Consider the following 72,089-nt stretch of genomic DNA (forward strand, 5'->3'; position numbering starts at 1 on the left):
CCCTGAAGAGGCTTCATTTGAGTTTCCTAGGAGGGAGTCCCCTGTCTGTTGATCTCCATGGGGCCTTGGATTTTCCTTTTGGGAGGCTCTTCCCTTTCCATAATTCTTCTCCTTGGCCTTGTCTGAAGTAGGTATTGAAAAATACAGTCAGCCCTCCATACCTGGGGGTTCCGCATCCGAGGGCTACAGGTACCACACCATTTTATACAAGGGATTTGATCACCGTGGAGTTTGGTATCCACAGGAGTTGTGGAACCAGTCGCCCAGTGGGTACCCAGGGTCAACGATTTTATCTATTGTAGAGGTTGAGCTGTCTTGTCAGCATACTTCTTACCCATTCTGATAGGAATCAAGGATCATTTTAAGTTTCAAGAAGCTCCAACTGCCTTTAATCCAAGTTGGTGTCTCTTTTAACAGTAAAACTGATTTTCAGATTAAACCTTGTTTGACTTCTTAGCCCCATGTTTTCTTTCTAGACATATTTCTTTGCCATATTTCCCTCCTCTCTCTCCCTCTTTCTCCGCCTCCCTCCCTAATTGTGGGTTCCTTGAGCTCAGCAGTGAGAGCAATATCTCTTCCCCTGAACCGTGTTTAAGTCATGGCCATTTGGTCCAACGGAAGGGGATATCAGCCACCACGCCCTAATCCATGTTCACTGTTCTGATCCTCACTGCAAAGCTGGGTTTTAATAGACTTCATGGCTCAAAGTATCAGTTTTATCTTTTATTGTTTGGGTTGAGAAGCCCTTGCCTTTCCAACCTTGTAAGTCCTTGAATTTGCAAACTCTCTTATCTCTTTTATGCATCTTTACCAAAACTGACCGATCTTCTCCTCATATCTCTTTCTTGCAATATCTTGTCACATGCAGACAATAGCAAGCAAATAAACAGTAATAATAATAATTTGCTTTCAGTCTCTTCCCTAAAGTTAGGTATGCCTTCTACTTTCCAGTTGACTGCTGGCAACACTTTACCGACTTTTTGCCCACTAGAGAACATGGATTTCCAGGGATTTCTGTGGTTGCCCAGTGGTTAGTACTCCATGCATTCACTGCAGGGGGCATGGGAAAAACTTATTAAAAAAAAAAAACCATGGATAGATTTTCAGTCCTTCAAGAATAGTTACCTTGATTCCTTTGACCAGTGGTTAAGCCAAATGCCACATAATTTAGGGTTTATTATTGAAGCAGCAGCTCACTCTTCCAAATTCTGTCATTTCAGGATAAGATAATCCCATGGTGACAAACTTACCCCCCAGTATCAACAGCTTAAATATGAGGTTTCTTTTCTATTGTGTCCCATGTCCATTGGAGGGACCTTGAGAAGATTCTGTTCAAGGTGGTCACTCAGGAACACACATGGCCAGTCTTCGTCTCAACAACTGCTCCCTTAAGCAGAGCTCTGGGGGAAGAGAGGGCGCCTCTTAGAGCTGGCAATATTTGGTAAGCAGCAATCTGCCTGCCAATGCAGGAGGTGCAAGTGACATGGGTTCAATCCCTGGGTCAGGAAGATCCCTTGGAGTGGGAAACGGCAACCCACTCCAGTATTCTTGCCTGGGAAATCCCATGGACAGAGGAGCCTGGAGGGCTACAGTTCATGGAGTCACAAAAAAATCGGACACGACTGAGCACACATACAGAAGAATAGAGCTCTATAGCTCAGAGTTCAGATGCGGGGAACAGAACCCGCTGTATCTAATTCAAGGAGGAAGAGAGAGATTTGAAGATTCAATGGTTCGTGGACAAGTGGAGGAGTAAAGAAATAGATTGTAGGTTGAGCTTTCAGGAAAGTCTCCCAAAGTCACACCCCAGAACCAGGTCATCAACGGAGCTGTGTCTCCCCTGCAATCAGGAGTCCACTAGCATCAGGACTCCTTGAGGATGAAAACTCTCTCTCTCCGTCAGGAAAACAGCATTGCCACTAGTTCCAGACCACACCACACCTGGCACCATCTAGGTCCACAGGCTGCGCGCCAGGAAGCCCGCCTCTCAGAACCCACAGAGCTGGTGCCTGGTATCTATCTCTGCCGATACTGTCACAGGACAAGAGAAAGTAGCAGACAGGACAGACAGACGCAAGCGTGGCCTTCTAGTCTCGACTTTCTAAATCCAAGCTAGTGCATCTGATTGGCCGGATTCAAAGCACGCCCAGAACCCGAGCTGCAGTGGGCTCTGGGATCTGGTTTTTAGACTCGAGCGTCTACACGCATGGAGGCCCACCACAGCGAAGATGAGGTTGTTAGGCAACACATCCATCCTTTACGACTCGGCAGCAGACCACAGGTAGGGCAGCAGGTGCTATAGCAACAATAAAGCTTGTTTATAATTTTCACATACCCCCAGGCCCCACCTACTTTAAGAGGTTTACACTGAACATCCAAAGTCAGGCCCTTAGGGATTCTGGAAAAATTAAAAATTTTTTTGTGTTATCTTTTACAATCTATGGGGGAAGATAATATACTTTTTAAAAAACCAGATTTTTGCTTTGATGTAATGTCTTTATTGAATTTGTTACAATATTGCTTCTATTTTTGTTCTGGCTTTTTGGGCATGTGGGAGCTTATCTCCCCAACCAAAGATCAAACTGCTGTCCTCCCCCCATAATTGGAAGGTGAAGTCCTAACGACTGGGCCAGGGAAGACCTGATAATACAGTTTCATCAAGCACAATATGTTAAGGACTGTGCTTCAGGCTTTTATGCATTCTCATAGTTTAGTCTCCAATTCTGACACCAATTCTATGAGGTCGTGTATCAGTGAGGGACTGTGTTTAGCTGTATGTCGCAGGCACCCACTACAGCGGCTTGAACGAGCAAAGTGTTCATTTTCCACGTGTCATAAGCAGTCTCTATGTGTGCATGCTCAGTCACGTCTGACTCTTTGGCACCCTGTGGACTATACAGCCCACCAGGCTCCTCTGTCCATGGGATTATCCCAGGCAAGAATACCGGAGTGGGTTGCCATTTCCTACTCCAGGGGATCTTCCTGACGCAGAGATTGAACCCTCATCTCCCATGTCTCCTGCATTGGTGGATTCTTTACCACTGAGCCACTTGGGAAGTCCCAGTAAGCAGTCTGCAGGGGAGCAAGCCAGGACTAATACAGAGTGCTAGCTGCCTCTCTTTTCTTTAGTCCTAAACTTCTGGATCTGATCCTCACGGACATAAGACCACCTCCAGACATTACTAGCAACTTCCAGAATGGAAAGGGGAGGTTCAAAGGCAGAAGGCAGCAGTGGGGCTAGGTCCATCCAGTTACAGGTGGTGTTTACACTACAACCTCTTGACTTCCGCACACATCTCATTTCCAAAACAGTGTTACATAGCAACCTCTCTCTTCTGGGGAACTGGGGGACTAAAGGTTTTGTTTTGGTGACAGCTATTACCAAAATCAGAATTCTGTTAGTAGGAAAGAAAACCACTTTGAATATTGGGCAGGTAACTGGTAGTGTCCGGCTCAGATAAACATTATTTTCATTCTACCACAAGGAAACCAGGGTTCAAAGAGGTGGCGTAACATGATCATAGCTCAATGACTTGGGAATTCAAGCTCTGTAAGTACAAATTCAGGGCTTTCTGATAAGAATTTATTTATTTGGCAGGAGGAATTTTTTTTATCGAAGTATAGTAAATCCGATGGACAGAGAAGCCTGGTGGGCTATAGTCCATGGGATCAAAAAAGAGTCAGACATGACTTAATGACTGAACAATTTACATAGTTAATTTACAATGTTGTGTTAGTTTCAAGTGTACAGCAAAGTGATTCAGTTGTACATATACATACATATTTTCTTTTTCAGATTATTTTCCATTTCTTTATTATAAGATACTGAGAATAGTTCCCTGTGCTGTACAGTAGGACCTTGTTTTTTATTTATTTTATATTTAGTAGGGTATACCTGTTAATCTCAAACTCCTGATTTATCTATCCCCTCCCCCACAATTTCTTTGGTAACTATGTTTGTTTTCCATGTCTGTGAAAGAATTTACTTTTAAAATAGTTAAATCAAAAATATTTTGACCTATAAAGGGATAAACTGAATTATTCAGAAAACAAACAAACAAGAAACCATTTGCTAAAAATTCTGGAGAAGTGAAAGTAGGAATGAGAAAGGATGAGATTTTTGGTGGGAACAGCACAATCTCATGCTTAAACAATAAAACAACACTGATAAAAACCCCCCATGCTTAAAAGCAACCTTAAAGACTATGGCACATTTTCAGGCTAGTTTCCCACTGTGGGTAAAAAAATTCATTGCCTTGTGGCTAGAACTCATTCTGCCCTGGCAAAGTCATTTTATTGCCTCTATTAACTCTAACCTAATGCCTGAGAATTAGAGTAGCTCTTAACCAAGCTAGAAGGCGATTGCACCCCACTCCAGTACTCTTGCCTGGAAAATCCCATGGATGAAGGAGCCTGGAAGGCTGCAGTCCATGGGGTCGCTGAGGGTCAGACACGACTGAGCGACTTCACTTTCACTTTTCACTTTCATGCTTTGGAGAAGGAAATGGCAACCCACTCCAGTGTTCTTGCCTGGAGAATCCCAGGGACAGGGGAACCTGGTGGGCTGCCGTCTATGGGGTCGCACAGAGTCAGACACGACTGAAGCGACTTAGTAGTAGTAGTAGTAGTATAACCAAGCTAACCTGAAGACCATCTCCAGTTGCTATATGGTGTTTTCCAGAATGATTCATTTGATTCTCATTTCCCTAAACTTAGATATTTTTATTTCTTGGTTGGTGTTTTTGTTTTGTTTTTGCTACCATTGAGGAAAGAAAATGATTTGATCTGCCCTGAAAGACGGGAGCCCTGTGAGTAGTGACGGGGGTGGAGCTATTGGATGTTTTGTACAAGCTCACAAGGATACTGAGGTTTAAAGAAAATGCAGAAGACATCAGAAGTGGGTACCAAGATCCCAGCTGGGAGGGCAGAGGTGGGTCTGCTTGAGAGTGCATTGCCCTGGCCATAGTTTGCAAGAATGTGCAACACAAGGGACTTCCCTGGCAGCCCAGGGGGTAAGATTCTGCAATTGCAATGCAGGGGGACAGGGGCTGGATCCTTGGTTGGGAACCAAGATCCTGCACGCTTCACAGTGAGGCCAAAACAATAAATAAATAAAAATGAAAAGACACCAATTTAAAAAAAAAGTACAACTCTGCCTGGGAGCCTGACAACAACCCCTAGCTGGCCTTGGGCACCTGGCAGGCTGTGGCTTCTGCCTTAAAGGGATAGGATGTGTCCTGACTTGGCTGTGTCCTTGCCTTGAACCTTGGGATTCCCCACTTTCACCACCTTGAACTTGGCTGGCTTCTGGCACAGGACACGTGGACCATCCAAGCCAAAAGGGACGGCTGAACAAATGCAGCCCAATCCCTGGTTCTAGTTACAGAGCATGGCTAATTTCTGCCCAAATAGTCTTTGGAGAACTACAAAGAGCAAATTAATTACACTCCTGTGAGTTTAAGCAGCAGCAAGAAGAAGAAGGAGAGGTAAATAACACAGAGATTGAACCTGAAAAGGACCGGGGGGTGGGGGGAGGTTGGGAAAACTGTGTAAACCACATTTGTTGAAGGCTGGGAAAACAAAAAGGGGGTTACTGTTGGAAGATCACAGAACACCCTGGGCCTCCTCGTTAATAAAGTTACAAGGTGTGCTTGTCCAGTTGCTGAAATAATAGAGCCTTGGAGGCATGGCTTGTGGGATTTTGCTCAGGTTGGGTACCCTTTGAGGGTGCGAGGCCACGGAATTTAACCTTGCCAGAGGCTGAGGAGCTGCCTGGGAAGCTGGGATGAGATGCTTTTCTAAGATCTCAAGGTGGGGCATTTTTACTCTCCTTGCAACTAGAGAAGAAAGTAGGTGGTGCCTGGCAAAAACTGGAACTGAGCAGGGATGAAGCCTGAGCACAAGATGAGGTCTGGCAGGGAAAGTTTCACCCACAGAATGAAGGCCCTACTTTGGAAGTGTGTTAATTTTAGAGGCTTTCACAGATATACAGTCTAAGTACCAGCATTCAGGCCCAGACTAGAATTCTCAAATTCTAGTATAAAAAACAACACAAGAAGCTTGTTTGAAACGTACGTTCCCAAATCCAGCCATAAAAGATTCTGATTCAGTAAACTGGGGTTAGAGTGGCAGAACCCCACAAATGTCACAAAGAACTCCGACTCTTTGTAACCCAGGAACTGTTGCCTACCAGGCTCCTCTGTCCATGGAATTTTCCAGGCAAGAATATTGGAGCAGGTTGCCCTTTCCTACTCCAGGGGATCCTCTGGATCCAGAGATCGAGCTTGAGTCTCTTGTACCTCCTGCATTGGCGGGCGGGTCCTTTACCACTGCGCCACCTGGGAAGCTATGGACTGTTCTAGTTACTTTGTAAAAACTATGGTCTCTTCAAAAAAAAGCACTCAGTCCAATTAGAGACCTGACTGATAACAATACCATCGCCAACAACAAAGGAGTACTCTTTTGCCATCTCTTGTTCATTTACTTCTGGAATTCTTTGGCTTATTCACTGAAGAACAGTAACTTATCCAGGAATTAGAGATCTATCAGGAGCAACAAAATATGATTCTACTTTTGATTTCTCCACAGCTGCCATTACTTCGAGCAAAACCTGCCTGTGCCTGCCTGAAAGAGGGAAGGAGGGACAGAAAAAGGAGGTGACCCCTCCCTTTCAAATTTTCTTTCCAAGACTTGAAGATGAAGCATCTTTCCTCCAGAGGAAGAAATTGCTGGAGCCCCCAAAACCACAAGATTGATTAGGGCTATTAATGTTCAGTCACTCAGCTGTGCCCAGCTCTTTGCGACCCTATGGACTGCAGCAGGCTAGGCTTCCCTGTCCTTCACCATCTCCCGGAGTTTGCTCAAACTCATGTCCATTGAGTCAGTGATGCCATTAAACCATCTGACCCTCTGTCATCCCCTTCTCCTTCTCCCTTTAATCCTTACCAGCATCAGGGTCTTTTCCAATGAGTTGGCTCTTCACATGAGGTGGCCAAAGTATTGGAGCTTCAGCTTCAGCATCAGTCCTTCCAATGAGTATTTATTAGGGCTGTGCAGTAGCTTCAATGTTTTTCACCAAGACCCCTCCTAAAAATAAATTTCAAGTCACAACCTAGAACACACACACACACAGACACACTCCACATATGTGTATCTAAGTGTGGCATGTGTTTATGTGGAAACATGGAAAATGGAAACACTTTCTAAAACATGTGACGTACACTTTATCATGTGACGTACACTCTAGTATTTTCTACTTTTCATTTTCATGCATTGGAGAAGGAAATGGCAACCCACTCCAGTGTTTTTGCCTGGAGAATCCCAGGGACAGGGGAGCCTGGTGGGCTGCCGTCTCTACAGTCGCACAGAGTCGGACACGACTGAAGTGACCTAGCAGCAGCAGCAGCAGCCCTCTTTTCTTTTCCCTTCTTCCTCCCCTATCTTCTCTACTGACAGTCATGGTACCACATATGGTTTCACCTTGGTGTTTGAAAAGTGCTGGGGTCCATGTAAGATTCCAACCATTATGGGAAGGAAAGAAGGGGAAAGGAGCTGGAATTGGAAAAGAGGTCTGTTCAGTCATTTTTCCTTCTTCCTCAGGCAGTAACCCTCTTCATTTATCCTTTGTCTATCTTGGCTAAAACAGCATCTACAACCTACAGAGAAGACTTTAGTCTTAGAGGTTGATTGGTCAAAGTAAGTGAAACACTCAGAGGAATTTACTGATAAACCAAGGAGTCTCTTCTTACCAGGTTGGCCTTCTCACACTCTTGCAGAGGGCATGCTCCCTTCTGCTTGGCTGTCTTTACCTCCTAATCTGGAATCACAGCTACCTGCAAAATCATCCTCCTTGCCTGCCTCCTCACCCCTAGGTCTGCCAGTGAAGGCTACTGAAGGCACAGGGCAAGCCCTTCCTCCCCTAACATCCTGCTCAGGCAGGTACAAGTGCCTTCAAAGTAAAAAGAACCAATGCTGTTATTTATTTTTACAACTAAAGCCATTATTCTCATCACTTGGAAATGAATTCTGGGGCTCAAATGACCCAAGGTCCCCACAATCAACCCTCTTTATCCAATTAGCAATGCTCATTTTCATTGAATGGCTATCCACTCCAGTATTCGGGCTTGGAGAATTCCATAAACCAGTTCCACTATTTAATTATATGCAGTAAAAACAGTCACAATTGTGTTTGCTGTTGTTGGTTGAGTGGTTAGTCTTGACAAACATCAGCTAAAGCAGCCAACTTCATGAATCACTTTTCCTCACAGAGGGGGAAAAGAAATCACTCCCATCCCACCTTTGTTGTGACATCATTTTATCTCCATAAAGAAAAACAATTCTAGCCAGATTTCAAGTGTTACTCAGCATCCTTCCCACATGTACCTTATTTTAAAATGTTTTCATTGGTTTAAAATGCACTTTGCAAGGACTTCCCTGACAGTACAGTGGATAAGACTCTGTGCTTCCAATGCAGAGTTTGATCCCTGGTCAGGGAACTGAGACCCTACATGCTGTGTGGTTCGGCCAAAACAAACATTTTTAACTGAAAAAATAAAAATAAAAAGCACTTTGCAAGTTAACTGTCTTTCAAAACAATTTCATTATAAATTAATTACCATGGTTAAAATTATAAACAAATTCCATCCAGTGCTGAAGCAAAGAACTGGTTTTATCTCAGTTCTTTTCAGTACATTGTGATCCACTGAACACCTGAAAATAAGGAGTCTATCAAAAACAATTGGGATCATGTCAAAAGTATACAAGTACTAATTTGAAAAAAGTCTCTCACATTGGAGCAATATGAGTATCAAAAAAAGTAATAATGGCAACAGGTTGAAGCATGCCAAAAAAATATCCATGCCAAAAAATCCATGTGTTCCTAAAGATATTACAAAAAAGAAAGTCATTGATCACTTCTGTAGTTTTCTAGGATACTAATTCATTATTGTGAAAATTAACAAAGAAAAATGTCAAGCATTAAAATTAATTACTTGATGATGCTATTTAATACATATTTGTAGCCTTTGTGTAACTAAAGTGGATTTGGCCATATTTGTAGTGTAAGGTCTCATTAGTGTTTTCCTATAATGTGAACTTTTGCCTTCCAACATGATTATAAAACTAACTGTGTAATTTTGCTTTAAAAATTTTCATGTAAGTGGAATTATTCAGTATGGTCTTTTATACTTGCCTTCTTTCACAAAGCATTTTGTTTTTGACATTCATCCAGGTAGGAATATTTTATTCCTCTTCATCAAGCTGAGTAGTATTCTATTGTATATAGTTACTAAAGTTTGTTTAACCATTCACTAGTGCTTTTCCTGTATCTGTTGAAAAACTGTTTTTTCTTTCCTTTATTCTATTAATAAAGAATACTACTTTATTATTATAATACTACTATGTATTATTTAAAGAATAACTACATTGATTGACTTTCAAATGTTAAACCAATTTTGCATTCCCAGGATAAACTTCACTGGTCATGAAGGCTTATCCTCTTAAATGTTGCTGGATTTGACTTCCTAAAAAGAACTTTTTTTAATTGAGGTAGAGCTGATGTAGAAAATTATATAGATTCCAAGTATTCAACATAAAGGTGATTCACAATTTTTAAAATTTACATTTCATTTACAGTTATTTAATTTACTAAAATATTATTCAAGATTTCATGTCTGTGTTTATGAAGGAAATTGATCTCTAGTTCTCTCTACTTTTGAGGTTTTATCACTGGTTATGGTATCTGGGTAAGAATAATTTCATAAAATAAATCCAGAGTGTTTATTTTATATTAAAATACTTTATATTTTATTTTATATATTTTATATTTATATTTAATCCAGGCATCCAATACCTATTGGATGCCTTGCAGAACTTTGAGAAACATTAAATTGTGCATATTTGAATTGTCATTTAAATATGTTCCAAAAAATAAAATAATCTTATCTGACCTTGTTTAGTCTTCTCTAATTTCCATAGTAAACACACCCTATTCACCTTCAAGCTTAGTTTGCTGGTGACTGAATTTGTAAGCAATATGAAATTAGGTTTTAGGAAATTATTCCTAAGCAGTTTTAGGGTTTACTGTCACTAGAAATCTAGAAGGGGAAACTGAGACCCTTAGAGACTGCCAGACTGTCTCCAAGCAGAGTACCTTCCCACTGTCAAAGCTCTGCACCACACAAGACTCATTACAAGCTTTTACAGGAAACACAAAATGCTTGCCGCGTATACATTTACCTTATAAAGTTAATGTGTCCATCCTTACTCTTTTTCCTTCTTATGAAGGCCCACACTTCCTACTGATAACAATCCAAATAGGGAGCAACAAAACAATGAAACTCCAGGATCCCATGGCTTGCGGGGGTTACTAGTTGAACTGGGCATGCTCAGTCGCCAGGCAGATTTTTCGGTGAAGTGGAAACTACAACAGCGCGTACCGTGCGCGCGGAGGTGGGCGTGCCCTCGTGGAATTTAGAACGTTGCCGCAGCCAATGGGGCCTCGCGGCCGGCTGCCGGGGCTCCTCATTGGAGGAGCGGGGAGACCAGCGAGTAGAGGGCCCCTGGAGGGAGCCGCCGAGGTTGAGGTCCCGGAGGCCGGGCTACGCCAAGACCTGCGCGTGAGCAGCTTCGGAGGCGGCAGCATCCAGCGGCGGTGCCAATAGTTCCAGCCCGTTGCTTTACTTTTAAGCTGCACGAATACAGTCATTATGCCGAAGAGAAAGGTAAGTCTTACCCAAAAAGATTTCAAAGGCCTTCAGACTGTGAGAAGAGCAAATCTTGCCATTGCTATGGATGGCGCGGAATGCACTCGGTAGTAACTCGAGGGCGGCGATTCTCTTTGCTCCTTCAGGCTTGTTTTCAGGTGCCTGTTGCAGATCTTGCTCCCTCCCTCTGTCCTCATCGATCTCTGGATGTTACTTTCTTTCCGGCGACGCGACTTCCCTTCTTTTCGAACTCATTCTAGCCGGAATGGTTTCTACCTCGAACAAGAAGCAAAAGCGCTTTGCACCCCCCCCCCCCCCCCCCCCCCCCCGCTTCCAGAAGGGGAGTTTTCTGTTTCCAAAACTGCCAGATTGAGGTTAGTGTGCAGGAAAAAGCAGCGAGACCGGGGGCGGGGGGAGCGGGCGGAGGGGAGGAGTAACAAGTAACACGCACAGGGAGATCGAAAATGAATCCAGTAAGTCGGGCAGATGTCGGGGTTATTCCCTTGTGGGCCGTGCCCACACCGGTGCGCCGCGAAGGCGCTCAGGCCACGGGAGAGGGAAAGCCATGTTTTAACATAGTGCTCACCCGGCTGCCGCCCCCGCTGCAGACCCGTATGTACCCAGTCCAGTGTCGGGCAGGGCCGGGCGGCTGGACCTGCGTGCAGTTGGCGGCGGGGACTCGCGGAGTTGGCCCTGCGCAGGAACGGGACGCCGCCGGGGGCGCGCGCAACTGTGTTTGCAAAGGGCAGGGGTCACCGGGTCCGATTCGGCGACCCGAACCCACATTCGGTCCGGGAAGGCGGGCTCCGCGTGCTCTCGCGCCCCTGGGTGCGGAGGGGGTACTTAGGGTCCCTCCTGCAGGACCATTATGTGTCCCCTTCCGCGCAGGCCCGGGACACCCAAGTGACTCGCACCGGGGACGCACGTTTCCCTTTGAGTCCGGCTGCGACTTGTCATTGTCCCAGGGAGGGAAGGGAAGGCTTTCTTCCACCCCGAGGAGAAACTGCAATGTGGCAGCTGTTGCTGAGAAAATACTTTGCACCTTCCCACCGCCTGGCCTCGCGTGTCCAACAGTGTTAAGCAGTGAGGATATTAAATTGGAAGCAAAAGGGCAAATAGTATGTTGGTATATCAGTTAAAGATGGTGGAATGATTTATGTTTGTAAGTGATCTCATTATTTTCAAAATCTTGCAGCTTTAAAAATACAGAGGCTTTTGACTTTTTATCTGTCTATATTTAGAAGTTGATGGAAAACTTGTCTCCTCCATTTGGAAAAAGAAATAGTATAATTAAAAGTTAAAAAAAATCTAAGAGTTTATTGTGCACATACTATATGTCTCATACTGTGGGCGGAGTTTGATTTAACGTCGCATTTAAACCTCAGAACTCCTTGAGAGATGGTGGTACTGCCATTGACCTGGGGCTTTAAGACAGGAATTACCTAAGGGTCTCAGCTACCAATAACTAGTACCAAAGGTTTAATTAGATGCTGTAGGTAAAGGCCTTACTTCCAGACATTGTTTACTCATTCTCTTTATTTACTCTCTCATGGGTGGTGAAGAGGAATTTGAAATGCAAAGAAACGCCCAGCCTGAGAAGATGGATGGCATATTAAGAGTACTAATACTTCGGATTCATTAGTTAAACTTAATTATTATGAAAGTACGGTTTTTCCAGTACTACAATGAGGACATTAGAATGATGCCACTATTTTTGGCATTTTATCTTTGGTTTAATGATGAGGTTGGAAATTCTAGTAGAGTCACCAAGAACTGGGTTCCAGAGTGAGTTGATATCATCTCCATTCTGGGAATTATTAACAAATGTAGACAAATAGATTGTACAAATTCTTTATTATAAGAGATCCTGATGTGCTGGAATCCTGTTGTCCAGGAGTCAGAGTTGGTGAAACCATTACTCTTCTCTTTTTCTCACTGCCCTCCTCTCTCAACGGAACAGAAGGGAAGAACAGAAGAACAGTAGAGAAACTGGTTTTTGATTATTGTTTTATTTCCCTAGAAAGCAGAGAAGAAGCTAGCCAGGCATCCTGGGACCAAGGGTGGACCTGTGTGTTGGCACCTGTGTGTCAGTCTACTTCGGAGATAGGAAACCTCTCCTTGATTAATAGAAATTCTTTTCATTTATACATAGGGCTCAAAGACCTGGGTTGTTACTTGGATAGGAGCAACCACAAATTAAACATGGCTCCCATGGCCATCCTGTTCACCAGGCAAACCTTGATGCCGCCCCATAGAACCCTGGAACTGCCTCATGGGGCCCTAGGATTCCCTGAAACTTACATAGGAAACTATAGTCATTAGATAATGCCTGCCTAGGTGCAAAGAAGAGAACTGGAGACAATCTGTGCTTTGCTCTTCGAGATCTGTAAAGCTGGGGTATCTGCCAAAGCATTTACATACTACTCCGTGGTATTTTTCTAAGCTAAAGCACTGCTTGTTTTACATTGTAAGTTTTCAAAGTGCACTCACAGTACTTTTTTTTTTTTTTTAACCTTCTTGGCCCCTGTTTTTCAACTTTTTCCAGAAATCAAGAAATGTTATTTAATGAGCACTGTTGAGGCTACAGAGGAAGAAATGGCACTAACAAAGTCAGTAGAAGCATCTGGAATCCTAGTACTGCTTGAATGCCATAGGAATACAAAGTTTGCCCTCATGGAGCTTATGTTTAATTTGATGAGTAATGGGCACAAAACAATTAAATAATATTAAACCTGTATACAGGTCCCAGAATATATAGTATAGATTCCAAAAACTGTAGGCTAGATAAGGAAAGAGGTTGAATTGGGGCCAGTCTTGAAAGTGTATGTGTGGGGGGGAGACTCATATATACAAAGAAAAACAATCATTTTCTGTTTTCAGGCATTTGAATGCCTCTTCTGATTGTATCTAACATGACCGGGCCTCAGGTATATGCCTTAAAGGCCATAGTGTCCACATTAATATAAAATGTTTTTACGGCATTTCTTTTTTTAAAATACAGTTATTTAAAAAATTTTTTTATCCAGTTATAAAGGTTATGTTCCATTTACAGTTAATGCAAAATATTATTTGTAGTCCCTGTGTTGTGCAGTACATCCTGAGCCTCTCTTACCTTTATGAGTTTTCTCTGTATCTTTGTGTGGTAGTCATAGCTACATGAAAGCAAGTGGTTTTTGGAACTGCAGTAGTATTTTTCGATGAGTATAGCACTCAGTAGTGACGGGTTCTTCAGTTAGTGTTACATGTCTTCCTGAGTCGGTGAGATTTAAATAAAGTTGTGTTTCCTGTATTCATTACCTAATGGGTAGTGAGTCACCACCCACTAATAGTGAATGGAGCAGCAGGGAAAATGGTAGTATTCCTGGACTCAGGTGGTGGTGGGACAGTGAGTGACTGAGTTCTAGACTGTTCCGGTCAGACATCCACGAATGCCTGATCACGTTGAATGCAGTGATCATGTTGTTATGGAATGACCTGATGGTCTACAAAGAGGCCTCAGCCAGTGAGCCCTCTAGCCATGGTCCTGGCATGACTAGCAGCAGCGGCCACATTTTCACGTCCTTCTTTTTATTTTTCCAGTTCCTCATCACTGGAACTATTGGAAATGTCAAGTGTATCACATCAGAAGTTTGCTCTAATGAGACAATTTTCCAGGAATTTGGGATGTCAACACTAGTTCGTCTTTACCCGTAAAGGTTTAAGGCAGAAAAGTCCGTCTGCCTCCAGCTTTGGGATTTGAAATTATGTTTTATCTCTTTTCATAAAATGGAAAGGCCTAGTAACACTGGGCTTGGGACAGGGGATGCTTACCTAACAATACTCAAGGTTTCTGATTAATCTTTCAAAAGGAGATTGCATATTATAACATCAGAGACAGACTCTGTAAATGAAAATACAGATAAATTTGACTCCATGAAAATGAATATGTCTATATGGCAAAGAAAAAGAAAACCCTGATAACAAAATTTTAAAACTAATGAAAAACTGGGAAAAAAGATGTCTACCACATACCACTGAAAAAAGCATGCTACTTTAAAAAAGATGAAAAGATGTCCTTATGAAATAGATGTATATCCTTTTAAGAAAATAACAAACCCAATACATGGAAATGTTTAGTTTAGCTAGAAGTCAAATACATGTATATTATTAAGAATAATGAGATGTGAATTTTTTAAGTCTGTTTTTTTAAAAAAAAGATTGATTGTGTCACTGTGCAGGGCTGAGGGACACAGACACTTGAGCAACTCTCAAGCAATATGGATGGGGCTGTAATTTCCTTAAAAAAGAAAAAAAATTTATTGAGGTATGATGTACTTACCATAAAGTCCATTTATCTATACAAAGTATACAAATCAGTGACTTTTAATACATTTATAGAGTTGTATAACATTTCTGTAGTCCAGTTTTAAACCACTTCCATCTCTCCAGAAAGGTCTTCTCCATTGTTTGCAGATAGTCCCTACTCCCCCCTAGTCCTAGGCAACCACTGATTACTATCTCTATAGATTTGCTTTTTCTGGAAATTTTATATAAAAGGTATCAAACAATATGTAGCCTAATTGTGTCTGGTTTCTCTCACTCAGCACAGTGATTTTGAGGTCCATCCACAGAGTAGCTTGTATCCATACTCCATTCTTTTTTATTGCCTAATAGTAGTCCGTTGTATGAATTTTCGACTTTCTGTTTGTCCTTTCACAGGTCGATAGACATCTGAATTGATTTCATTTTGAATTGTTATAAATAATGCTGTCATGAATATTTATATGTAAGTCTTTGCATGGACATATTTTCATTTTCTCTTGGGAAGTTTCCAAAGGGTGGAACTGACATGTGGTACGAAAGTCTATCCTTAATGTTTTAAGAAACTTCCAAACTGATTTTGATGGTAATTATATCATCAGTGCATGAGGGTTCCAGTTTTCTCTGCATCTGTGCTCATAGCTAATTGTTGGGGTTTTTTGGTTATAGCCTTTTAATTAGCCTAATTTACATTTCTATAATAAGTAATGATGATGAGCATCTTTTTGTGTGTTTACTAGCATAATAGATACCTTAGGTGAAATGTCTATTCAAATGTTTTGCCCATTTTTAAATGGGATTTTCGTCTTATTATTGATTTGTAAGAGTTCTTTATATATTCTGGATACAAGTCCTTTATCATAAATGACTTATAGATCTTTCCTTCCAATCTGTGGCTTTTTAAAAAGTGTTGTCTTGATGTCTTTGGAAGAACAGAAGTTTTTTTAATTTTGATGAAATCCGTTTAACATCCTATCTAATAAATCTTTGCCTAATCTAAGGTCACATATATTTACTTCGAGAAGTTTTATAATTTTAGCTCTGATATTTAGGTCTATGATCCATTTTGAGTTAAATTTGTAAATAGTGTGAGATAAGGGTTTCAGTTTTATATTATTTTTGTTTTGGTATATGTGGATATCTATTTGTCACAGCACCAATTGTTTAAAAGACCATCCTTTTTCACTGAATTACCTAGGCACCTTGGTCGAAAATCAGTTCATCATAAATGGAAAGGTTTGGTGTCTGTGCTCTTGAATTGTGTTCATAATCTATATATTTATTCATATATTAATACCACATTATCTTGATTCCTATGGTATAGTAAGATTTGATACTGGTAATGTCAGTCTCTCACTATGTTCTTTTTCAAAATTGTTTTGGCTTTCATACAAATTTTTGAATCAGCTTGTAAATTCCTACAGAATGCCTGCCATGATTTTGATAGGGCTTGAATTGAATCTATAAATTGGTTTGGGCTTCCCTGGTGGCTCAGCGGTAAAGAATCTGCCTGCAGTGCAGGAGATGCAGGAGACATGGGTTCTATCCCTGGGTTGGGAAGATATCCTGGAGGAGGAAATGGCAACCCACTCCAGTATTCTTGCCTGGAAAATCCCATGGACAGAGACTGGCAGGTTACAGTCCATATGGTCAGAAAGAGTCAGACACGACTGAAGCGACTGAGCATGCACGCATGCCATTTTGAGCTATCCAGTCTGAATGTGAAAGGGCCCAACATGTAGTATGCCATCCATAAATACTTGCTGAGTTTAATTGAGTTGATACTTACATGAAACCTATATTTGAGTAAAGGCTCCAAAACGTCAGGGTTATACATTTTATTCAGCCCTTCACTCACTTCATGTGAAATAAACATTTATCAAGCATCATGTTAATGCAGAGTACCATCACCTTAGGGAAGTAAGTGAATTATTGACATTACAAACTCTTTCTGAAATGAATGAGTAAAGGCCCTTGTTTTTAAGGATCTTTCAGTCTGAGAGGGTAAGTAATATAAATATGACAGTATTTATAATTCATGGCAAGAAATGATAATGAGCCACAAGAAAAACCATGAGTTCTAAACATTCAAAAGTTTGGCCAGACTGCATGTCCAAAGAAAAAAAACTGACAAAAAGTTGTTTGGTTAAAAGGGTTGGGGGTTACTTTGTTTTTTCCTTTATCTTAAGAGGATCATTGCTAGTTTGTTAATAGAGGTGGTCTGTGAAATCTTGCTTCCTTTGAAGTAGAAGAAAGGTAAATTCAAGGCCTGTTATATTAATAGCAGTTGAGGTTAGATTGTGCACAGTAGGTACCCTCATTAGTGAAGATTCTGTGACTTCCTGGTCCCATGCTTTTCTTGTAACCACCCTCTGATGTTTAAAAGGTGAGGACCATGTTTCTAAATTGACATATATTATTTGATTACCTAATTTTGAATTAATTTTGTAGCCCTTCTAATTTCACTTAACCATGAAGTGTTTGATGGCTCTGGCCTTTTTTTTAATTCCCACCACAGCACCTAGCACAGGTACTAGAACTGTTGAACGAGTGCCTGAATGAATCATTTTCAAAAAAGAAAGTAGTAACTTGAATTACTTCATGTCTTTGTTGGAGAGATCGTCCAGTTTGACTTGGCTTTACTGTTTACTAGCTGTATGTTTTAGGGTAGGTTGCTTAACTCTGTAAGCCTCTCAGGTGTCTGAGACTCAGATTTGTCATCTGCAAAACTGGGCTAAAAATATATTCTACCTTGTTGGGTTATTGGAGACATTAAATGAGATGATGAATGCAAAGTTCTTAGCCCAGGGCCAGCATGTGTGAAACAGTCAGTAGATGTTCCATATTGCGAGACAGGTATTTTTTTTTTAATTAATGTGTAGTTAATTTACAGTGTTGTGTTAATTTCTGCTATATAGCAAAGTGATTCAGTTTTATGTGCATATATCTATCTTTACACATAGAAATATATATATGTATTTTTCCATTGTGGTTTATCATAGGATACTGAATGATAATTTTTAATTGTTAAGAGAATTGCAATGAAATAATAGCCTTGTAGTAATCCAAGCTTTCATTTTACAGGAGGACCAGTGGCACATAGATCTCACCTGTATGTCCAATTAACTGCAATTATAGGAGTCAGTGTTCAACAACCAGATAACAAATGTAGTGTTTTTAAGAGAACACAGGCTTTCATCTGGTGCATTTTTACATGGTTGATTTTTCTCACAGAAAAAATTATGCATAAAAATATCGCCATATAACATTAAAATTCCCTTGGCAAATCAGTTATCAGGTGATCCACTTCTCCTATATTTTTTTCCCCTAAACCACTGCCTTTGTTTACACCAAGTTTAAATATATTCCACTTTCCTGCAGGTTACAGTTTGGAAATGGCGACTGACATAAACACCATTTAAGCTGTCTGCTTTCAGAGTACCTAGTGTGTTGAAATACGATGTTAGTCTCCTGAGTAATTTAAAAATCAGTGTTGAAGATAACAAACCAAATCAAAATGTTGAATTTTTCCCCCCACTGGCTGCTCATTTATTGTGCATTTCACTGCCTTCTTAGAAGAGTTCAATCGAATCATGTATTGGTCCTTGGTCAAGGTGTTTATTGAGTCCAGTATTTTTATATCTTGTGGGCATATCCAGAAAACAGGGCCATTTAGATCTGCCCAAAGCAAATGCTTGTTCAGTCACAGAAAGTAAATGATATGCATAATCAGAAGTAGGGAAGTAGAGAAAAAAGGTTTTAAATCTCAAAATTGGTTCCAAAATTTAATATTTCAAGAGAAACTTACCAGTAACAACATATGCATATATTTATTACCATTAAAAGTTAAATAGCTGCCATTTATTGAATGCCTGGCTGAGCTTTGTGCTTTGTAGTCATTAAGCACCTTCTTTTAAATAAAAATATGTGAAGTTGTTAGAAATAAACCTGGGTGAGAAGCATTATGGAGTAATTTCATATTATTTCATTTTATTCTCCCTGCAGTTCTGCAAGGCTGGCCTCGTCTCACAGAGTATGATATTGACAGCCACAATAAATAACATTTAGGTAGCTTTCTATGACTCAGGCACTGTTCCCAGCACTTTGCATTAATAACCTGAATCATCTAAGCACCCGGTCAGGTGTGTTCTCCACAATGACATCTTCAGAGGTAGGGGGTGGCCGAGACGGGTCTGCTTCCAGACCATGGAGCCTGCAGCTGGTCTCAGCTCCAGACACAGTGAGAAAACGGGGACTTAGTCAGATGAAGGCATTTCCCCTGGTCACACAGCGGGGAAGTGACAGAACTAGGAATTCCACCCCAGCCCTCAAGCATTTAGCGCCTAACTGTGACGCCACAGTACTTCCCATACATGTTCATTTCTAATAATCTCAGGTGGTGGTCGTTGTTCAGTTTCTAAGTCGTGTCCGACTCTTTGCGACTCCATGGACTGCAGCATGACAGGTTTCCCTGCCCTTCACTAGCTCCTGGAGTTTGCTTAAATTCATGTCCATTGAGTCAGTGATAGGTATTTAAAAAAAGGCGCCCAATGAATGAAACAAGAAGGACTCAAGCTATGTAAATATGTGTGTCCATCTGTTTAAAATGTTGTCTTTATTAAGATATAGGCTGATGCCATTGCTCCTAGGCACCAGTCAGAGGAAGTTACTCCACAAGTCATTATTATCTGTGATCGCAGCCTAAAGCTGCCCTCAGGGTCCAGACCTCTGGCTTCTGAAAGATGCCCATTATCATGAAGCCTTCTGGGTATTTCAGGAACTAATGGACTGCAGGCTCCTACACAAGGTATTTATGTGAAGTTTCCATCCCTAAGCTTTGGCATCTTCGAGTATTGAAAGTCTAAAACTTCATATTTTCTCAAATTCCACCATCAACTGGTGGATTTACTATTTCCAAGATATATTGTCTTTGTTGTTATATTTCAGGTAACAGGGATAATCACCTGTCACCAGAAACATGTAGATAGACTTGCATCAGTTTCAGTTCAGTCCCTCAGTCGTGTCCGACTCTGTGACCCCATGGACTGCAGCACGCCAGACTTCACTGTCCATCACCAACTCCCAGAGCTTGCTCAAACCCATGTCCATCGAGTCGGTGATGCCATCCAACCATCTCATCCTCTCTCATCCCCTTCTCCTCCTGCCTTCAATCTTTCCGGGCATCAGGGTCTTTTCCAAAGTATAGTTTAGAACTATACTACAATTAAAAAAAAAAATACTGGCCTCACAATATGGAACATCCATTGACTGTTTAAGAACTTTGCATTCACCATCTCATTTAATGTCTCCAGTAACCCAACATGGTAGAATATATTTTTAGCCCAGTTTTGCAGATGAGGAATCTGAGTCTCAGAGACCTGAGAACCCCATGAACACTTGCATATTATACAGTAATATTGACAGGTTGTAATACATGTATGAAGCCCCCATTGCTTAGGCACTGGATTTAAAAAACAAGCAGGTGCTTTTGTGTTTGGAACTCATCAAATAAAGAATAAAAGCCTCATAGCTTGTAAAACCTGTTGGACCTAGAACAGAACGGATTTTTATTTCAGAGTTCTGGATTACCAGCTGATTAATGTATAATTACAAAAGTTATTTTTAAAAGGTATGAAGTGACATTATTTTAAAATTATATCTTTATTATTTTGATCCCATCCAAAGATAAATACAAAGTTTACCCTAAAAGGTAGGTTTTTTTTATTCTTTTCTATCTTTCTCTTTTTGCGTATAAACTGTGGCTTTTTACAATACTGGACACAATTAGTTAAATTCTACTTTGTGGGAAGTTGCTGTGAGTCCTAGACCCGGTGTATGTGGGAGGTTAACACACCAAAGACTTAAGTGTGAAGCTTGAAAGACTTCTGACCTTCCATATATATGCCGTAGAATACATTTCTGAACTGTATGTTTTATGTCTACTTTTCATTGCTTTCCTTTATCTCTTCTTTTATTTACAGTTTTTAATTTTACTGTTCCCCCTTTTAATGGTCACACGTCCATCACATCAGAGCCGGCTTAATTCATTTTGCAAAAATATAAGGAGTATCATAACTTGTTTACCATTTAGTAGAAGTAAATTCATATCTGAGCAAATAGGAAAATTAAAGGATTTGATAACATCCCTCTAAAATCCCTGGTGTAAAAGTTGAAAGACTGGGATCTAGGGTGGTCTCCCCGACTCTTTAATGGGGCAAAGTCGCTTGACCTCTTTGAGCCTCTTTTCTTCATCTGTAAAATGGGAATATTGAGACAGTCCCTGTGTATGTCAGTGCTGTTGAGATGATCAAATACAGCAACAAGTTGAATGTACGTAGAAAAACATTAAGTGCTACGAAAATGATAGAAATGATTTGGTGTTTTGTCTTTACTTTTAATAGTAAGATGAAAGTACTTGTAGCCATGTATATGAACATTTTAAAAACCTAGAATAGTAAATTTATGTGCCTCTCAACATGTAATATTTTCATTTTTTCAGAATTATCTTAAGTTTTATTTTATTATAGGTTTAGTCTTTTTAAAATTTGTATTTATTTATTTGCAGTATAGGTTATGTTTCAGTATAGTTGATTCACAATATTGTGTTAGTTACAGGTATCCAGCAAGGTGATTCAGGTATACATGTACATATATCTATTCTTTTTCAGATTCTTTTCTAATATAGCTTATTACAAAACATTGAATAAAGTTCCTTGTGCTAGACAGTAGGTCCTTGTTGATTATCTGTTTTATTAATGTATATAGTAGTGTGTATATGTTAATCCCAAACTCCTAATTCATCCCACCCTCACCTTTCCCCTTTGTTTACTGTAAATTTGTTTCTGAGTCTGTTTCTGTTTTGTAAATAAGTTCATTTGTATCATTTTTACAGATTCCACATATAAATGATGTCATACGATATTTTTCTCTGTCTGATATTTCACTTAGTGTAATAATCTCTATCGATGTTTCTGCAAGTGTCATTGTTCATTCTTTTTATGGTTGAGAAATATTCCATTGTATATTTATGTACCACATCTTCTTTTTCTTAAGTCTTTATTTATTTGGCTCTGCGGGTCTTAGTTGTGACATGCAGGATTTCTAGTTAGGGCTTGTGAACTCTTGGTTGCAGTGCGTGGGATCTAGTTCCCAGACCAGGAATCAAATCTGGGCCGCCTGCCCTGGGAGAGAGGAATCTTAGCTACTGGACCACTAGGGAAGTCCCCACATGTTTATCCATTCAAATGGACATTTAGTTCCTTAAAAAACTAAAAGCAGAGCTACCATATGATCCGGCAGTCCCACTCTTGGTCATATGTCCAGAGAAAACCGTAATTTGGGAAGATACATGCACCCCACTGTTCACTGCAAATAGCCAGAACTTGGAAGCAATAACATGTTATATTTCTAATGGGAAATTGTTTCTTGTTATTCTAAAAGTTAAGTCGCTTAGCCATGTCTGACTCTTTGCTACCCCATGGACTGTCGCCTACCAGGCTCCTCCGTCCATGGGATTTTCCAGGCAGGAGTACTGGAGTGGGTTGCCATTTCCTTCTCCATGTTATTCTGAGGCTCACAAATGGGGCGGAGAAGGCAATGGCACCCCACTCCAGTACTCTTGCCTGGAAAATCCCATGGACGGAGGAGCCTGGTAGGCTGCAGCCCGTGGGGTCGCTAAGAGTTGGATACGACTGAGCGACTTCACTTTCACTTTTCACTTTCATGCATTGGAGAAGGAACTGGCAACCCACTCCAGTGTTCTTGCCTGGAGAATCCCAGGGATGGGGGAGCCTGTTGGGCTGCTGTCTATGGGGTTGCACAGAGTCGGACATGACTGAAGTGACTTAGCAGCAGCAGCAGCACAAATGAGGCAGAGGAGGAAACACTCCATTACATATTATGTGCTGCTTGCTCAGGTCTACGGGTTAAGATACTTCCCAGACTGGAACCCTTCTGCTGCCCTAAAGTCCCAGATATGCACCCAGTTTTGAATCTAGCAAAGCCAGAAGAAAGCACTTAGAGCCTGTAGTGGATGAGAGGATGAACTCTGAGCCCGTCCCCCTGGTCTGAATCCCAGCTCTTACACTTACCAGCGAGATTACCAGCTGTGTTGTCTCGGGCAAGTTACCTAAACCTCTCTGGCTTCAGTTCCTCATTCATACAATGGATATGATGCTCTTTACCCACCTCACAGGATTGTGGTGAAGGAGAGTTAACTCATTTGGATCACTGCCTTGCATGTGAGCGCAGTACACAGTCCACGTTTGTTGAGACGATGATGGTTGCTCTGGGTCTCTTCTCGTATCCCTTTCCAGGGCTTCAGTACTGGACATCTCTGTGATATACACTCCATAGTGTGATTAGTATATATTCGAGTATCTCACTAAGTCAGGCGAGTGAAATCTTTGGATCCAGCCTCTTAGTCTTCCTTATGAAGAAACTCAGGCCCAGGGACATAAGATACAAGCCAGGTTGGGGTCAGGCTTCCAGCCTCAGCCAGGAGCTTCCTGCACCATCCCATTCACCCAACATGGGAAGAGGTGACTCTCCTGAAAAAGGCAGCTCAGACCAAAGAGCTGCGTAAAATTTTTAAGTTATTTCATATTAATGATATATTTCCATTTTTAAATTATGTACATTAATACAAAGAAAATTTTGCTGAGCATACTTAAACACAGCTTTTTCTTTGCCTCAGCTATCTTTTGTAATGGAATCCATGAGATACTTTCCTTAAAAGTATCCCTCAGAAAAGAGAGAATTGCTGTTTATTTCAGTTCATCAAGAGTCTTTTTAAAGCAGAGTCCTTACTCCATAACTTTTATCGTGAACAACAAGATTTTATTTTGGGAAGACATACTAGCCTCGTGGCCTTAATAAGCTATTTGGGTTTATAGAAGTTGATGAAATTAATAGACATAAGCCAAGGAGGAAGTAAGAAAGAAATTTGACATTGGTTTCATTATTAACGAAGGTCATTTGCATGTGACCTCTCATTCCCAGATACTGGATTTTTTAAGGGTTATTTTAACAAGCAAGGCAGTATTGGACTTCCCTGGTGGCTGGACTTCCCTGGTGACTCAGACAGTAAGCGTCTGCCTACAATGCAGGAGACCCCAGGTTCAATCTGTGGGTTGGGAAGATCTGGAGAAGGAAATGGCCATATTGGAAGATCTCAAACACACACTTAGAGAATGAATGAAAAACTGCCATGCTGATGTTAAACAGTGGTCCTTATGGCTTTGAATAAAATTGTCAGAGTCTGTTTCATATGTCAAATATGTGCATATTTGAGTTTAAGAGAAATATGTGTTATTTGGAAAACTTAATGAGAATTTCATGGACAGTGCCCTCATTTGTGGACGGAAATTAATGCTGCCTTAAATAATTTAATTATGTGTCAATTTTAGCAGAAGAGTGAAAACTTAGTTATAGACACATTTCAGTCTTTCTCCGGGTGGGTTATTTGGATTTTTGTCCTTAAATGTTCTCTGCTAACCAGCTCACTATTGGAGTGCTTTATTTTCTCCAGCTTTAGATTTGTAACAGAAAATGTAAATTAGTTTTAAAAGAAAATGTTTAAAAATTAATTTTAAAAGAGAAATGATACTAATTTAAGCATACTGACCAGCAAGTTGAATAAGAGTCCACTCAAAGTAATACATTCCCTAGATGAAAAGAAGTGATTGTTTATTTGCAGTGTTATATCTGCTCCTAACTTTCCTGCATCAGCATAGATAATCCAGCAGTTGAGTCTGGATTTGTTCTATGGCAGCTGGCTAATGGTTACTTGAATTGTGTACACACTCTAAGATCTCAGTGAATTCACTTAAATTAGAAAAGAATAACCCTTGTCACTTAATGTCTTGGAAGGAAAACTCCGAGAGCCTGCACTTAACTGGTAAAGACCATTTGGAACTTTAACACAAGGTCCAGCACTCGTTGCTAAGAATCCCAAGCTCTTGTCTTTCTTCCGCAGCTGAAAAAGATGGCACCAGGAGGTACTATACTTCCCAGCTTCCTGCCACACCCTCAGTATTTTTCTCAGAAGTGACAAATTTGGAGGCTAGGACCATCCAGCGCTGTTTCCAAGCAACTATTGAGGGGCATAATGATTCTCTCATCTTTGCAGATACCTTCCTGAGTTTAGAGAGAGAAAGCTGGGCTAGTGGTCCCCGTAAGAGCCCCTGAGTAAAGTGGTATTTATTCAACGAGAATCTCAATACATGGGCATTTGTTCTGTTGATCCATATGGATGGTCTGCAGAATGAAAATTCCAAATTTCATTTCCTTCATTTCCCAAGAAGGACTCCTCGTCCTGTTGCAGTCTTAAGGAAGTACGATTTTGTCCCCTTCGGTGTGTTTTCGTGTCCTCAGATGCAGGACTCTGGCATCTTTGTAAGATGGGAGAGTGGAGACAGTGAAGTTGGTCAGCTGCTGAAGGAACTCTGGCTTCCTTCACCAGCTCTCCTCCCACGCCCGCTCAAGAGGACAGTTCTGAATTCGTGTTTCTAATGATCTTGGCTTCCCATCTTGCCCGACTCCAGATTGCTTCATATCAGCACAAATGATATGACTATGAATTATGTTCTGGCCAGAAGAGGAAGAGGTGGTGTCTGCCCAGACTTGTAAGAAACACAAGAAACACTAATAGTTGTGGAATTTGTGTTGGCAGGAGATGTGGCACTGCCAACTGGGCTTTACTTCCACCCCTCTTCCCCCTGAATATTGGTAATACTTTGGGAGTTTTAAACACAAAAAAATTCAGGAAATAATATAACATGCCTATTTACCCATCATTCAGAATTCACACATTTGACCATTTTTTATCCTCTTTGCTTCAGATCTTTCTAAGAATAAAATGTTATAAAGTTTAAGTTCAAAACACCCCCTTGGTTCCCTTCCCTTGTGAACCTTCCTGAAGATAACCTTGATCATGAATTGATTGTATATGTTTGCAGGTCATGATTTTAGATGTTCATGATGTGTATGTTATATATAAATACATAATATTGATTTGTGCATGTTTTGAAATTTACAAGTAATCACATATTGCATGTTATTTCTTCTGTTATTTGACATTAAATGAATGAGTGTAATTTGTTTAGGTATATTATGATAACTAATATATGTGGACTTTTTCTAATGACTTATTTTGTGGTTTCTATTTATCATGTGTTTTCCTCTTTTCTTTCCTGTCTTTGATTTGTAAAATTTGCTTTATTTCACCCCTCCTGATTTTTTAAGTGTATAGATTCTTTTTATTTTCTTAAAAAACATAATGCCTGTCTTTAAATTTTTATTTTAGTATGATCTAAAATGATTCTGTGTCTGTATAATCCTCCAGAACAAAACCAGGACCCTCCCATGCTGGAGATGGGGATGCTCTGTTCCCCCTCCTCTCATCTTTTATGGTTGTTATTGTCTAGACCTGTGCCTCCCAGGATGGCAGCCACTAACTACTCAGTGGCTGTTAGCCACTGAGAAAGAATGAGCCAAGTTTAAAAACTTTAATTTCGTCAATTTAAATGTAAAAGCTGATATTCGATTCACTTATTAGGAGGTTTTAAACATGTTTGCAACAACCTGGATATGTGAAAATACAATAAAGTTTATGACCTCTAAATATGACTAAATATTGACTATGCCAAAGCCTTTGACTGTGTGGATCACAATAAACTGTGGAAAATTCTGAAAGAGATGGGAATACCAGACCACCTGCCTCTTGAGAAACCAATATGCAGGTCAAGAAGCAACAGTTAAAATTGGACATGGAACAACAGACTGATTCCAAATAGGAAAAGGAGTACGTCAAGGCTGTATATTGTCACCCTGCTTATTTAACTTCTATGCAGAGTACATCATGAGAAACGCTGGGCTGGAAGAAGCACAAGCTGGAATCAAGATTGCTGGGAGAAATATCAATAACCTCAGATATGCAGATGACACCACCCTTATGGCAGAAAGTGAAGAGGAACTAAAGAGCCTCTTGATGAAAGTGAAAGCGGAGAGTGAAAAAGTTGGCTTAAAGCTCAACATTCAGAAAACGAAGATCATGGCATCTGGTCCCATCACTTCATGGGAAATAGATGGGGAAACAGTGTCAGACTTTATTTTGGGGGGCTCCAAAATCACTGCAGATGGTGACTGCAGCCATGAAATTAAAAGATACTTACTCCTTGGAAGAGAAGTTATGACCAACCTAGATAGCATATTGAAAACCAGAGACATTACTTTGCCAACAAAGGTCCGTCTTGTCAAGGCTATGGTTTTTCCTGTGTTCATGTATGGATGTGAGAGTTGGACTGTGAAGAAGGCTGAGCACTGAAGAATTGATGCTTTTGAACTGTGGTGTTGGAGAAGACTCTTGAGAGTCCCTGGGACTGCAAGGAGATCCAACCAGTCCATTCTAAAGGAGATCGGCCCTGGGTGTTCTTTGGAAGGAATGATGCTAAAGCTGAAACTCCAGTACTTTGGCCACCTCACGCAAAGAGTTGACTCATTGGAAAAGACTCTGATGCTGGAAGGGATTGGGGGCAGGAGGAGAAGGGGACGACAGAGGATGAGATGGCTGGATGGCATCACCGACTCGATGGACGTGAGTTTGAGTGAACTCTGGGAGATGGTGATGGACAGGGAGGCCTGGCATGCTGCGATTCATGGGGTCTCAGAGTCGGACACAACCAAGCGACTGAACTGACTGACTGACTGAAGGTCCTATATGTTTTGTTGTATAACGTCTGTATAGCCATTCAGTCTATGAAATGCTCTCCCCAGTATCTCACTTGATTGTAAACGTGACCCTTTGAGTTAGGTGTCACTATCATTGATCAGAGAAAGAGATGGAGTCACATGATCAGGTCACTGTCCCAGATCACACAGCTCTGAGCTAGGGAGCCAAGAGTGAAGTGGTGTCTGGACCTGCATGTGTGCGGCAGAACCCCACTGATCCCAGGGTGAAGATCATTTGGGTTGTTCCTGCCTACCAGTTTGCTATGTGCTTGTTTATAGAGTGATCTCGTGGAGTAGTTGCCAGAGAAACCAGCTTTTCTACAGTTGTCTCTCTTCCTGTCTCCAGTCTTAGGCTCATTCATTCATCTGGAAGAATTAACATATTCAGTTATACCTGCCTTTTTTGGGGGGTGCGGGGGTTGTTTCCAAGTTTCTCTTTTTCAATAATTTGCATCCCATACGAACAATATTAGGTCAGTTTAGAGAGTGATCAGTCATATTGCTGTCACAAATCCACTGCCTGGAAGCATATTGAACATAATGTCGTTAATATCAGTTTAAGGAAAAAAATTTGTGGATGATATCAGTTTAAGAAAAAAAAAATTTAATGTCATTTAATGTCAGTAGAAGCTGTGTGGAGACTTCCCTGGAAGTCCAGTGGTTAAGACTCCACACTTACAATGCAGGGAGGGTGGATTCAATCCCTGGTCAAGAAACTTAACATCCCACATGGCCAAAAAACAAATAAGTAGTAGCTGTGTGCTGCTTCTTTAAAAGCCTGTCAGTTACAGGTAGAGGGTAGCCCAGATCAGATCTACCGAGTGGCCTGATAAGTAAGAATGAGAGCCCAGCACTTGAGACAACACAGCGTCTGGTTTGTGGCCAGAAGGGTCACATTGGTAACCGGGGAAATGGGCAAAGCCAAATGGCTCACCTATTAGATTTTCTAAGATTTTTCTGTCTCTAACTCAGCCGCCTGATACAGCACAAGATCTATGAGCCAGACATTCCTGTGCCAGAGAGTGGGGAGAGAAAAGAGAAGCTCTGTTTTCCTGGATGATAGAGAGGATTCCATGGATGAGGGGGAAAATAGTTGCTTGATGGGGAAACAGGAGAGAACTCCATGGATCTGGGTGGTTCTGAAGAGAGAGAAATCTGTAGGCTGGGTAACGGGCAGCTCCCAGGGAAGAAGAGGCTTACTGTGTTGTTTGCATTGAAGAAAAGCTTTTGTCTTTCTCAAAGACTTTATCTACTTCTGACCTGACTTTTACATATTACTTTTATAATCTAAGTATTTATTAATATTTTTTGGCCGCACTGTGCAGCTCACGTGATCTTAGTTCCCCTACCCAAGATTGAACTCAGCCCCTCAGCAGTGAAAGTGTGGAGTCCTAACCAGTGGTCTGCCAGGGATTTTCCTGTAACCTAAGTGTTTAAATTTAATCTTGCTTTATGTGGACTTTCCATATGTTCACATAGCTTAACTATTTTTAATCCTATAACATTAATAATTACATTGTTTATCTAAACATTTGTCTGTTATTTACTGATCCCGTGAGTCGTTTCCAGTTACTTCATATTAGAAAGAGTACAAACAAAATGGTATTTTTACAAAGCTTCTTGTTGCTTTCTCTGAGTCTTGGTTCCAGGTTCCAAAATCAGAATTACTCTGTCATTACATGATTAGTCCTCTGTGTCTTTTTTATATTGCCAGATTGTTCTTTGAAAATATATTGATTTACAGTGTCACTAACACCAGCAAACAGTGGGTTTGAGGAGCATTTAAATGTTTTTCTCATTTTATCAGACTAGGCATTACCACATAGCTGTTTTCTTTTCCTAAGCCATGCTGCTACTGCTGCTAAGTCGCTTCAGTCGTGTCCGACTCTGTGCAACCCCATAGACAGCAGCCCAACAGGCTTCCCCGTCCCTGGGATTCTCCAGGCAAGAACACTGGAGTGGGTTGCCATGTCCTTCTCCAATGCATGAAAGTAAAAAGTGAAAGTGAAGTCGCTCAGTCATATCCGACTCTTAGCCACCCCATGGACTGCAGCCCACCAGGCTCCTCCGTCCATGGATTTTCTAGGCAGGAATACTGGAGTGGGGTGCCATTGCCTTCTCCGTTCCTAAGCCATGCGTTGTATCAAATGTCAGTTTGCTATTTGTATTTTTTTTGTCCTGGGAACTCTATCCTTGTGTGTGTGTTAGTTGCTCAGTTGTGTCCGACTCTTTGTGACCCTATGGAGTGTAGCCCCACCAGGCTTCTCTGTCCATGGAATTCTCCAGACAAGAGTACTGAAGTGGGTAGCCCTTCCATTCTCCAGGAGATCTTCCTGACCCAAGGATCAAATCTGGTTCTCCTGCATTACAAGCAGATTCTTTACCGTCTGAGCCACTCCTCTCTTCCTGCGTGCTTGTCTGATGAGTCACTTCAGTTGTGTCCAACTCTTTGCGACCCTATGGACCGTAGCCTGCTAGGCTCCTCTGTCCATGGGATTCTCCAGGCAAGAATACTGGAGTGGATAGCCATTCCCTTCTGCAGGGGATCTTCCCCACCCAGGGATTGAACCCACGTCTCTTAAGTCTCCTGCACTGGGAGGCAGGTTCTTTACCACTAGCGCCACTTGGGAAGCCCACTCTATTCCTGTGTTGTGTCAAATAGTTTTAATTTTCTGATTATTATTGTTTTCGTCTTATTTATTGTATAGCCAATAAAAATATATTGACATAATTGATTTGCCCTATAAATCTAAGTGTATTTATGGAGTCTGGAAAGGAGTCAGGTTTGAACTATCACAAGAGTGGGCAGATGCTGCCCGGGGGGATGGATCAGAGTCTGGAAAGAAATCAGCTAGGGTGGCTGGGTGCTGGGCCGTTCCGCTGGGGCCGGGAGTGTGGGAGAGACCCTGGAGTTATTGATGGAAAAATGGGAATTCATGATAAATGTGTCAAGTCTTATCAGGAAATGGGCTAGAATCAAAGCTAGGCGAGTATGGGGTGAAAATAACAAGTTTTGAGCTTGGCCTTGGCTTTCCTGCTCTCATCTTAGGGAACAAAGTGACTATTGGCTCCCTATTCTTTTCCCCCGGTGGCAAGAGAAATCAATGAAGATTGCTTCAAGTGAATGTACATTGAGAACAGGGGCTCAGATCAGTTCTTGCAACAATTCTGGTTTAATATTAGAGCAGTTATGCAGATAAATGCTGTGTGTGTTTGTGTGTGTGTGTGTGTGTGTGTGTAAAACGTATCCTTTTACAAATTTTCTTTTCCCTGGAGATTATCATTGGCTTATGTGGTCTTTTAATATGCATTTTCCAACTTAAATACAATTCACCCAAATATTTTCTTTTTAGTCTCCAGAGAATACAGAGGGGAAGGATGGATCCAAAGTAACTAAACAGGAGGTAAGTGTATCTTTGACATCCTGTATTTAATTATTAACTGGAACTTCTAGTATTGTTACGATTGTCTGCATCTGAATGACTCCTCTTCTAAACTGGATTGCTGAGACTACTAAACCAGAGATAGACGTGTGGCTGTGTCACCGGTCTGGGCAGGTTTCAGTTGGGGGCACTCAGGAGGTGTTTTCCACTTACTGTGTTTATGTTTCTGCTTGTGGGTACTGCTGTCTGTTAAAGCAGATACTGAGAATTCCTCCTGGGCAAAGAGTGAGATAATAGGTAAATTCATCAAGGAGAACAAAGTCCGCCTTTCACAGTAAGGAAATGAAAGACTGTTGATTTAATAAATTCTCCACTCCAGTGAGTGAACTATAAATTACCGTTTGGGTTCTGAATATTTGCCTAAAAGCGGTCGTCTTCAAAAGTCAAAAACTACAAAAGAAGTGTAAAATGTCAGAATTTTAAAGGTTTTTTATTTTTAACCAGGAAAATTCTTAGGGTTTGGGATAATTAGATAATAAGTCAAAGAAGCTCTGTGTGAAAATACAGAAAACTCCAAAAGGCTAGGAACTTGGAAGAGATACCTGCGTTTGACCTTCCATGGCAATATCATGAACTTCTAAGAGGAGACGAGCTAGAAAAGTAGCAAATGAGATGGTTACTGTGACGACAGCCGTTCCCTTTGCACAGAGCTTTACAGCGTGGACACTGCCGCTCTTACCCTTGAACTTACAAACTAAAAGGGGTCATGAGAGAGATGAAAACAGTATCTAGTTACAGATTCTTTGATTGGGTGACTCATATTGTGTTAATAATTCAGAGGTTGTCATGAGAGCAAAACCCCTACACATGATTTGTAAAAGGAAGTTTGTTCGGCCAAATGGAAAATCTTCAACAGAATCTGTAAAGAAATAATTCAAAAGCAGAACAAACAAAACTGCGTATAGCCAAGTCCCCCCCATGCATTTACCCAGTTTTCAGTGTCTAGCAGAGCTTGGGAGGTAAAACTGGCAATCTAAGGTCAAGTCACTAAACAAAGGGTAGAAACAAACAAAAAAATGTTATACCGAAGTTCCAGCGCTTGAGTTTTCTGGAAAATGGTGAAATGTAATCTGTAGGACAGTTGACTAAGTGTAATACGCCTTAATGTTTTTAGGTTTGGGCACAAATGCATTTGGGTTTCTCCTTGGGGACTGCTGTTTAAATTGATCTGTCAGAAAACCTAGAAACCATTATGTACAACAGATCATGGATAGTGAAAACAATTTCTCCCTCCTTTCAACACTAAAAGCAAGCTGGTAAAATATATGAACAAAATTTTTGCTCATACAGTTGTCTTATGCATATTCTTTTAGCCTCAGAATTTTTATTACTTATATTTTTAAATTATTATTTTTAATGTTTTCTCTGATTGCATGTATTATCTTACTACTATCAGAAATCTTTCCTAGAAAAGATTCTTCCTATCTTTTAAATCAGGACCAGATTAAAACTTATGATTTGTCTTCAGGACACCAACACAATTGTTTAAAAAGTGAAAAGGTTGGTTAATTAGAAGTGCTTTGTGATAAGAACTGTTTGATCATATATTGATTGGTTTTCCCTGCTGAATTGATGGGGTTTTCTAGTTATGTCACTGTGTGTGCCTAGCTTAGTCTACATTCAATAAATACCAGTTACAAAGGAGGATACCCTTTTGAAAATCTTCTCTGTGGTATTTGAAGGGCATAGTGCAGAGTATAGTATCTAGACAACAAATGACCAAAGTGATAGGCTACAGTCATTACACTGGGCAGATTTTCACCTCCATTGTTTGAGCTGACCCTTAATTTAACCCTGGAACAAGGGGAGAGAGCACTTCGGGATTTCCATCGAGATAGTTGGCCATGCACAGAGCCGACTCATTGGAAAAGACCCTAATACTGGGGGAGATTGAGGGCAGGTGGGGAAGGGGGTGACAGAGGATGAGATGGCTGAATGGCATCACTGACTCAGTGGACATGAGTTTGAGCAGACTCTGGGAGATGGTGAAGAATAGGGAAGCCCGATATGCTGGAGTCCAGGGAGTTGCGAAGAGTCAGACACGACTGACTTAACGACTGAACAACAGCAACAGCATTCCAACCAAAGCAACCACAAGACGTATGGAACACTTGAATGCACCAGGCTGTGCAGATTGCATAGTGAACAAAGGAGCAAAAGTCTCTGCCTTCATGGAGCTTCCACTGTAGAAGGGAGAAAGAGAGAGTAAATAAAATGATCAGAAATCTGCTATGAAGAAGAGGGAATGGCAGCCCACTCCAGTGTTCTTGCCTGGAGAATCCCATGGACAGAGAAGCCTGGTAGGCTGCAGTCCATGGGGTTGCACAGAGTCGGACACGACTGAAGCGACTTAGCAGCAGCAGCAGCAGCACTGTTTTGGTCAACAGAGGCACGAGTTGTTATCCCCATATAACAAGAGCAGAAAAGGTTCTCAGAGAAATAACATACTTTTCCTTCAGGTGTCACACCTTGTCAGTTGCAGCACCAGGAAAGCCGTCTGAGTCTTCTGACTCAAAATCCCCTGTCCTCATGCCCCTTTTGGAGTCATCGTAAATCTGGTCATGGGACTTCGTGGTGGTCCAGTGGTTAAGACTCTGCACTCCCAGTGCAGGGGGCCTGGGTTCAATCCCTGGTCAGGAAGCTATATAAGATCCCACATGCCACACGTCACGGCTCAAAAAAAAAAAAGAATCTGGTCACCCAGCGCCTTTTCTCTGTCTTCTCCATCCTCCAGTGAAGACCCTAATATGCATCCTCCTCCACTTCTCAATTCTGCAAAGAAGGGAAATTCAACCTAGCTCTTCATTTGTTTATGAAAGTTAAAAGCAACTTGACTTGTGGGCTTTGCTTGGAAGTGCGTGGTGAAGCACAGAAGCATTAAGAAGTCTCATAAAAGTAAATATACTTCTGAGTTCCACTGGAATGGCGTATATGTTTTGAGCAGTATTCAGCTAAGTCCAGTGATTCTGCTTGTCTCTAGCTCTCCCAGGGAATTCTGTCATATTGAGATCAGACTTCTGTGTTGCTTTTGCAGGACATTAAAGACTCCGTATCTTTCATAGTAGCCCTCAAGATAATTTTGTCCAGCCTAGGGAGTTTATCAGGTGATCAATCAATGCCTACTGAATAATTCCATTTTGTCCAGCACCTGTGTACCGCAGTAACAAACCCTCAAGTTTTTTCTATAACTCTTAATGACCAATCATTCTAAAAGCCTTCCTTTTTTCCCCTGAGAACTGCTCTTTTGGCCGCTTTTCCTGCAGATTCACAGTCAACAAACGGAAAGACTTTTTTTTTAATTGACGTATAGTTGATTTACCATATTGTGTTTCAGGCACATAACAAAATGATTTGGTGATACACATATATGTATACATCTATATTCTTTTTAAAAATTATTTCCACTATATTACAAGATATTAAATATAGTTCCCTGTGCTATACAGTAAAGCCTTGTTTATTGAGAGAAATTCTTCTCTTTTTTCTTAAATCTTACCTTTTATTTTAAATCTTATCTTTTTTTAAAATAGTAGTTCTGCCCCACAATGTGAGTCTCAAAGGAATACTTTGAATTCTAGTGTTTGAAAGAAGGGAGAAGAGCAGCCTGGTCTATTTTATATCCAGTAAATACAGTCCGGTCATTTGTAGGAAGATTTGTGAAATGTGATGAAACTTTCCAGGAAGGTATACACACTTGGTACAAAGTCAGTTCTACTGACTGTGAGCGAAAGTTTGTTTCAGCCTCCCCTCTCTGCAGTGAGAAAGAGCATCTCTTAGGATGGTTTAAGAGAAGAATATTTAAGAGAAATTTAAGAGAAGTTTTTTTTTTTTTTTTTTCCCCTCCCTGACATAGAAGAGCTGGTAAATTTTAGGCAGGAAGTCATAAAATCATTTTACTGTAAAATATATGCTTTTTAAATATGGCTCCATTTAGATAGCCTAGAAAGGCAGACTTTGTTTTGCATGCGTTCTGTAGGCTTTTTATTTTGAAACTCTTGTACTGGACCTGAATTATGAAAAGGTAGTGAGTCATTTGGATGGCAACAGCTGGCAGGCCAGTGCTCTGTTGGAATGCCTCTGGAAATCCCGGGGTGGGGGTGGGGGTGTGACATCACTCTGCCTCTTCGTGTGTTCCCCTCTTGCCTGGAGAGGGAGGGAGCAGAGAACCATTGAGTTGGGGAATTTTTCACAGGATCTGGCTTCCCTTCAATGAGCTCTTACTCAGAACAGCTCGTTGGTTGATAGGGAGGCAGTTGTAAATAATGGTTAACCTGTAAGGCTCCAAACTGGATCCTAAGTAACTAGTGGCCTTGGCACCGCACCCTGCGAGTTCACTCTTGCTGTGCGTGTCTGTTGCTCACCCAGTCCAGTCACTTCCGTGTTTGCTGAGGGCCCCCGCGAGGCGTCAGAGCTACAGAAGTGCTAGAGAAGATGGTTCCGTGCAGAAGGGGTACAGACAAGGGGCGGGAGGGAAGACCCACACTGTGTGTCGCGCTGTGCACCCCCTGACCCTGTGCAGCGACGTGTCTGCACAGTCTCCTGACTCGACACTTCTGCCCGCCCACCTGAAGTCCAGCTCTGAGCTGTGCACGCGAACCCAGGGTTAAAGTTATTCCTGGAGGCTCTGGCCCTTCATTTCCTTCTGTAGTTTAAAGAAAGACAGCTTTAGCTTCCTCTGGCTATTTTCAGCAAGAAAATTCTTCGATGTGGAGATGGCAAGAAACACTCCAAGGCCCTTTGGCCTTGACCAGCTCACCCAGACTGACTTGAGAATTCCATGATTCCTTGGAATTGTGAGCCAGGTTCCTGCTGATCATGTGCGCTGACCGTCAAAAAGATTATTTGAGACCTTTAAGTTATTGTCATGAGGCAGAGTCCGCATAAGGCAGCAAATTAGAGAAAAGCTTGAGTTCCTTTTTTTTTTTTTTACGAGTATACTTGCATATCTACTATATGTTAGGTGGTACACTGTTCTAGATGGACCGAAGAGAACGGGAGGAGTATTTGCTCCTGGAGCACTTACAAAGAAAGGAAGTTGTACTTGTAGAAAGTGAAATCCCTTGAGGCTCTGTCTTTGGCGGGTGAGGAGCAGAGTACCAGTTGTATGTGCGTTTTTCTGAAATATGTAGAACATTTCTGCTCTTAGTAATTTTCTTTACCATCTCCTTTGCTGTGAAGTTGCACCATCCTTGAGGAAAAAGATTTCCTTGAAAAATTCTAATCTCAACAGGTTCTCTAAATTTGTAAACTTCCAAATGAAAAGAGCTTTTTACTCTATTTAAATCTTTCAGCGATGTGCATTTCATAGATCAATCATTGTGTTTATTTTGTTACAGGTAAAAGGAAGCTGTGGTTGTTAACTGCCTAAGATTTGTAGTCCTTCTCTTTTCTAACATAGTAACCAGGGAGGGGACTCCTGCTATTTCGGTTTCTGCACAATTATTTAAGTCTCTTTTTGTGTAAATTTTTAAGCTTCGGTTCCGTTTGTGAGGAATGCGCGTCAGACTGGACTGGTTCTGAAATAGCGCCTCAGTGCCCCTGCGGCCCATTTTATCACACAGTAGATGGTGCTTTGGGTTGCAGCCTAAACGCATCTTCCTGGCCTTGCCCACGGCGCCCTCCCCTGCGAGAGGCCATTTCTTTTAACACTGCACCTGCACCTCTTTACAGACACTTCTGGAATGTTCCAGTGCTCAGGGCACTTGGGGTATGTTTAACTGCGCTCACCGGGGGTTGAGGTGGGGGATTAATGGGACTCATGCGTACTATTCTGTCAACAAAATAAGACAGTAAGAATGAACTTTTTAAAAAATCAGCTTGATTGTGCAAAATCACGAAGAATTATGTTTTGTGTTTCTTTTCCTTTGTAGCCCACCAGACGGTCTGCCAGGTTGTCAGCGGTGAGTACTTTGGGCCCCACTGTTGTTAACTCTTACGAACACACGCTCCTCCTAGCCACAGCAGCAGAAGGAAGACTAAGGTGGTGTTTCCCTTGAGCTTTGTTTAATTTCCTTTTTGGAAATTACCTGGGTCAGAATTTCGAGCAGGTTTGACAAGTGTTGCCAAGCAATTCACTTCATCAGATACGCTGGTGAAGAAAGGTGGCCAGCCCAGCGAGCAAGCATACGAAGCCCAGGAAGTTGTTTGATATGGCTGGAGCCGTGCAGTGAAGAGTGATGTTATTAGCAAAGCCCTCATCTCCTATTCTACACCTGATGTACCAAAGGAGACAAGAAGTCTTGATTCTCTCTCTATGAGAAAGAGAAAATCCATACCTTAGTCAGAATGTTCTGGAAGTCCTCTGAATCCATAGGCTGTAGCCTCACCTCAGAAGCAGAGAATCTTTTAAAAAAAAAAAGGAACCATTTCCAGTCTGCCACCTGGGGTCTGCCTCTCCGGGCCAAGCCCAGGGAAGGGTCGTGGGTTAAGAGCATTGAAGCTGGGATGGGCAGTGATCAAGCCTTACAAGACTGTACCCCAGCCCTCCTCACCCCACCGTGCTCCTGGCTGAATCCGGTGCTCCTTCCACCCAGCCTGTTCGTGTGCCCGGCCTCCTCCTGCCAAGACCGATCAGCCCAGCTCTCTGGAGGGGGACGTGCACTGCCCACTGAGATGCAGGGGGAAAGGCTTTGACCTCTTGGCTCACAGCCCATTCTGGATGGCACTGGGACCTTCAAGGGAGCCTGGCTCTCTTCTCAGCCCACACCTGTGCCTGGCACAATGCAGGGAATCCAAGCCAAAATGGATATTGGAAACTTCACACATTAAAAAAATATATATCAGTTTCTGTTTTTTCTTCTCAATATATTTTCACTAAACTTGTTTCACAAATTTAAAAGAAAAGGAAAGAAAAAGGTATTGGAACCATTCTCAAGTTCGGAAGTATAGGTTTAGGTTGGGTTGAGCCAGTGTTCCACATGTGTGCGTGCTAAGTCACTTCAGGTGTGTCTGACTCTTTGCGACCCCCATGGACTGCAGCCCGCCAGGCTCCTCTGTCCATGGGTGCTCCAGACAAGAACACTGGAGTAGGTTGCCATTTTCTTCTCCAAGGGATCTTCCTGACCCAAGGATCACGTCTCCTGTGTCTCCTGCATTGGTAGGCAGGTTCTTCACCACTAGGGCCACATGAGGCCCAACCTAAGAAGCAGCATCAGAGTCACCTGGAAGGTTAAGACCTGGGAGGTGTGTTTGTGTGTGTACATAGTTAATCCAGATTTTGCTACAATACCAACACAATACACCAACACAAAAGATGTTACGCTTGTCCGGTGGTGTGATTTTCACTGTGGTTGAAAAGCTATGTCTTAACTCTTTTAGATTTTCCTGTAGATTATGCTGAAAGCCATTGTATTGCATGGATATCTAGCCTATCAGTGAGGGGCAGACCTTTAAGTCAAAAACCAAAATATAAAACAAGGCCTCTCTTGAGCACCAGGGTCCAGCAATATAATATCTTCCACTGACAGTATGGCCCGCGGTGCTGACGCAGAGCCTCGGAAGCCGGTGGGATTACAGACTACAAAAACATCACCATTTCCTGTCCCATTGAAACACCAATACTGAGTTTAGGGGGAAGAGGTCCGTCTTGCTGTAAATTGAGAAAACAAGGACATGTTAGTACAGTGTACCAAAGCCTGAAGTAAAATGTTTTATATCCTGAAATTTTAGGAGCTATGCAAGCTGATATATTTGGGGAGCAAATTTATGGTGGTCAGAAGATTAAGGATAACAGCCCCTGCTTTTCAAGCTCAATTTCCTTTTCTTATTTGAGAGGTTATGTCCAACGACCAGTCTTCCGGAATTGAAGTGATTATAATTTCAGTTTATGACCTTGATGGAAAGGGCCAGATTCGGCATGGTCCTGGACATCTGGAGGCACTGGGGAAACATGTGTTTTTCTCCATGGGGGGGGAGGGGATGGGGTGGGGGTAGGGGTGGAGGAGGTACTCTGGGCAGTGTTTTCTATTTAAAAAACATGCTCCAGGAGAGAGGTATAATTTTTTCCTAGCTCCATGAGCGAGAGAAATATTTGCCCTAAGATAGCTTTAGAAAAACCACAGGTTTAAACTTCCCCCGTGTCTCTTTGTACCCATCTCAGGTCCTTAGGAAGCAGCCAGGCTGCAGCCTTGTGTGGAGGGGCCTGGGGCCACAGGGCAGGGGGGCACTGCTCCCAGGAGTGGGGAGAAACACACAAGGCAAGAAAAAAAAGAAGTCGCCTCGTGGGCCCTTTGGCTAATAAGGTCTGTGAAAGATCTTGGAACTCTGGGAGCTAAGAGTATACCTTGTGAGCTTCCCAGGTGGCGCTAGTGGTAAAGAACCCGCCCGCCAGTACAGGAGATATAAGAGACACAGGTTCGATCCCTGGGTCGGGAAGATCCCCTGGAGGAGGGCGCAGCAACCCACTCCAGTATTCTTGCCTGGAGAATTCCACGAACAGAGGAGTCTGGTGGGCTGTAGTCCATAAGGTCACAAGAGTCGGACACGGCTGAAGTGACTAAGTGCACACACACACGGTGAACACTGCCTCATTATAATTGTGTTCCTAATAACAGACTCTAGGGAGCCCAGGGTCTGGGTGGCCAGGAGATTCTGTTCACCTTGAACTGGCCTTGGAAGAGAAAAGTAGGAAGAAGCTCAAGCTCAGACAGGCATTTGAAACCCGCATCAGAGGTGGGAGAATTTGGAACTGGTTTTGGAATACTTCATGGGCAGCTCTCTTCATTCCCAGATGGGCTTCGCCTGTGATGGTGCTAGGATTTCTAGACTGTTTGGAAGGCCGGTGTGAACCAAATTCACAGAGTCATTTGGCCGAGGGCCTGAGTCGTTCCTCTTGCTGCATTGCTGTGATAAAAGGAAGTAAAGAGACATCAGACAGAAGCATAAATGTGTTCCCAGAGAGTTGTTCTGGCCCAGGGAATAGTGAATTGACTTCCAGATCTCACCTGTCATCAACTTGAGAACCCAGGATGAAAATAGTCATGAAATGCGGGGGTCTTTTTGCTGGTACTGAAAACAGAACGACATTTTTTTCTTTTGAAATGAACGTCATAGTCAAAATGGACTGTTGTCTTTGGCGGTCTTGTTGCTGTTTCTTTTGGTGCTGAGGGTTGTCTTTTTCAGTATTTGTATAACTTCATTTATCTTGCAGAAACCTGCTCCCCCCAAACCTGAACCTAAACCAAGAAAAACATCTGCTAAGGTAAGAGGTGCTCCCTCCCCCGCTTTGGCTTTTTCAACAGTGAATGAATTATAATTCCATATCCCAAGAGTCATCTGAGGAAAGATCACATTTAATGATTCAGGCTCAGTGCCTGGACTAGAAAACTCACCCGAGCTGGAGACAGGCTTTCTCAAAAAGCAGAGAGCACAGTTTTTACACTTTGCTGGGAGTCTGTTTTCCGTTTGGTCCATACAGCAAAGGAAGTCAGAGCATATGCTGCTCTGAGAAGCCTCGTGTCCAAGGTGGAGTTTGGTAGCTGCCTCATGAGACACACAGTTCAGATGGTTCTCTGGAACAGTGAGCCTGGGCCTGCTGCCAACAGCTGGTGGAGGACTTGTGAGGGGCTTCTGGCTTCCTAGAACTGGTCTTAGGAGGCCAGTCTGCTGACTAGTAATTAATCAATACTACCAAAAAATTAAGGCTTCCTTGGTAGCTCAGACGGTAAAGAGTCTGCCTGCAGTGCACGTAAGTGTAGGTGAAAGGCGCTCAGTCATGTCTGACTCTTTGTGACCCCAAGGACTATTCAGTCCATGGAATTCTCCAGGCCAGAATACTGGAGTGGGTAGCCTTTCCCTTCTCCAGGGAATCTTCCCAACCCAGGGATCTAACCCAGGCCGCCTGTATTGCAGGTGGATTCTTTACCAGCTGAGCCACCAGGGAAGCAGGAGACCTGGGTTTGATCCCTGGGTCAGGAAGATCCCCTGGAGAAGGAAATGGCAGCCCACTTGAGTATTCTTGCCTGGAGAATCACATGGACAGAGGAGCCTGGCAGGCAACACCCCTTGGGGTCGCAAAGAGTCGGGCATGACTGAGCGACTAACACACACAGTAATAAACACACAGCAAATAATGAATACAAGCAAACGGTTTTGTAGCCCTTATCGTATGTGCGTGTGTGCTCAGTCGCTTCAGTCATGTCCAACTTTGTGACCCCATGAACTGTAGCCTGCCAGACTCCTCTGTCCATGGGGATTCTCCAGGCAAGAATACTGGAGTGGATTGCTGTTTGCCTCTCTAAGGGATCCTCCCGACCCAGGGATTGAATCCGCATTCTCCTCCAGCTCCTGCATTGCAGGCAGATTCTTTACCCACTGAGCCACCTGGATAGCCTCTTGTCCTATGTCAGACCCTCATACTATGCGTGGGCCTCCCTGGTGGCTCAGTGGATAAAGAATCTGCTTGCAATGCAGGAGGCCTGGGTTTGATCCCTGGGGTTGTTGGGAAGATCCCTTGGAGAAGGGAAAGGCTACCCACTCCAGTATTCTGGCCTGGATAATTCCATGGACTGTGTAGTCCATGGGGTCACAAAGAGTCAGACATGAATGAGCGCCTTTCACTTTCATCCTATGCATAGACACTCACATCAGTCCTACAAAGGTGGGGATACATATTCTGTTTGGCAAATGAGGAAATTGCAGTGCAGAATTATCGGGGGTAGGAAGTTTACCCCCAAACGGCTTTTCTTTACTCTGCCCTTCAGAGCGTCATCCCTTGTTGCGTGTGCATTGTTTGAAATGATGTGTATTGAGGCGTGAAAAGGTGATTGTGAAGCAGAAGTCATTTTTGTGGCTTTGGTCTTTTTTTTGGGGGGGGGTGTGGTCACACTTCATGGCCTGTGGGATCTGGAATCTTAGTTCTCAAACCAGAGATGGAACCTGGGCCCCCTGCTTTGGGAGCGCATTAGAGTCTTAACCACTGGACCACCAGGGCAGAGTCTTAACCACTGGACCACCAGGGCAGTCCTGGCTTGGTCTTAAAATCAGGAATTTTTCTTCCTCTGGGCCTTCCTTCTCAAGGGCTCTCCCAGCTTCTAGCCCCAGGTCCTCATGTGCAGCGTTTGCTCTCGCTGGGTCTACCCTGACTTCACTGTGTCCCCCCTGCAGCTGCTCTCCCCACGGCAGGACCGCTTCTCACTGTATCAAGAGAGGATGCCCGCCAGAAACACACTTGAGGAGAAGTCAAAGTCCAGTGGATTTCCTGAGTTGCCTGTTACATTTTCACGGGAGCCTCCATGTAACCCACTCAAAGCTCAGCAGAACCGGGTTCCCGGTTTCCCCTGAGAGCCACCCCGTCACCCTTGTTTGTGCTTCCCCTTGTGTTTGGATGGAGGCTGGCTGAGTGTACACAACCTCCCACCCTGTCTCACGCACTCTGTCTCCCTGTGCTTTGATCCTCTGTTAGAAAGAACCGGCAGCAAAGGTTAGCAAAGGTGTTAAAGGGAAGAAGGAGGAGAAGCAGGAAGCTTCTGGAAAGGAAGGTACCGCAGCACCGTCTGAAAATGGGGACACTAAAGCTGAAGAGGTACTTTCCCCAAACGTCTCCCGCTGATTGAATCAGTGTCTTGAAAGCAATTGCTGGATCCTTCAGCCGGCGACCGCACGTTCATAATGTGTCTCTTTATTGCCTGTAATGTGATTGCAGATCCACATCTCTCGCTCAACTGTTAGTGTCTCAGCCTCCAGAGGTACCCCACCCAGCACACTGTCAGTAAAGGGGCAGATTGAAACAGTGAGAGTTAAGGGTACAGTAGACAATTCTGCACGTTTGCAGTGACTAGCATCAGATAGTGGTGTGGTGTTCTCTTTCTTTAATCGTGAACCGCGGGAGCCCCGCAGGCAAAGCTTTTGTGGTCGTTTGCAAAGCAGAAAGCAACAAATGCAGCCAAGTGTTCGTGTCATATATCCCTGCCTTGTCTGTTTTTACACCCAAAGTTGAACTCGGTTTTGCAGTAGAGCCGCTAAAAACAGATGTTCCAAACTGTGCATGTTGCTCGGGTGGAGTCGTCTTTGGCTTATGGTAGTTTTAATAGTAACTCTTGTCTTTTTTGTCTTCCTTTCTGTTTTCACAGGCACAGAAAACTGAATCTGTAGCTAACGAGGGAGAATGAATGGTCATGAAAATTGGGGTTGATTTTATGTACCTCTTGGGACAACTTTTAAAAGCTATTTTTACCGAGTATTTTGTAAATGCTAATTTTTTAGGACTCTACTAGTTGGCATACAAAAATATATAAGGATGGACATTTTACCTTCTCATAGTCGTGCTTTTTGGAAATTTCCATCATCCTTGAGTAAAATAAATACCAGTTTAATATTGGGAGCTGTCTGTAAAATTGATTTCAGTATTCTATGCACTCGCTTTAAAAATTTAGTCCTGTGCATCCTGTGGTGCTTTTACTGTGCGTATTTGGATTTTTTCATGCCGTTTTTCTAGAGCAATAATCAGTGGTGCTTTTGTACCTAGGTTTTATGTGATTTTAATGAAACATGGATAGTTGTGGCCACCTGCTGATTATTTGTGGTTTAAAATAAAAGGTTTTCCTGCCTGCAAAATACCTGCCTCTTAGTAGTGTCTTTGCTAAATTTAGGCATTGTTTTATTTTCTTGCTGGAGAAGATGGAAAGAATTTGTACAGTCTGTCCCATGATGGTCCCTCTAATAATTCATAGGGTTGTCTCTTAATTTTATGGCCTTTAAAAATGTTATTTTAATAGAATCATCTACGAATGCCAGTGTAGAATTATTTCTAATAACCTTTATACCAGAAGTGGCCAGCAATAGTCAACCATATAATAAAACTTAATGCAACATTATTTTGTTGAAATCCTTATAAATAGAATGGCATTCTGCTAAACCAGAACTAGTGAAAAACCATAAACTCAGCCTCATCCTTGAAAATGTTCCCAGTTTCAAAATAATACTAAGTTGTGCTATGTTGTGCTAAGTTGCTTCAGTCGTGTCCAACTCTGTGACCCTATGGACGATAGCCCACCAGGCTTCTCTGTCCCTGTGGGTTCTCCAGGCAAGAACACTGGAATGGGTTGTCATTTTCTGCTCCAGGGGATCTTCCTAACACAGGAATGGAACCCACATCACTTAGATATCCTATATTGACAGGCAGGCTCTTTACCACTAGTGCCACCTGAGAAGCCAATACTAAGTTACATTCATATTAAAATACTTTTCCATTTGTTGAGAATTTCAGTTTCGAATTCTCTTTACCCAAGTGACCACTTTTGGGAAAGATGTTGGCCTAGGTAGTATTAGAGCACTCTGTAGGCTAAGAAGTAGGAGAGTATGTGACCTACTCCACGCCCTCAGGAAAGAGAACAATCCGGACATGAACCTGATCTTTTGAATAGCATCCGTCTGAGTCTGTTCAAGCTGCTGTAGCAAAATACCACTGACTGGGTGGCTTATAAACAGTAGAAATTTCTTTCTCACAGTTGTGGAGCCTGGAAGTCTGAGATCAAGTGCCAGCAGGATCGAGTGAGGCCCCCCTCAGATCTGAGACTTCTCACTGTGTCCACACATGGGGCAAGGGGCTGGGGATCTCTCTTTTAGAAGCACTGATGCCATTCATAGGGGCTCCAGCCTCATGAGTTAAGCCTCACCTCCTACTGCCAGCATCTTTGAGAGTTGGAATTTTAGCATAGGAACTTTGGGAGAACACAAGAACATTCGGGCCATAGCAATGTCTTTTTGTTTCTGGAAGGACAGGGGCAGAAGAGCTGTTTTCTAAATGCAAATTTGTTTGTTTGTTTGCATTCCTGAGAAGTTGGGTAAATGCACGAACACCCGAGAAAAGCTGAAATCTGCAGATTCCTCTTGGAGGAAGAAATGGAGAATAGTTATTGCCTGTGCTGCTCTGGGACTCTTGCACAAAGGCTGTTGTTCCTAGGGCCTTCCATGTTTTTCTCTTATCAACAAAAACAAGCTCCCTCCTCCAAGGTATAACTTCAGGACTCAGAATTTACACCTGTGTCATTGTCCCAAGTTTGGCATTAATCTCCTGCAGATAGGAACCGTATTATATGGAGGATAATCTCATGTATAGTTTCTTTGGTTTCTGATTATGAAATGTACCTTGACTGATGAGTGTTAGATATGCCAAGAACTTTTACCCCAAAGGAAAATAGCTGGTATCCTATGATCACTTGACAAAAGTATTTTCATCATGCAGTTAATACACAGTTGAAGTACATTTCTGGCTAGCTTCCAGTTCCGAAATGAAGTATAAACTTCATAGGTTTACATTTAATTTCTAAAGTGCTGCTGGTGGTCTTTTAAAAAATAACATTACAAAGATATATAAAGTCAAACTCCTCCTTTTTCCCCTTCATATCTCCCAGAGATAATCACTGTCCCATCGTTGTCTCTATTTTACTGTGTATATGTGCATATATAAGCACTTGTGTGCACATGTGTACATATGTGCATATAATTTTAAAAGAAGGAATCATACTATGCATTCTATTTGGAATTTAATTCAACCAATAAATTGTATTGGATACAAAGATTATCTCTAACAGTGCAGTATCACCAGTAATACTGCAGTAAACATTCTTGTACACAAAGTTTTGCCTACTTACATATTTCAACTCAAATAATTTCCTAGAAGTGGAATGTCTGAATCAAACGGAATATACATTCCATGTTCTCGCTATTGCCGAAAAAGTGGTCCCTATCCACTTCCATCAACAGCATATAAATGCCATTTCTTCCTGCATTTGTCAACACCCTTATTTTGATTCGTCTCATAAATGAAAAATATGCTGTACTGTTTTAATTTATTACTAGTAAAACTGAGCTTTTCCTATGTTTAATGTCACTTGAACGTCTTCTATGAACTGTGATATTTTTCTCTTGGGGAATCAGTGTGTTTTAAATCCTCATTTGCCATGGCCACTGCTGTCATTGCTTTTTATTCAAAGACACAAAGATCAGGGGTTCTGTAGGCCATTGGTATACGTCTCTTAAAGTTATGGGTATTATTACTGCCACATTGACAAAGCAAGGGAATACTGTAGAGCAGACAGCTACCAAAATAACACAGGAAGCCTGCGTTGCTCCCCAAGAACTTGAAGACCTAAGGATATGCTGCCAAGGGTATGAGTGCGCCGCCAGCAGATGCAGTGAAGGTTGGGAATCCCATCCACTGCCACATTGCTCACCCCTTCAGTGAACATACCCAAGTTAGAAAAATATGTGTTCTCCAAAATGCTTGTCTGCTTGTGTTCTGCTGTGCGGTGCTCAGTTGTGTCCGGCTCTTTGCCACCCCACAGACTCTCACCAGGCTCCCCTGTCCGTGGGATTTCCCAGGAAAGAATACTGGCGTGGGTCACCAGTTCCTACTCCAGGGAAAATGGCAACCCATTTTCCCAGGCAAGAGTGCTGGAGTGGGTTGCCATTTCCCGATCTAGGGATTGAACCTGTGTCTCTTGCATCTCCTGCATTGGCAGGCGGATTCTTTACCACTGAACCACCTGGAAAGCCCACTTGTCTGCCTAACCTGCTGGAAAATCGTAAGTCTTTGGATCTACAGTGACTTTGAGTCAAATGGCATGGCCTTACGGTTGAGCGGCGCACTGCTTGTCCAGTCGAAGTGGTAGTCCTAAAATTCTCCCTGAGGCCGGCCCATGGATTGTGGTGGAATAAGTGGGCTTTGAGAAGCAAGTGGCTCTGTAATTCTCATTTTTATGTTCTGGGAAAAGATCATGTGAACTGAAAAGTCAAGATACATCAGATACATCAGCCCGACAGTAGGTGAACTGTTTTATAACATCTTTGGTGGACATTAAAATGATTAAGGAGTTTGAAACAGGTTTATGAAACGAAAGTTTTTTTCCTTCCTCAAATTTTAGGAGATGTTTTTCTCAGCTAGAGGTACAAATGCTGTCCTTCAGGTTTCCAATCCCAGCAGATATAAGGAGGCCATCTCAATTTTTAGCTGTCACCTATGCTAATGTATCTCTTTGAATGCCTCTCTCTTAATTGTGAGCTCTGAACTTTTATTATTTTCTATTATTTTATCCAGAACACTGACATAAAATATCTTGCAATAATTATAATGATTAAGATAATTATAAGTAGCCACAATTTATTTACTACCCTGTAATAAGCACTTTTCATAAATTAATTTGGGAGAAAATTTGTGAATTCTTTAAATATATTAATATGATGCTCCTATGCCTCAGTAAAAATTAGCCTTTTTTTCCAGTGCCAAGTAGAGGTTCAGGCTCTTTTAAAACTGCAAAGGGAATTTGGGATTATACATCTCTCCCTTGTATGAGAAGAGAAGGTGAAAGCCGGTTTTAGGATTATATTTATGAGTAAGCTTCATGACCTTGGTTAGGCAGTAGTTTCTTAAGTATGAAATCCAAAGCACAGCAACCAAATAAAAAACTAGATAAATTGTACATCAAAATTTAAAATGTCAAGAAAGTAAAGGTATAATCCACAGAATGGGTGAAAATTTTTACAAATAATATATCTGATAAGTACCTATTATCCAGAACATATAATAAAAATTTAAAACCCAACAATAAACAATTTTAAAATTTCAAATGGGCAAAGGATTTGAATAGACACTTCTCCAGCAATATGTATCAATAGCCAAGATGTAAATGAAGGAATGCTCAAAATAATTAGGGAAATACAAGTCAAACTCATAAGGAGACAATACAGTCACTAGGATAACTTTTAAAAAATTGAAAAGTGTTGGAGAGCAGCTGGTGAAATTGAGGCCTTCATTTGTTGCTGGTGGGAACGTAAAATGGTGCAGCATCTTTGGGGAACAGTTTGGAAGCTCCTCAGAAAGTGGAAGAGTTACCAAATGACCCAGGAGTTCTGTATATACCCAAGAAAACTGAAAGCATATTCACTCAAAAACTGATGCATGATATGTTTATAGCAGTATTTTTTCTTTTCCCCAAAGTGGAAGCAATGTAGATGTCCACTCACTGATGAATGAATGAACAAAATGTGCCTCGTGGTGGAATATTATTCAACCATATAGAAGGATGAGGTACTGATACATACTGTCACAATGATGAACCTTGAAAACATCCGCTCAGTGGAAGAAGGCTGTCACAAAAAACAATTATATGATTTCATGCCTGCCAAATGTCCAAAACTGACAAATTTATAACGACAGAAAATAGACTCATGGTAGGTAGTGGGACGGGAGAGTGGGAACTGACTGATAATGGAAACAGTTTACTTCGGGGGCGATAATGAAAAGGTTCTAGAATTTTAAAATGGTTGTACATCCTTGTAACTATACTAAAATCCACTGACTGTACACCATTAAAAATGACATTTATGAAGCTACTAAAAGCACAGGCCTTCAGGACGTCACCATTGCTCACCTATGTGAAGCCAGCCAGGTCATTTAACTTCTGCTCAGTTTCTCATCCCTAAAATAGAGATAATATCTGTTTGACAAAGCTGTTAGTGGTGAATGAGATAGTTTCTATGAAATCAGGTACTGCAGTGCCTAAAATGCAGTGGATTTTCCATAAATGCCAACTGAATGGAAATTGGATGAATACGAATGGGCCTTGTAGGTGTGGGCTGGTGCATATGTCAGGTATGTCTGTCATAGGTGGTCAGTCTTGGTATGCAAAAGGAAAAACTATGCTTCATGTCAAAGGCAATATAATATACTGGTTAAACTTGTAAACTCTGAAACCAGACTGCCTAGGTTCAAATCCTGTCTATTTCTTACTCTCCATATAATCATGGACAGGTTACTTAGTCTCTCTCTACTCTGCATATCTTAGAGTTCCTGTCTATAAACGAGGATAAAAATAGTACACTTGATTGGGTGTTAAAAGTGTGAAATGATACAAAATAGGTGTTCAGGAAGTATTAGGAGTCAAACCATGCAGCAGGTGAAATGTTAGTCCCTGGGGCGCAGTGACCATTGTCTCTTTGACCTTTGTGACATATGGTAAAGGCAGAGTAAATACTTGTTGAACTCAGTGTGGTCTTCTATAAACAAGAGAAGAATCAAGCTCAGGATTTTATCATTGCTCTATGTGTCTCCAAATTAAGCGAATTGGACAGTGTAACCCAAACATATAAAGCACAATTCAGGCTCATATTCCTTGGAATTAGTGCAAAAATTAAATCATCTTTATTTTGTGTGAAAGTCGCTCAGTCATGACCCCATGGACTATACAGTCCCCGGAATTCTCCAGGCCAGAATACTGGAGTGGGTAGCCTTTCCCTTCTCCAGGAGATCTTCCCAACCCAAGGATCAAACCCATGTTTCCCACATTGCAGGTGGATTCTTTACCAGCTGAGCCACCAGGGAAGCCCCAGAATACTGGAGTGGGTAGCCTATCCCTTCTTCGGCAGATCTTCCCGACCCAGGAATTGAACTGGGGTCTCCTGAGTTGCAGGCGGGTTGTTTGTATTTAAAGCCTTTTAAAATCCAGTTTGGGACTTCCCAGGTGACACTAATGGTAAAGAACCTGCCTGCCAGTGCAGGAGACGTAGGAGACGTGGGTTCAATCTCTGGGTTGGGGAGATCCCCTGGAGGAGGGCATGGCATCCCACTCCAGTGTTCTTGCCTGGAGAATCCCATGGACAGAGGAGCCTGGCAGGCTACAGTCCGTGGGGTTGCAAAGAGTCAGACACCACTGAAGCAACTTAGCTTGCACGCACGCAGGCACATCATAGCTTTAGGATCATCGTTTTTGGTTGTGGTACTATTCTTGGGACAATACTAGTTTGACCTGTGTGCTCACATTTTCTTTTTTAATTTAGACCCAACTTCACTTTTCTACAAAAATTATACCATGTTCTGTGTAATATCTTTCCTTCTAGATTACAAATTGCTTAACATTTTAACAGGAAATATTCACATAGAGATAAATAGACCTAGGTTGATGGCTCTGATTGAGTTGCTTGAAGCCAGGACATCAACTCTGAAGATGGGAAGAACCCCTGAGATCATCTTACTCCCTTCCAAGGAGGTTTAAATCCCCTTTATAACATGACAAAGAGTTTCTTAGACTTACTGAGTTCCTTCAGTCTTGACATTATCACTCAAACAGCTCTGTTACAAAGTACTTTCTTATTGTTGAGCTAAGAACTGTATCCTTGTGGGTACCTGGTCAGTGGCTTCAGCTGTATCTGACTCTGCAATACTTTGGATTGTAGCCCGCCAGGCTCCTCTGTCCATGGGATTCTCTAGGCAAAAACACTGGAGTGAGTTGCCATGCCCTTCTCCAGGGGATCTTCCTGACCCAAAGATCGAACCCACCTCCCTTAATCTCCTGCATTGCAGACGGATTCTTTACCCACTGAGCCACCTGGAAGCCCTATCCTTGTACCTGCCAACTATTGATGTCAGGTCTCCCAGGATCAGGGACGTACAGAACATTCTTCATCCAGTGACCCTTCAAGTGTCTGAAGACACCTGTTACATCCCCTTGGAAACACTTTGGTTTCTCAAACTCCTCTATAAAGATAGGAGGAAAGATCTCTTTTTAAAATATAATGTACTTAAATTAGTCTCATAAATTCACACTGATTGAGAAGTGAGAGCAGAACATTTTTAAAACAATCACATTAAACTGATAAGAACAGAAATCGCCAGTCCAGGTTCGATGCAGGATACAGGAAGCTTGGGGCTGGTGCACTGGGATGACCCAGAGGGATGGTATGGGGAGGGAGGTGGGAGGGGGGTTCAGGACGGGGAACACGTATACACCCGTGGTGGATGCATATTGATGTATGGCAAAACCAATACAATATTGTAAAGTAAAAAAATAATAAAATTAAAAAAATAAAATAAAACAATCACATTAGGCCTAACTGTATGAAATGCCTATCCTATTTTCTCTTTGGACCTTTAGAAACAGCGATTTTGCATGATTCAACTGATCCTTTTACTCAGTCTTTCTCCTTTGTGGAAATTTGATGTAGTGTCTTCTGTGAATACATCCTGATTTGTAATACGTATGTTTTTAGGACAAAGGACATATCAGGGTTGCACCAAAGTCTGTCTTCCACATTCATCTATTCATGAAAAACATACTGAACATGTAAACGCTGGGCATTTTGCAAGGTATTAGGGATGCGGTATTGAGAAGGTCACTGTCCTGCTGTTACGGAGCTCAGAGTCTAGTGGGGAAGCTGACATTATTAGTTACTTAGTAACACAAATGTGTATTTATAAAAGCCATTACTGAATCCTAACCTTTTCCACTGTAAAACCTTCATATAATTACTCTAATGGATTTCATTTTAAGAACAGATTTTAGTCACAAACAAACATACATAAAACTAAGTAAGTTAATTTACTGAATAGCACTTTAAAATATTATTTACCTGGTTGCTGTAGAGTGCCTGTGAAAAATGACTTCTTGGACTTGGCATAAATGTTTAGCTGTATTTCCAGGAAATAATTGATCTTGAATAATACTTCTTGTGGCTCTTCCACTGATGTCTTTTTGGGTTGGAAGACTCCAGCCCATCCCACCCAACGACCTGTGGAACTGGAGTGATGTGAAAGGCAAAATGGAATCTGGGGAGAATAGAGGATGGAAGGAAGGAAACTGAGGTGGAACTGACCTGTATGGGTACCTTTGTTTTTAGAGCCAAGTCTCCTTTGAATTCCAAAAGAATTGCTTTTTTACCTGTGAAATTTTTAAGGTCTTTTCATAGTAGCATCTAAATCAGGATAAGGTAAATTTTTATAGTATTCATTCATTCTTTTTGGTTGAATTCAGCTTGAATAATTGGTAATGAACAGTGCTCTTAAAAACTGGCTTACTTAACATATACAAAGCCCCCAAGAACTACTTTTAACCAGCAGTTACTGAGCTGCTGCTGTGTTCTGAGCACTTTGCTAAAGAATTGATAACAACCCAAGAAGAGATGTAATCTGGGGCTTCATTCTTACGAGTCCAGACAGACCTTTGGCCATATACACTTCTAGGTTTTTTTTGTTTCTTTTTTTTACAGTGAGTTGAATAATGATTAATCAAATTGTGTAAAATCTTCAGTTGATCAGCACCTGTTGAGTGGCTGCAATGTCCCCATGACGGCAAGAAAGAATTGGACACTTGACTGATCTTTTCAGTCACAATGCGTTGCTTTGGCCTTTTGCATTCTTAGAGCACCTTCTTGACCTATATTTTATACTGATTCCGTTTTGTCTGATACTATAATACCATAAAAGACTCCAGGGTAAAAAATCAACCATTATATATGTGTGCTGCTGCTGCTGCTGCTAAGTCGCTTCAGTCGTGTCCGACTCTGTGCGACCCCGTAGACGGCAGCCCACCAGGCTCCCCCATCCCTGGGATTCTCCAGGCAAGAACACTGGAGAGGGTTGCCATTTCCTTCTCCAATGCATGAAAGTGAAAAGTGAAAGTGAAGTCGCTCAATTCAGTCTAAAAAAGACTCTAGGAGACCAGAGCAGGGAACCATTTTGAGTAGCTGTGGAAGGATTATGGTATATTATGCACATATGCTCCTGATGTTTGAAGGAGGTCTGGACGAGTCTTGAGAGTAGCAGGAGAACTTGTCAGATGGGGAACAACCTTTATAAGGCTGGAGGGAAGTACATGGAGTCACATCTGGAGTAGGTTCATCTCCTAAAACCATATTTTGGGTACCTGAGCAAAAATAGATTCACTGTTTCCTGCTTCCATTTTTTTCTGCAAAATGATAGATTGGGTTTGATTAATGGCTTTTAAAACCATGTTTCAAAGTAGTGCATGCTAAGTCGCTTCAGTTGTGTCTGACTCTTTGCAACCCCATGGACTGTAGCCTGCCAGGCTCCTATGTTTTTGGAATTCTGCAGGCAAGAATGCTGGAGTGGGTTGCCATGCCCTGAACTAGGGGATCTTCCCGACACAGGGGTCAAACCCGCATCTCCTATGGATCCTGCATTGCAGGTGGATTCTTTACCACTGAGCCATCAGGGAGCAGTAGGATATCGACAATTCTTTGGGTATGGTGGTGAGGGAGGTGGACCCAGCCCCGAGGCTGTCACCTCACCTCTTTGGGCAGCTCCTAAGGCTCATTGGGTGAGCCCACGGGACACGATTTGAAGACTAATGAACCAGGGGAATCCTAAAGGCCTGAGTGACAGTTTGACTCCTCCCGGCTATCAGTGTGCATAGATGTGCAGGAAAATGGAAAAATACCGTGACTGGAGGAGAGGGTTGCTGGTGGGAAGCAGAGAGAATCGGAGCTGGGCCTGGCACACAGTAGGCACTAAGGAAATGGCATGTCAGTGTCCGCGGGAATGTACTGTCGTAGGCTGGGTATGGGCTGCCCACACGGTCAGAGAGGCCTTGAATTGTGGTCACCAGCAGCTTAGCTTTGAAACATGGAGCCACCCTAGACTCTTCCATGGGGGAGTGACAAAATGAACATGGTATGCAGGGAAAAGGAGCCCGGTAATGAACTGGACTCCTCACTTAACTCCTATTTTCCTTTAATTAGAATGTAGTCTGGATATTGCATACTAGGGAACTATAGTTAGTTTTCTAAGGTAAAATATGGTATTGAAGTTATTCTTAGGAAAGGTGTGGTGTGCTGCAGTTTTTTGTTTTTGTTTTTTAGGGGTGAAAGCATGTGAGAGCTGCAACTTATTTTCAAACAATTCAGATATAGAAATATACCTATATCTCTACATCTGAATTGTTTGAAAATACGTAGTGTATATAGTATATATATACACTATAGTGTATATAGTATATATATGGGGCTTCCCAGGTGGCATTAGTGGTAAAAAATCTGCCTACCAATGCAGGAGACCTAAGAAACCATTTCAATCCCTGGGTCAGAAAGATCCCCCGGAGTGGAAAGTGGCAGAGGAGGAGGACAGAGGAGCCCGGAAGGCTGCAGTCCATGAGGCTGTGAAGAGTCAGACACAACTGAGCACATAGTATACATATGATGTATATATTATACATATAATAAGGTATATAATATATGAATATATATAATGTGTATATAATATATATGAATATATAATGCATGTATATACAATGTGTATTATATGTATTCACCCATTCATACACATATATTTATCTACATGGATACTACAAATATGGCAAAATGTTAATTGTTGGATCCAGTGGTGGGAATACTCCTTACACTATAATATAATCATACCCATTAGGACAGTACTTAATCTGTGCCAGTAAAGAATCTTGCCTATGTCTCTAGCTTCTGAGAGGTAACTTTTAAACCTTTGGAATAGTACTCTCACCTGGAAAATCCCATGGATGGAGGAGCCTGGTAGGCTGCAGTCCATGGGGTTGCTAAGAGTCAGACTTGACTGAGCGACTTCACTTTCACTTTTCACTTTCATGCCTTGGAGAGGGAAATGGCAACCCACTCCAGTGTTCTTGCCTGGAGAATCCCAGGGACGGGGGAGCCTGGTGGGCTGCCGTCTATGGGGTCGCACAGAGTCGGACACGACTGAAGTGACTTAGCAGCAGCAGCAGCAGCAGTAGCAGCAGTTGATACTAGTGTCTTTGATATTCAGGGTGAGCCCCTGGGCCACGTGGTTTCAGTCCAATTTGGGGGTGGGGAGAATGGAAACCAAGTTCAACCACAAGGGCAATCAATCATCAAACATGCCTCTATAATGAACCCCAGTAAAGCCTCTGCACATCAAAGCCCTGGTGAACACCCCGGGCTTATAATCCTCCCTGTGAATTGTCAAGCAGCAGTGCCAGGACTTGAACACTTCCTGAGGACACTGAAAGCTTTGCCTTTGGAACCCTCCTAGGCTCTTCCCAATGTGGCTCTCCCTTCAGCAGGTTCTAACGTGTATCCTTTGTCATAAACTATAACCACACGTGTAATTGCCTTCAGTGAGTTCTGGGAGTCCTCTCAGGTTTATCCCATTAGCAAATCTGGGGGTGGCTTTGAGAACCCCCAAACCTGCAGTGTTCAGAGGTGAGGTTGGGGTCAGAAGTGAGGATTGTTTTGGGGACTCTGTCCTTAGACTTTGCAGTTTGGCTACCCAGGGCTCAGGCCTTCTACGCTATACTTGTGTATGAATATTTAATACTCCTAACATGAGCATTAATGAGTTGTGATGGGCCTTCTATTTGTCTGTCTTACAGACTAGAAAAATTTAGGAACAGATAACTCCCTTGCCCAAGGTTATGCAGTGAGTAAATGGTGGAACTAGCATTTAACCCTTGCCAGGCTGCACTAGAGCTTGTACCTCTTGCTAATAAGGAAGCAAGCTCATCTCAGGGAAATAAGTGAATAGAATTCCAGAGTAGGTAGGTCCAGGTTAGATCCTGTCTCCTCCATTCTCTAACTACAGTTCTGTACAATAATAATGGACCTTTTGGATAAAGACCCTAAGGCATAATAAGACAGCAAGCCCTGAAAGAAAGATTCAGTGATGTTTAATACTACACACTTTGTTTGCTAAGGTCATTAAGTGGACTAATTAATTTTGTAAAGAAGTCCAAGAGTTCTAACAGAATGGGCTTTCTCATAAACTTCTCCCTTGTCCAAGTAACGAGACCTCCACATTCTCTAACCATCCCGGTTAACAGGAGGCTTGCTATAAAATGTCAGTGGCATGGAAAAAATGCTTTAAAGAGAAAGCAGTCCCACACCTCTCTCTACTAATTGATAGTTGACAATAATCCAAATCAGAATGGCATGCTCTTCAGAATTCGAAAATAAGGGTGGTAAAAATTTCAATACCCTAAAGAAAGTATATGAGGGAAGAAGATTTAACAAGTGAAGCTCCCAAACGCTCTTTTTTGCAGGAAAGTTTAATTGTAACAGGCCACAAATGTCACAATTTTGCCAGCACGTTGGTAATCTTGTAAACCCAACTAGCTGAATGTGCATTAAATTTTAATCAAATCGTCACAAAAGCTTCCAGATAGATGGTACTGTATAGATGCCAGCAAAAAAACGTGAATGACCCTCTGCAGTGGTCATGGAGTTGGGCATTTGCTCTTTGAATATGTGCACTGATGCGTGAGCAACGTCCTGACGCAGGTTGTGAGGGTGCTGTTCTTCCCTGGCCACCCCCCAAAAAGCCTGGAGGTAAGCAATTCACTAGTGGGGGAAAAACTCGGCAATGCCAAGAGCACAGTAAAACAAGAGAAATCCAAGAGATTAAATCTCTGCTGCTGCTTTATTCTGCTAACGTGATCCTGCTGGCCGAATGAATCTCTAAGAGTTTTTAGTTTGGGCTCTTCCATGGACTTCCTAAAGTGGCTTATATTTCACCTAAGACAAAACGAAACAAAAAAATCCCTGCAACTTCAAACATTGTGGTTTGAGATAATGCTTTGCTTTGATCTCATTTTCCAGTTTTTTTCAATGATTACAAAAAGTCATTTTCCAATTTTCTCAATGACTAAAAACTTGGTTTCAAATTTTCCATTTTCCAAATTGTAGTCATTTTCCACCATTTTCCAATTTTTTTCAATGATTAAAAAAAAAATAATTGGTTCCAAAGTGTTACTAGGCACAGTCCTAAAACCTTATGTAGGGGGAAAAAAAAAAGAAGCAGAAACAAAAAAAGAAAAGAAAGGAAGAGAGAAAGGAACCACCACCAAAGGAAATAGGAAATGGTATTTACGTGTTTCCTCATCCATTAAATAAGAACAAAAGTGCCGATCTCATAGGGCTGTTATGAGGATTAAATGAATTAATATTTTTAAAAATGCTTGGAAAAAGTGCTGGTCATTTGGAAAACTATATAACTTCATTTAATAAAAATGTTTAAACACAAGTGAAAGAAACTCTGCAGGCACCAGTGGAATGAAGTGACCGTCAGAGAAGCTGCCTTTGTTTTCCGTGGAAGTGATTAAGTACCACGAGGCAGTTCTAGAGGCAGAGAGAATTGAGGTGCAGCGGGAGAAATGTGTTTCCAGCAATTCTTAGCTACGTGCGTTATTTCTGGGTTTATTTTCATAATAAGAGTTTTTGATTCCTGCATACTTTGAAGTTTGCCTCAGGGAAAAAGTTGAATTGGGACTCTTTGTGACCAGAATCTTTTGGCCTGGCAGGTTGGCGCCTTCAACTGGTTCTCATGCCAAGCCTGGGAGATTCTGTTCCCATTCCAAAAGCTGACAGGAGCTTCCTTGCAAATTTTTCTGAAAGAAATGAATGAGACTAAACTCCAACAGATTTCTGCCTTTATGGACCCTTAACTAGCCTAATTAGCTTGGTGAATTAGCAGTGCGAAGGCCAGAATACACAGTGCAGTGGGCCCAGCCCTGGGGGTGGAGACTCAGGAGGCTCCCGGATCACGAAGCAGGAACCTTCCCGCAGCTGGCCAGGGATGCTCACAAAAGGCTGCAGTGAGAAGACTGCAGAAAAGCTGCTGCCATCTTTTGGCTGAGTCCACAGGAATGTGGATTTTGAACTTTGAGCCATGCAAAATTATATTTATACCCAGAAAAGACTTCGTAATGCCAAACCTGGTGAGCGTAAGATATTACATCATTTACACTTTGGGACATAAACAAAGAAAGAGAATTTTAAGGTTGTTTTCAGTAGCTCTTTTCCATCTCCAAAGGGAGAGGGGAAAGACTGAAAATGGAAAATGGCATTAAACTGTGGCAGGAGGGATCCAAGTCTAATACAAAAAAGAACCTTCAGGCCTTCAGTTGAATAGTTGTGTTCAACTCTATCGGACCCACCCACTTTGTATAACAAATATTTGTTAACATTCCTTTTACTGTCCTGAGCTAAAGTTCACAGACAATATACCATGCCTGCTGCTGCTGCTGCTAAGTCGCTTCAGTCGTGTCCAACTCTGTGCGACCCCATAGACGGCAGCCCACCAGGCTCCCTCGTCCCTGGGATTCTCCAGGCAAGAACACTGGAGTGGGTTGCCATTTCCTTCTCCAATGCATGAAAGTGAAAAGTAAAGTGAAGTCGCTCAGTCATGTCCAACTCTTAGCGACCCCATGGACTGCAGCCCACCAGGCTCCTCCATCCATGGGATTTTCCAGGCACCACACCTACAGGCATTCAAAAGTTAACATCATTGGTGGGATTGTAAATTGGTGCAGCCACTATGGAAATAGTATGAAGGTTCCTCAAGAAATTAAAACATGAACTACCATATGATCCTGCAATTCTACTTTTGAGTATTTATTTGAAGGAAATGAAAACAGTATCTTGAAAAGATATATGTTCATTGCAGCATTATTTACAATAGCCGAGATATAGAAACAACCACTGATGGATGAATGGATAAAGAAGATGAGGTATATTAAAATGGAATACTATTTAGCCATAAAAAAGAATGAAAGCTTGTCATTTGTGACATGGATGGATTTGGAGGGCACTATGGGGTTGCACAGAGTCGGACACGACTGAAGTGACTTAGCATGCTATGTGAAATAAGTCAGACAGAGAAAAACAAATACTACATGATCTCACTTATATATGGAATCTAAAAAACAAGACAAGTAAAAACAACAAGAAAAACCAAGATCATAGATAGAACAGATTGGGGCTTCCAGGGTAAGGGTGATATGGGAATAGGTCAAGGGGTCAAAAGGTATAGTCTACTAGCCAGCTATAAAAAGAAAGTAAGTCTTGGGAATATAGAGTACAGCATTTGTGTTACATATTTGAAAGAGAGTAGATCATAAAAGTCCTCATTACCAGAAAAATGTCTGTGATATTATGGTGGAAGGACACTAACTAGACTTACTGTGGTCATCATATAACATTGGATACAAATATAGAATCATTATGTTGTGCACCTGAAACTAATATTGTATGTCAATTAGACCTGTTCAAAAAACAAACAAACAAAAAACCTTGGTAGACTGCTCTAACTGTAAAATAAAGAAGGATGTAAATCAAAGTCATTTATGATGACCTACGTATTTCAATATATAAATGTTTGGGTGTGACTTCACAAGAAGATATAATAAACTATAGATAGATGTATAAAATAAGGTCATATCTAAGAAAAGTAAGACATATTCAGTGAGGTATCAGCTTATTTCCTTTACACTTGAGACTTTAAAATAGGAGATAAATATGTTTATTTCTAAGCTTGGAATCACAGCAACGCAACAGCCGCAGTGGCATCAGAGATTCAGACGCTGCAAATGGCGTTGCTCTTGGTGATGTGATTTCCTGAAACGGTGCACAATGCTTGTTCAAGTTTTCAAACTAAGCATGACGGCTGCTGCTGCTACTGCTAAGTCGCTTCAGTCGTGTCCGACTGTGCAACCCCATAGACGGCAGCCCACCAGGCTCCCCCGTCCCTGGGATTCTCCAGGCAAGAACACTGGAGTGGGTTGCTGTTTCCTTCTCCAATCCATGAAAAGTGAAAAGTGAAAGTGAAGTCACTCAGTTGTGTCCGACTCTTAGCAACCCCATGGACCGCAGCCTACCAGGCTCCTTCGTCCATGGATTTTCCAGGCAAGAGTACTGGAGTGGGGTGCCAGTGCCTTCTCCGAGCACAATGGTTAAAACTGTGCAAAAAGCAGTCAGAATACTCAGTGTGTAGATGTCAAAACAGAGTTCGATTCTAGGCTCAGAAACTTATAAACAGGATTTTTTTTTAAATCCTGGACTTTATACGTGAAAGCCCAGGTGGACACATGAAATTCATGAGAGATGTAGAAACAATGTGACGTTGTGCAGGACTGTTCACACGTGGCAGAATGTCTGGCATCCCTGGTTCCTGCTCAGGAAGTGCCAGTCCTCCTCCGGGGACCACCCGCACTCTCCTCCCCACTCTGGCCATTGTGACAACTAATGTCTCCACACCCTCTGAAGCAGAGTACAGCCCATGGTAAGATGTACTGCTCTGAAACCCCAGTCACCTCCCCCGTGAAGTCAGGGTGAGAGGTCAGGCCCCAAGGGGTGAGATCTGTGCTCTTCCTTGGGAGTAGGTTGGAATGAGAGGTTTGAGATCACTGATAAACTTCCTTCTCTATGTTCCATTCTGTCTTAAAAATTTTAATTTACAGTAGGTCCCCTACATATGAACGAGTTCCATTCTGATCATTTTAATTACACACTATATATAATAATATGTTGTAGGTTATTCAAATAATTTGTAATCATAAATATTATCTATTGGCTTTCAAATAGGGAAAATAAACTTTCAGAACATGTGTATAGCAGACATTACACTTAAGCTATTCTCATATAGTGTTTTAGAATTTACAAGTGAGTGTACACAGACATTGTATCATGTGACCCTTGCAAAAGTTTTGAGAGGTATATCTTGAGTGTCATTCTCATGTAAAAGATAGGAAATGGGAACACAGGTAAGTGACAGCCCAAGACCACACGACTGTAAAATAGCCAAGACAGGACTAGAGCCCAGGATGTTTGCTTTCTTAGGCTGTTTTTAACCTTGCTTTGATAGCTGAAGTGTCATGGGACTATTCTGCTTAGATTCCCTTCTAACAGAAACTTCTTTGAGATCCCCATTCCCATGGCACCTTCTTACTGAAACCTTTGGTGATCCTCCCCACGCAGGTCTTTTCTCTGAGCTTCAGTGCATCCATCTTGGCACTCATCACAGTAACTCATAAGGTGTCTTTTTCACACTGCCTGAAGTCTTTTTCACACTTCCTCCTCTTTCTGTCTGCAAACGCCAGAAGGTCATCAGCTGGAAGTTGTGGCATCTCTGTGCTGGGTATCAGTTGGAAGTTGTGGCATCATCTGTGCCCAGCTACACAGGCCAGGACAGAACACCTTCCCTCCTTCCAAGCCCCCAGCTGGTAAACCTATGAATGTGTGATATACTCTCTGAAATGGAGACAGGACCAATGACTTCAGTAGGACAGCTACACAGAGACCAATGTCTTCTCAGATTTGGCTGCTTTGCACTTCAAACTTGCAAGATTACACAAATCAGACCAAAAGAGACACGCATACAGACTAACCTGATTCACAAAATCATGAAGATCCTGCTAGGGGACTGAAGTTAAGAGGAGGCCAGTAACAGTCTTTTCTTATAAGAACAACGATGGAACATGAGTTTTGGTGAATGGAAGTGATTTATAAGTAAAGCTAACTGGACACGTTTACTTTAATCAAGGTGGGAAATGGTAACTGTATGAATGGACATTTTTTCTGGAACAATATTGAGTAGTTTTATTTACTTATTATTATTTTATTTTGGCTGCACTGAGTCTTTGTGGTGGCGTGCAGGCTCTCTAGTTGCTGCATGTGGGCTTAGTTGCCCCACGGCATGTGGGATCTTAGTTCCCTGACCAGGGATCAAACCCACGTCCTCTACATTGGGAGGCAGATTCTTAACCACTGGACCACCAGGGAAGTCCCCTCTAGTAGTTTTAATAATGGAGAAAATATCATTGGCTTTCCAGATGGTCAAGGAGAAAGAGGGAGAGGAACAATGAAAGTGATCATGTTAGCAGCAATATGGTGAGAAAAAAGAGTGGGATTTAGCACTAAATTAGTAATGGACATGGACTTAAAGGGGGTTGATGAAGTTATCAAGTGCTGTTGAGAAATTATGAAGGAAAAGAAAAGAGACAGTTTTGTAGGGGGTGAGTGATTCTTTCATTGCCCAGTTGGGTAAGAAGTAATGTGATGAATACCTAGTATCCGTAGTGCATACTGAAGTATAATGCATAGTGCATAACATATACTATGTACATAACATATAACATGTTATACCCATGAAAGACAGGTTACACCATAAATGCCATTGAAAAGTACTTGAATTGCCAGCCTTTCTTTTTCAACCTAAGAAGGAAACCATCCTCATTAACTTTGACAAATAACCACAGTTATAAATAAATAACTGTGAAGGGATAGCCTATTCCCGAAACCAAAGCATAGGCTCTTGATTTTTATCACTTGCCATACACCAGACACGACTAAGTGACTGAGTACACACATGCATACCCTCTGAAGGCTTGTATGAGCCAAGATCAATACCTCCTACAAGCACCTCCTTCCCATGAAAAGACCAGATTTGATGTATATGATTGGATTAAAAATTGGGGGAAAAGTAAAACTGTCTTTATTCACAAACAACAGGATACTGTATATAGAAAATCCTAAGGGAAACACACACACACACACAAACTGTTAGAACTAAGGAGAAAAAAATAAACTCAACAAGATCTTAGGATGCAAGATCAATATACAAAAATCAATTGTATCTCTATGTACTAACAATGAACAATCCAATATGTTCTAAAACTTGGACTTTTGCAATGGTTGCAAACCTTGATAAACTGACCCCCTAAAAATCATTTTTCACTTAAAATGAATATATTTTATGGTATGTAAATTATTCCTCAGTAGTTTTTTTTTTTAAATTGGGAGATGTCAAAAATCAATAAAAGGCTGTTTTGTTTTGTTTTCATAAAAAGAGGATTTACACATTATCTATTCCTGATTTCTATGTTGTAGTCTCTTGTGTCAAATACTCTAGCCTTGAGGGGTGGAGCCTGGCCTGGGGTATTTCTACATCATACCTGGAGTGAAAGTTGAGGTTTGAAGCATCATAAACCTCAGCACTGACACCAGTGGGCAGGACTTGTTTGTTTGGCAAGGCACTTATGAGCCTGATCACATACACACACAATAAAATCAAGGACAGTTCTGAGGGATTACGATCGGTATTCCCTGGGGTTGGATTGCACCCTAATGGGACAAGAGGCCCTGGTTGTTTGGAAGGAGATCATTTCCTCGACTTCTAAAACACAGTCAGCCGTTTGTACTGGAAGAAAAGCTATGACAAACCTAGACAGCATATTAAAAACCAGAGACACCACTTTACTGACAAAGGGCTGTATAGCCAAAGCTATGGTTTTTCCAGCAGTCATATACAGTTGTGAGAGTTGGACCATAAAGAAGGCCGAGCGCCAAAGAATTGACACTTTCAAATTGTGGTGCTGGAGAGGACTCTTGAGAGTCTCTTGGAGAGCAAGGAGATCAAACTAGTCAATCCTAAAGGAAATCAACCCTGAATGTTCATTGGAAGGACTGATACTGTAGCTGAAGCTCCAATACTTTGGCCACTTAATGCAAAGAGCGAACTCACTGGAAAAGACCTTGAAGCTGGGAAAGATTGAGGGCAGGAAGAGAAGAGGGCGACAGAGGACGAGATGGTTGGATGGCATCACTGACTCACTGGACATGAATTTTAGCAAACTTCAGGAGATAGTGAAGGACAGGGAAGCCTGGCATGCTGCAGTCCATGGGCTCACAGAGTCGGACATGACTGAGCGACTCAACACCAGCAAGGGGTCCTGACTTTGACAGTCAAAGTGAATAGAATGCACAACTCTCAACACTTGACTCTTCACAACTCCGAACATCTTTGCACACCAAGTTGAAAACATAGTCCTGAGCACCTACAAACGATCCTTGCAAAAAGTGTAAATGGCACCATTCCTACCAATGGCCCTCTGCTTTAGGCTTTTCAAAGCCCTACACACTTATAATTCAAATCACGTTTGTAAACATAAAACATTCCTAGGAACAACTGTAAGAATATTTAATACTTTCATGAAGAATGTGTAGTTCCTGTTTAGAAATATCATGAAAACCATCAGTGGAGTAAATTTACATTCTGGGCTCAGAGACAAAGTTTTTAGATATAATCTCTCATTCTTTGGTGATTAAAAGAAACAGGTGCTCAACAAAAAAATTCTCTTTTTCTTTTAATGCAACAATGCAATTCATGAACTGATTCTATGGCATTATGCCTATATTTAAGTTTGGTTTTGTTCTAATTTTTTTGTATTTGAGAACTATTGAGAGACGTACGATAAATACAGTAATTCTTTGTTATCAGTCATATTTTAGGAGTACTATGTTAGCCAAATACTCTGGTTCAAAGAGAGTTGACTATTTGCAAAGAATAATAATAATAATTGTATATATTATTATTATATATAGATAGATAGATAGATATAGATAGATAGATAGATATGTATGTACTAGGCCTTGACAAACTTGTCCTAATATTGTGGAAATGTTGCAGGAAGGGGGACCCCTTCCAGGGCCCGAAACTGGGCTCTTATCTAACACTCGTAAATGAATTGTCCAAGGAGACACACGTGCTGACAAAGCAAGAGATTTTATTGGCACCTGGGTGGAGAGCAATAGGGTAAGGGAACCCCGGAGAACTGCTCTGCCACGTGGCTCACAGTCTCGGGTTTTATGGTGATAGGATTAGCTTCCGGGTTGTCTTTAGCCAATCATTCTGACTCAGAGTCCTTCCTTGTGGTACACGCCTTGTTCAGCCAAGATGGATGCCAGTGAGAAGGATTCTGGGAGGTGGTCGGACATGTGGTGTCTCCTTTTGACCTTTCCTGAACTCTTCTGGTTGGTGGTGGCTTATTAATTCCGTGTTCCTTACCAGGACATCCTGGTCGTAAAACAACTCATTCACATTGTTACTATGGTGCCTGGCCAGGGTGGGCAGTTTCAGTCAGTGTACCTCCTGGACAGAAAGATATTTTACTGAGGAAACTAACATCTAGTCTGTGGTCACAAGGAGCTCCTCATAGATTTGCTGTGCCAGGTACTTTGCTGAGCATTTTGTTGACATTATGAACTTTAATCTTCATAATAAATCTAAGCAAGAACTTACTCTTATTTTACAAATAAAGAAACATGAATTTAGGAATAATTCTTATCCAAAGCTATTAATAAAAGTTGTAGAAAGAATCTCACCAGAGTCTACTTGGTTCTAAAGTGTATCCTTTTTCTCTTTTATGCGACATCTTGCAATTCTTTTTTGAGAAAGAATGTAAGATTGTCAACATGTCAAGTTCAGCAACATTGTCAATGTGAAAATGAATGGTTATACAATGTCCAAAAAAAGCTAATTGACTATACTCTCTTTTATCAAAAAAGTATCATCATCATTATTATCATTGATAACAAACATTTGCTATTCCCCACAAAAGTCACACAACTTCTTTTAATGATATTGAACTGTGAAAATTCCTCAAACATGGCAAGTCAATAGCCATTTTGGATTTTAAAAATGAGCTCAATAAGAAGAGCAGCAAAAGGAAACAATTCTTAAAGCTTTAATGCAAAGCATTCATTAAAAATGTAATTTATGAAAAAGGCTACTGAATGAACTTCAGGATGAAGTAATGAATGTTAAATTAGGCTTTTTAAATCTCAAAGGAAGTTGCAGAGTAACCACAGACCATACTGTTATATTTCAAATTTTCTTCTCTTATGTAGCATTTGTTTTAAGAATAGTCCATTATTCATCTTTAATGGGCATCCAAAATTAAACAAATTGATTTTAAAAGAGGGTTTTAATAAAATACATCCTTTCCTGATACATTTCTGTCTCCAACAGTGTCCTTACAGAGTCCAAGAGCTTAAGAGTAATTTGGGATTGTTTGCAATCATCTATGTGATGGGGTCAGCACAGGGCCAAATAGCTTTTCCTGAATTCGTGTGTAAAAGGCAAATTCACTGTGTGTGACTGAACTTCACTCTATTTGCTGCTAGATGATACACAGCTAGAGCAGGCAGAGGGTCTTTTTCCAAAGCAGACCATTTTCCAAGGAAGCCACACAGATGGCCAACCTGCACATGAAAAGATGCTCAACGTCGTTAATCATCTGGGAAATGCAAATCAAAAACCACAGTGAGATATGACCTCACACTTGTCAGAATGGCCATTATTAAAAAGACTAGAAATAACAAGTGTTGGTGAGGCTGCAAAGAAAGAGAGCACTTGTGCACTCTTGGTGGAATTATAAATTGGTATGACCACTGCAGAAACAGTATAGAGGTGCCTCAAAAAATAAAAGTAGAATCACTGTACTAATACAATCCAGCAATTTCACTTCTTGGTATTTACCTGAAGAAAACAAAACCACTAACTCAAGAAGATTCATGCACCTGCTATGTTCATTGCAGTATTATTTACGATAATCAAGATGTGGAAGCAACCTAAGTATCTATCTATAGAAGAATGGATAAAGATGTGATACACACAGACAATGGAATATTAGCCATAAAAAGAATGAAATCTTTCCATTTGAGACAACATGGATAGATCTATGTGGTATTATGCTAAGAGAAATAAGTCAGAGAAAGACAAACACCGTATGATCTGACTTACATGTTGAATCTAAAAAATAATATAAACAAACAAAAGAAAATGAAAACAAACTTAAAGATATAGAGAACAAACTGGTGGTTGCCAGAGGTTGTGGGACTGGGTGAAATATGTGAAGTGAATTAAGAGGTACAAACTTCCAATCAGAAAATATATGTTATGAGATATTATACATCATAAGAAATAGCATCAATGATATTGTAATAAAATTGTGTGGGAACAGATGCTTATTAGATTTATCATGGTGATCATTTTGTAATATATTTAAATATTGAATCACTATATATTGTCTACCTGAAGCTAACATAATGTAGGTCAACTATATTTCAATTTTTAAATAAATGGTTTAAAAATCCCAACAAGGTAAATCAGGGAAGAGTGAGTCTTCTAGTAAAGGTCTTTTTCCCCTTTATAATATGAAATAAAATCCACTTAAACAGGTATTTCTAGAAAAACTCTTAGATTTTACTTATTCATAATTGATTTGGGTAGTAGTAGATGTTATTGAGATAATGTTTCAGCCTGTAGAACAAGGAATATATAGGGATCCAACCTCAGATGAGTTCACATTAATTACTAAATTCAAACCCAAATCTCAGAATTTATTACTGAAAGACAGTAATTGTATAATAAATTGTAAATAAATAAATAAAGACAGTAATTGTCCGAGAGACAATGAAATCAGACCTCCAGAGAGCAATAGAAAATAGCTTTCATCCACTTAGCCAAGAGAGACATTATCAAGTCTTTACCAAACCCATTTTACTTTCTTTCCTCTTGGGCCCCTTAGCAGTTAGGCTGGGCCATGTGAGTTGTGGCCAATGGAAATGAAGAGGTAGCAATGGCTAACCTAAACTCTCTGCTACGGATCTCCTTAACAAAGGCAAAGCTCAGTCAAGGCGATGTAGCCTCTGGACAGAGGCAGACCAAGTTGAATTTGTAGGAGAGTATGGAGAAGGGTGTTAGTCTTCAGATAGCTAATTTTCATGACATTTTACCTTCCTTCTTCCCATCAACATTGGACTCTTCTCAAAAATTCATTTAAGAGTTGCCATTCCCAGACTTCCCTGGTGGTCCAGTGGTTAAGAATCTGCTGTCAATGCAGGGGACATGGGTTCCCCTGGTCCCATGGCTTCCCCATCCCTGGTCCAGGAAGATCCCAGGTAGTGCAGAGCTATTAAGCCCACTAACCACAACTATTAAGCCTGCGTGCTCTAGAACGCATGCTCTGCAACAAGAGAAGCCACCACAGTGAGAAGCCCAAGCACTGAAACTAGAGAGGAGCTCCCACTCAATGTAACTAAAGAAAGCCCGCTCACAGCAAGGAAGACCCAGCACAGCCAAAAATAAATAAGTAAATAAGAAGAGGTGCCAGTTCTCTTTGCTTTGCTTCTGCTTCTCCAGTGAGGGCAGCAAAGCTGAATACAGCGTTGGTGAAGGTAAAAAAAGGACTAAAATGAAATCAGAGGAAAGGGACCCTACTTAAAATTGCTGGACTCCTTTGATAGTTCCACCCCTGAAAAAGTACACCCTTCTACATGCTGAAGTCAGATCACTGGGATCAGCCCTCCCCCAACCACCTTCGGTGGAAGCAAGCTGTGTAGAAGGGCAGCAGAGAAGAAGACTCCCGCTCGCTGTTCTGGGGACCACCTGGCCATCACTGGGACACACGCTGGTGACAATCCCCTTCTGTGCACCAACAAACATGAATAGGCTGAACCAGATTTCACCTCCCTAAGAAGAAAACTCTAAAGCCCTTTAAAAGCACCATTTATATACAATTGCAAATATGTTTATTGTGGATCACTTTTAGCTGTTCATTAAACCAAATCCCCTGGGGCCATTTTATGCCTATGCTTTGGAAATTAGTCCTTGTTACTTTATGTAATTGAAACAATAAAGCTAAGTGCCTGTTATACTCTTCTGTAATTTGAAACAGGGATGGCCAGCCTCCTATCTCCAGGCCCCTTGATGGCCTCAGAGGTAATGAGGGGAATCTGTGCATTATTTTCATGATAGCAGAAAACCTTTCAGAAATGGGAAATTTAACTTAAAGCTGTATGAGCTATCTGTTTTGTCAAGTTTCAGTCTTTTGACTGAGATTACATCAGCCTAGGACAGTAATGTATTGTCTCAGAGAATAATTGATTGATGATTGATTATCTCAGGCTATTTGGAAACCCTGAAGTACAGCCTTTTAATGTTTTTATTAAAATAAACGGGTTAATCACCAATAAAGCTTTCAAATTTTAAGAAATAAGCTCTATGTAGAAAAAATTATCAGTTTAAGCATCTATCCACCAAATGGAAATATAATAATCCAAATGTCCATGAATAAATTAAATATGGTATAGCTCTACAATGGAATACTATTCAGCCATAAAAAGAATGAAATACTGATATGAACATGATATGATACAACATACTGATATGATACAACATGAATGAACCTCAAAGAACCATTATGTTTAGTGAAAGAAGCTAGTCACAAAAGACCATATATTGTATGATTCCATTTATCTTGAAATGTGCATTAGACGTAAATCTTTCAAGAGAGAAAATAGATTCATGGTTACCTGGGCTGCGATGGAGGAGAATGAGAAGTGTCTGTTAGTAGATATGAGATTTCTTTTTGAAGTGAAGAAAGATTTTGCTGATGGTTGCACAACTTTGTATAGGATATATTAAATCATTTAATAATACACTTAAATGGGTGAATTTTATGGTGTATAAATTGTATCTCATAAAAGCTATTAACATTTGTCAGAATCATAAATTAAACTCCATAACTTTCCATTTGACTTTACACCAAATTTGTCTGAATTAATGGAATCTTGCAGCCTGAGTGTAAAGTTGGGTTCTTGAGAAAGAATGACAAAAGCAAACAATAGCTGTATGTCTTGCCTTCGGGAAAAATGCTGGGACCTCAGCCCTGTCTCCCCACACTCTCAGAACCTCTCCTGTGCCCTGTTTCTTACTCTTGGCGAGAGGCTGTGAGACAAGCCTGTGGTTCAGAAACTGCTTGTCCTCACCCAAACAGTGCTCCACCCCCATAAAGGACCCAGGGCTTCGTAAATCTCTTCCACGCAGAGAACAAGGGCCAGGGCCCTTCAACCACACTGAGACCAATCCTCCTCCTTGAAAACTTCTGGTTTTCTCCCTGAAGCCAGTTTTATCTGGCACTCGATTTGCACCTGTGAAACTTTTTCGTTTCACCTTTTGAGGCATTTAATAAATTTCTACCAAAGTCATCAAGATACATGACAGCACTCTCCTAAGGATGTCATAAGTTGATTGTGAAAATTTCAGAAAATATATGAAACTACAAAGAAAAAAAGATACAGCCGTTACCTAATAACAACCTTTAAAAAAAAAACATTTTAGCATGTTTCTCTCTAAAATTATATATATCATTTTCTTTACCTAGTAGAGAGCACACTGTAAATTCATTTTTGTGGATTTAGGAATCGTATAACTAGTCACCTTGTAGGCAGTAACTGCTGAAAAGCCTGGCGTCAAATGTACAAAGCCTTACAACATTCGTGCTGTGGACAAAACTCACTCCCAGCTTAATTTTATGCTTTTCTATTCAGATTTCTTCTGTCCTACTTTCCATCTTCTCTTATTTCTATATTTAATCTTGTTTTATTATATGTATTTTTATAAAACATTCTAAAGGCTTTCCAAAATAAATAGTTTTTCCATCATAACTATTTCAAGTGTACTTTTTCAGTAGTGTTAAATATATTCACATTGTAATCTTGCAAAACTGAAACTCTAGACCCATTGAATAACGCCCATTCCCTGCTCTCTCTGTCCTCTGGTGATCACCATTCTACTTTCTGTGTCTATGAATTTGATTACCCTAGATACTTCATACACTTCCCCAGTGGTTCAGTTAAAAATCTGCCTGCAATGCAGGAGACCAGGGTTTGATCCCTGGGTCAGGAAGATTCCCTGGAAGAGGGCGTGGCAACCCACTCCAGTATTCTTGACTGGGAAATCCCATGGACAGAAGAGCCTAGAAGGCTACAGTCCACAGCATCACAAAGAGTTGGACACAACTTAGCATGCATGCATGCAGATATCTCTTATAAATGGAATGATACTGTATTTGTCTTTTTTGTGACTGATGCTATTGTAAAGAATTGCTTTCTTAATTCCTTTTCAGATTGTTCATTGTTCATGTATAGAAATGCAACTGATTTTTGTGTTGATTTTTATATCCAAAAACTTTGCTGAATTTGTTCATTGGTCCTAACTTGTTTTGTGTCTGGACTCTAGGTTTTTCTATGCAAAAGATCATGTCATTTGCAAACAGAAATAATTTTTTCTTTCCTGATTTAGATGCAGTAAACATCTTTTAAAATAATAGTTGTTTTCTTGTTTGAGATATAGTTGATCTATCATATTGTATTTGTTTTAGATGTACAATGTAATGATTTAAAACATGTATGTACTGTGAAATAATTGCCACAACACAAATTTGGTTAACATCCATCACCTCTCATAAGTACACATTTTTTCTTATAATGAGAACTGAGTTAAAGATCAACTATCTTTAACAGTTTTCAAGAATACAATACAGTATTGTTAGTCACCATGTTGTAGATTACATCCCTAGAACTTATTTATATAACTAAAAGATTATACCTTGTAACCACCTTCACCCATCTTCCCAACTCCAGCCTCATGCTTCTGGCAGTCACCTATTTGTTCTCTGTGTCTATTAGGTTGATACAAAAGTAATTGCAGTTTTATATCATGAATTTTAAATCATTATATCTAAGCTCAAAAAAATCTTTATTAATCAAAATAGGAACCATTACAATCAACACAGTTTTGCCAACAAGAAATAGCATAAAATCCTGTAGCATAAAAATCCGTTTTTTGGGAATCAGTGAAATCTTGGAAAGCATTTTCTGCCTCCTGCTGGGTGTGGAAGTGGTTTCCCTGCAAAAAGTTGTTGAAATGCTCGAAGAAGTGGTAACTGGTTGGCAAGAGGTCAGGTGAAAATGGTGGATGAGGCAAAACTTCGTAGTTTAATTCGTTCAACTTTAAAAAATATATATATTTATTTTTAATTGATCAATGATTGCTTTATAATATTGGCTTTATTTCTGCCATACATCAACATGAATAGCCATGTGTGTGTTACTCACTCAGTCGTGTCCCACTCTTTGTGACCCTGTAGACTGTAGCCGGCTAGGCTCCTCTGTCCGTGGAACTCTCCAGGCAAGAGCCCTGGGGTAGGTTGCCATTCCCTTCTGCAGAGGATCTTCCCGACCCTGGGACTGAACCTGGTCTTCCATATTGCAGGCGGCTTTTTCACCATCTGAGCCACCAGGCAAGTGACATAGGTGTACATGTGTACCCACTCCCTTGGACCTCCCTCCCACCTCCCACCCTTTCCCACCCCTCTAGGTTGTTACGGAGCCCCAGTGTCAGTTCCCGGAGTCATACAACAAATGTCCACTGGCTATCCATTTTACATATGGTAGTGAATACGCTTCCATGCTACTGTCTTCGTTCAACTTTTGAAGAGTTGGTTGTGTGACATGTGGTAGGGCACTGTCATGGAGAATTGGGCCCTTTCTGTTGACCATAGCCAGCTGCATGTGGTGCAGTTTTCGGTGCATCACATTGATTTGTTGAGCATACTTTTCAGAGGTAATGGCTTCACCAGGATTCAGAAAGCAGTTGTGGATCAGACAGACAGCAGACCACCAAACAGTGACCGTGACCTTTTTGGGGGGCAAGTTTGGCTTTGGGAAGTGCTTTGGAGCTTCTTCTTGGTCCAACCATTGAGCTGGTTGTCATCAGTTATCG

General features: G+C 41.3%; 1 protein-coding gene and 1 pseudogene across 4 annotated transcripts; one reads left to right on the forward strand and one right to left on the reverse strand.

Moving 5' to 3' along the window:
• The first annotated feature begins 10,535 nt into the window (after nt 1-10,535).
• On the forward strand, nt 10,536-43,726 carry HMGN3 (high mobility group nucleosomal binding domain 3). Of its 4 annotated transcripts, XM_025294844.1 has the most exons (7): nt 10,536-10,721; nt 31,085-31,135; nt 37,045-37,074; nt 40,323-40,373; nt 42,576-42,695; nt 42,816-42,915; nt 43,243-43,726. In XM_025294844.1, exons 1-7 carry the CDS (start codon nt 10,707-10,709, stop codon nt 43,254-43,256), a joined length of 381 nt encoding a protein of 126 aa, XP_025150629.1. In that variant the 5' UTR covers nt 10,536-10,706; the 3' UTR covers nt 43,257-43,726. The 4 variants fall into 4 exon arrangements, with proteins under 4 accessions (XP_025150629.1, XP_025150628.1, XP_025150630.1 ...); XM_025294843.2 differs by lacking the exon at nt 43,243-43,726 and having other exon boundaries at nt 42,816-43,219; XM_025294846.2 differs by lacking the exon at nt 42,816-42,915 and having other exon boundaries at nt 10,541-10,721.
• A 27,955-nt stretch (nt 43,727-71,681) lies between these two features.
• LOC123327791 overlaps nt 71,682-72,089 on the reverse strand; it is an 890-nt pseudogene continuing 482 nt past the window's right edge.

This window comes from Bubalus bubalis, chromosome 10 (genome assembly GCF_019923935.1).
Source record: "Bubalus bubalis isolate 160015118507 breed Murrah chromosome 10, NDDB_SH_1, whole genome shotgun sequence".
NCBI classification, from domain to species: domain Eukaryota; kingdom Metazoa; phylum Chordata; class Mammalia; order Artiodactyla; family Bovidae; genus Bubalus; species Bubalus bubalis.

Bases quoted from the DNA above. Each gene is read 5' to 3' on its own strand.
- HMGN3 (XM_025294843.2), top strand. The intron at 31,136-37,044 runs GTAAGTGTATCT...TTTCCTTTGTAG, and splicing joins CCAAAGTAACTAAACAGGAG to CCCACCAGACGGTCTGCCAG. The intron at 42,696-42,815 runs GTACTTTCCCCA...ATGTGATTGCAG, and splicing joins GGGACACTAAAGCTGAAGAG to ATCCACATCTCTCGCTCAAC.